Source organism: Castor canadensis, chromosome 12 (assembly GCF_047511655.1).
Source record: "Castor canadensis chromosome 12, mCasCan1.hap1v2, whole genome shotgun sequence".
Taxonomy (NCBI): domain Eukaryota; kingdom Metazoa; phylum Chordata; class Mammalia; order Rodentia; family Castoridae; genus Castor; species Castor canadensis.
Window position 1 is genome coordinate 111,651,211 of NC_133397.1, and position 72,089 is coordinate 111,723,299.

The 72,089-nt window shown below is 41.8% G+C and overlaps 1 non-coding gene across 1 annotated transcript; it reads right to left on the reverse strand.

Annotated features, from left to right (window-relative positions):
• Window positions 1-9,302: 9,302 nt before the first annotated feature.
• Window positions 9,303-9,436, reverse strand: LOC141415318 (small nucleolar RNA SNORA48). The gene has a single exon (XR_012440292.1). It is a non-coding gene; the product is annotated as a small nucleolar RNA SNORA48 (small nucleolar RNA).
• Window positions 9,437-72,089: the final 62,653 nt, after the last annotated feature.

Sequence of the window (72,089 nt, forward strand, 5' to 3'; positions counted from 1 at the left end):
TTACCACATACTGGCTCTCACCAGGACAGCGATCCAGAAAAGAGGCATTCCTGGTTATAAAGCCAGCATTAGAGCCAGGAAAACAGCTTTATGCCTTCCCCCTTATTGATGGTGGGCTTGTCAGGGTCATCTCTACACTATCTTTGAAGGACAGGGAGATTGTGCATTGAGGTGCTTCACAACAGCCCAGGTGCTTTGGGGTTAAGTTTAGACTGACATGAGGCCTTGTGTTCAGAAAGACAATCTGAAAAATAAGATGAAGGGCCAGTCTCATAATAGGTGCTCACTATACACTGACTCGACTTAAAACAAATGCCTGAAATGGTTAAAAACAGACTATTAAAAGCTGGAATAGGCCCACAAACTTGAAAAATCCCATTTCCTCCTCCTCCCTTTTGCTTTGCCTATGGGTGTGCAATGAGGAAGTGCCTCATCGCCTGACAATGAGACAGATGTGGGACAACAGGCTTTTTCTGCTGGCTTCTGAGTCACTCTAAGATTGTTCTAGTGAATCAGCTTCTCCCTCCTCCACCTCCCTCCCTTAATCCACCACAATCCATTCTACTCCAAATCTGATCTGGTGAGAGCAGTACCTGTGGCCCACTTCCTTTAGCAACAGACAACTCCTCTGACTCCCTGGGTTCTCTTCTGCCCATTCCTGAGCTAGTTGGGAAGGATTCAGCAAGAATGAGATCAACCCTGCCTGTAGGATTCAGATTCCTGAGGGTGTTTAGATTGCTTTCCTTTGAATTTGTCACCCCTGGAGGTAATGGCCAGGCAGAGCTTGTGAACTTCAGCTAATCTTTAGGCTGCAGCAGTATAAATCAATTCTGAAGTCTTGTAATTCTTCAATACTTAAAACATGTAAATAAATTCAGAGTCTTTATGCAGAGAGGTAGAAAGTGGGCTCAAAAGAATATCTTAAATCTTTGTAACATCATATAGTATGTTTATATCTCATTTTATCAACCCATTGGTAAATATTTATTAAATGCCTACTGTATGTCAGGCTATAGCTTTATAAAGAAATGGTAAAAGATTGCAGATTAGATTGAGTTTTCTCCAAATAGGTAAACTTTCTAGGTAGGTGTTCTATAAATGTTTATTGCTGGCTTGGGGAGGCAGTGATGGAGTAAAAGAGTTTAGACTGGAAGTTAAAAAAAAAAAAATTCAGCATCTGGTTCCTGCTCTGTCATAAGCTGTATTCCTTTCCTAGGGCTGTGGTTACAAATTACCACAATGTGGGTGGCTTAGAACAACAGAAATTCATTCTCTTTCTGTCTGGAGGTCAGAGGTTGACAGGTTGTCTCCTCATGCCAGCTCTGAACTTCATCCATTCCATGCTTGTCTCCTTGCTTCTAGGGGCTCCCAAAAGTCCTTGGCACTCCTGGCTATCGTGTCACCCCAATCTCTGCCTCCATCATCACCTGGCCTCCTTCCTCCTTGTCTAGTGTTTCTATATGTCCTGTCCTCTTTCATAAGGACACCAGTCATATCGAATTTATTGGGAGTGTCTTTTTTTGGGGGGGGGCGGGGAGGAACTGGGGCTTGAACTCAGGGCCTCATGCTTCCTAGGCTTGCTAGGCAGGCACTCTTATCACTTGAGCTACTCCGCCAGCCCTTCATGTTGGAGTTAGAGCCAACGATAACCCACTATGATCTCATCTTTTGTTTGGTTTTTGAGACAGGATCTCACTATGTAGCCTATGCTGTCTGGAACTCACTTCGTAGCCCTTGAACTTGTGACCCTGCCTCAGCTTCCCAAGTAGCTGGGTTTATAGATGCACATCACCACACTGGACAGATCTCATCCTAATTCATTACATCTGCAAAGACCCTATTTCCAAATAAGCCCACATACTGGGGTTCTAGGAGATAGGAATTTTATTTTATTTTTTTTTTGGTGGTAGTAGAGTTTGAACTCCAGGCTTCAGCTTGCTAGGCAGGCGCTCTACCACTTTAGCCATTCTGCCAGCCCCTTTTTTGTGTTGGATATTTTTGAGATAGGGTCTACTGAACTATTTGCCTGGGCTGGCTTGGAATGGTGATCATCTCCATCTCTGTCTACTGAGTAGCTAGGATTACAGGCATGAGCCACCAGTGCCTGGCCTGGATATGACTTTTAGGGGACATAACTCATCCCAGTACGCAATCCTACTTGACAAAGCATTCTCCCCATTTTGTTCTAACTTCATTGGTAAATGGCATGAAAGTAAAGGACTGATTCCTAAAGAATTAGTAAGATAGGAAAATGGGAGAAGGCAGTAAATATCTTAAAACTTGATTCATAGGATACTTGGAGCTCAGTATCAATTTTCCTGGAGTGATGTGTGTAGTTTGAACTAGTTTGAACTAGTTTGAACTGGGGGTGTAGCTCAGTGATAGAGTGCTTGCCTAACATGTGCAAGGCTGAATTAGATCTTCAAAACCACATGAAAAACAAAACAAGGGAAAGCAAGAGGGGAGCAAACAGTGTCAATGTAGGGAAAAGGAGAGGTATGGGCAGTGTGACCTGAACCTCAGTTTCCTCCTTTGTAAAATGATGTAACAGTCTCTGCCCAGAGCACCAGGTGGTTGCGAGTATCCAAGTGCGCTGCTGTACATGGAAGGAGCTGGTCAACTCTACAAGGGATTATTGTAGATCCCTGCTCTCCAACTAAGCATCTGAGGCTTTAGAATAGAGTCCTTGTAGTTCCCACCCAGGGAATATATTGGGATGCTGGGTGAGCTAGATGAAGAAGCGAAGAAGCTGGAGTGAATGGGGAAAGCGGGGTGGTGGGTCTTTCCTCTCCCTCATCCAATCCAGAAGCCAGAGAGGGCTCCCTAGCCGGGATCCAGGCTGAAGCTGAAGGAATGTGTGCTCTTCCCTGCTCCCTGCATTTTCCCTCATCATTTGTCTCCACGAAAGCCTTTCTTAGTAGTCCTTAAATATACTTTTCCTGCTTGGATCTGGGCGGCGGGGGCACCCGAGGAGTTCTGAGATTTTTTTGGGGTGTGTCTCTAACTGCGTTACCGAGCCTATTGCGCTCTCTAGTGTTAAGAGAGGAATATTGCAGCTGTCAGCTTCTCTCCTAGCTAACTTTGAAGACCGACCTCCTTTTATGGATGTGGGTTGAAAGTACAGCAAGGTAGGGGATTCCAAACAGGCAGTTCAAAAAGCCAACCTCAAGGACAGATTTTTGTTTTTGTTTTTAGCTAAATGTCGGGGCAGCTTGGCTATGATAGAGCTGCAAAACCCTTGTCTGGATTGGGGTGTCTCAGAGGAAGAGGGAAAGGAATTGAACAGTGAGTGCCTATGGCTTACCAAACACGGTGCCAGGTGCTTCGCATATATTACACCTGTAATCCTTGTAATCTATATACACATAATCCGTATAACCATCCTGAGAGGTAATGACTATTACTCATAGCTTTTCAAGAGAGAAAGCAAGTTCAGAGAGGCTGAACATCTCGCTAAGCTCCTGACTCTAATACCTCACAGTTCTCATTCCACCATGGCCTTGTGGAGCAGCTGGGTGGTAGAAGTGGGCCAGCCCAGGCCAGTGTGATGGGGGTTCTTTCCATTATTTGAGCTGCCTGCAATCTTTCCTATGGACCAGGAAACCAGGGTCATGTGCCCCTTTGGGTGTCTGCACCTGAGACAGGATGGCGATAAGAAAAACGAGGCAAAAGTCCATGGGCTCCTGGGGACAATTTGCTAAGGGAAATGAGTAACCAGAGGAGCACCCTGGGGTTTAGCAACAGTATTGCTGTCAGGGACTTCAGAAAGAGCATCCATAGGAATCTGGGTCCTGTCTCCCTGAGTCCTTCTCTGTGAAACTTACATGTTCCCCTGATGGAATATGGGGAGGGGGGGAATTCAAAGCTCACAGGGGTCTGAAAGGAATGGTGGATGGAAAGTTCCTGGATGTAGATGAGATAAGCAATGGAGTTCCCAAATCACCCAGCAAAGTTCCCAAGGACTTGCATTGTTTTTAATTTCTCCCCTCACCCTCAAACTACAGATTAGTCATAGATCTTTCGAATAATGCTCTATGTCACCAGTGGGTGAATCACAAATTTTCCTTTTCACTCAAATTTTTGAAATTGTTAAATTATTATTAAATTAACATCATCAACATATGCTGGGTGATGAATTGGTAAACTAATATTATGTTTGTTATTTTTCAATGTAAATTTCATACAGGCAGAAAGTGGGAAAATATACTAGTTTATAATTCTTTAAAAACTTATTTGTAAGTTACTTTATTTCATTAAAAAAGAACTCTTTTTGTCTCTTCTATCTCCTCCCCTTTCGGTCTCTCCACCTCTTCCTCTTCCCACGCTCCAGATGCCTTCTTTCCATATGGAGCCAGATCCCTTTTTGTCCCTGTTGTTTGTTGAGGCAAGTCTGTGGCCTGAGTACACTTACCAGAAGGGCTGAAGCTGACCCCAGGTTGGTCCTCTTTTTCCTCTCTGTCCCCCTTTCTTTGCCACACATGGCCTGACATTAAACAGAACATAATTTCTTTTTATGCTAGGGCCAGAGACCAAGCTTTGGCTGGACCAGGCTGCCCTACAGTTTCAATTTGATGAAAGCCAATTACACATTTCCTCTGTTCTGTTATTTCAGCTGAAGCACTATACAGTTGGCTGAATAGGTCCTTGTTACTCACAAAAGGGAGAAATATTTGTAGGGAAGGTAATGAGCCAGTTATGGCTGCACCGTCATTTCTAGGCAATTTCCTGGTAAGTGGCCTTTTGGAGTAGGCTGGTGCTGGAAGCTTCTATGCCCTCATTTCCTGCTTCATGGTTCCTGCTGGGCCCTGCAGGGTCTCATCTGCTCTGAACAAAGTGACCTAGGATTTCTGCTTCTTTGGGAGGAATCTGCACATTTCCCATCCCCCCCCTTTTATTCAGCCACCTTGCTCTTGTTCTTCTTGTACTCCTAAAACAACCATTGAATGCCTGTTACTATTACAGTGATAAATAACACAGATTTGGACCATAGGGCATTTACAGCCTTGAGAGCAGGTAGACTTGTGCAACTCACGAACCCACAAATTTCTGCTTTCTGTGTTCCAAATAAAATAACTCAGAATGCTATCTTATACCATGATCAGGACTCTTGCTTCCCAAATAAAATAACTCAAATCACTATCTTACATCATAATCGGGACTCCTCCAGATGAAAGGGACAGAAAGCTCCATCCAAACTGGCCAAAAGCAAAAAGGGTTTTTATTGGCTCCTATGATGGAAAAATCCACAAGGAGTCTGACTTCAGATGAGGCTTGATCCAGTTTTGCCTTGGCCTGGATTTCCCTTGCTGCTGATCTTGGTCAGGAACTTTAGGATGTCTGCCCCTTGTCCTTTGCTGTCCAAAGCACCACTAATGAAAAATGGTTGTGTGCAGGAGATTTTAATTGAGGATTTGGGGGCTCTGGTATGGTATGGAAAGTATTAAAAAGACTTGGTTTTTTGGCGGGGAGTACTGGAGTTTGAACTCAGGACTTTGTGCTTGCTAGGCAGGCAGGTACTCTACTGCTAAGCCATGCCCCCAGCCCTTTATGTTCTGATTATTTTGGAGACATGGTCTTGCTTTTTGCTCAGGCCAGACTGTTCTGTGATCCTATATTTTACACTTCCTTTTGTAGCTGTGATGACAGGTGTGCCCTACCATGCACAGTTTTTTCCTTTGAGATGGGATCTCATGAACTGCTTTTGACTGAGTTGGCCTGGAACCTTCACTATTCCAGATCTCAGCTTCCCAAGTAGCTAGGATTGCAGGCATGAGTCACCTGTGTGTGCCTGGCTCCAAAATATTTTCCTCCTTCTTCTTTTTGATAGTAGCACTGGGGAATCAAATCCAGGGCCTCATGAATGCTAGGTAAGTATTCTACCACTTGAGCCATGTCCCTAACCCAAAAGATTTTGAAATACTAGCGGTTCTCAGACTTGAGGGTATATCAGAATCATCTAACATTCTTTTTGGTGATGGTACTGGGATTTGAACTCAGGCCTTCACACTTGCTAGGCAGGCGCTCTACAACTTGAACCATTTCACCAGCCCCTAAAATGTGGGGGTTTTAAAACTTTTTTTTAATATTATCTTTTTTTTAAAATGGTACTGGGATTTGAACTCAGGCCCCCATGCTTGCTAGATAGGTGCTCTATCACTTGGGCCACACCCCAGTGGCCTGACATGTTCAATCACAGATTTCTTAGTTTCTGATTCAGTGGGTCGGGGGTGGGTCCAAGAAGGTTCATTTCTACTAAGTTCCCATGCTTTAAGAATCACTATTTTAGACAATTTATCACACGCATGCCAAGGTTTGTCTCAAATGTGCCAGAGGAAGGAGACCAAATTAGCTGTATTAAAAATTATCTCATCTTAGGGATATTTTATAGGAAGTGAAATTAGTTTTGATTTTCTTTTTTTTTAAATTAAAATAACTGTGGTTAAACTAAATACAAGGAAGAAAGAAAGAAAGAAAGAAAGAAAGAAAGAAAGAAAGAAAAAACTCTGCCAAAGAGTCTTTAGATGCTTAACTAAGAGTCAGTTGAAAGTCAGCTGGAAACCAGTTGTCTAAAAGAAGGCTTTGCTTACGGTGTTCATCAGATAATTGCTTGGGCCTTTCCATCATGCAAGGAAGTTCTGTTTCAGTCAGTTTTAAAATAATCTTTCTTTCTTTTTTTTTTTAAACAGAAAATTTAAAATTGAGTGTCAGTTCACACTGTTCTGAGAAAGTCACTGATTATTCCTATCTCAAGCAATTCCATGTTGGGCTGGCAGAGTGGCTCGAGTGGTAGAGCACCTGCTTAGCAAGTATGAGTCCCAAGTTCAACCCCCAGTATGCCAAAAAAAAAAAAGAGAATTTGTTTTTCATGCTGACTTCATCAGTCCTCTTCACCTCATTTCAGCTCCTCTCAGGACCCTGCCTCTTATCTTCTCTTCTAGGGGTAATCCCTTTAAAAGTACCACTCATTCAACAAAAATAATTGAGTACCTATGCACCAAGCACCACGGTTATAGTGATGAATGTGGTGGCCACAGTCCCTGTGGGAAAATTTCTGGAACTTGGTCATCTAAAGCAGTTTGATTCTTTAGTGCCAAGACTTTTCTTTTTTTTTCAGTTCTAGTCTGGGGCTCTCATCTTTTCATAACCAGAGGAGCCCAACGAAGTCACTTTCCTCACCAAAAAAAAAATCGGTTTGTACTGTCCTTAGAGGTCAATTGGCTCAATCTAGAGTCAGCTTCTGTGAAAATATTTTTATTTGTTTTCCTGTTGCATAGGTGAACAGCTGATGAGTATTGTGGGTGAAGTACAACGCTACAGGTAGGGACCAGCTGTAGCTTTCAGTGCCACAAGAAGAAAGAATCTTCCAGGATGAACTATTTCACTCCTGTGTAATGTGATAGAGTGGGAGTAACTTTATAGTCAGACCTGCTGGCTGTATGACCTGGGCTTGTCACTTTGAATTTCAAATCCCTTATCTACAAAATAGAGAAAATAATAATAATAATGGGTTTCAGAGGGCTGTGTAAAGAATAAATGACATCCCAGGAGACTTATTGATAACTTCTTTTCCTACCAACACTCTATCACTGAATCCTGTCCATTTCACCTCCAAAATATCTCAAATGCCACAGTCATGGCTTTATCTGTCCATTAGCCTTTCTCTCCTCGTGATGACATACAGGCCTTCTGGCTGATGACACAGAGTTCATTCCAGCCCCCTCTAGTCCATTTTTCACACAACAGTCAGAGTAGATTTTAAGAAAACAGTTTGGCTGGGTGCCAGTGACTCACGCCTACAATCCCAACTACTCAGGAGGCAGAGATCAGGAGGATCTTGGTTTAAGCCAACCCAGGCAAATAGTTCAAGAGACCCTATCTCAAAAAACAACAACAACAACAACAAAAAAAAACCATCACAAAAAAGGGATGGTGGAGTGGCTCAAAGGTATAGGCACTGAGTTCAAACCCCAGTACCACAAAAGAAAGAAAGAAAGAAGGAAAAAAAGAAAAAGTCCAATGATGTCATACTCCCTCCCTCCCAATTAAAACTTTTTTTTTTTTTGGCAGTACTAAGGCTTGAACTCAGGGCCTCACACTTGCTAGGCACTTGATCCACTCTGCCAGCCCTCCAGTTAAAACTTTTCAGTCCTCTTAGGATAGCCTGATTTATAAAGTCTTTGTTATTTGGCTCCTGTTTTTCTTTCCAAGACCTCCTTGACCAAACTTCAGTGAACATCCAAGTGAAATAAGCTGGTCACAGAAGACAGAAACTGCATGTCACTCATATGAGACACCCCAAACAGTCATTCATAGAATTGAAGAGTGGTGGTTGCCAGGGGCTTGGGGGAGGAAACAGGGACTGTTACTAATCAATGGACATAACATTTCAGTCAAGCAGGAAGATGAGCCCTACAGATATATTGTAAAATAGCGTACCTCTAGTCAACAATAATGTATACTAAACAATTTGTTGAGAGGATGGATGTTGTGTTAAACGTTCTCACCCCCAACTTCAAAAATGAATAAAAGGAAAGCAGGAAGCTGGATGTCTGTCTTTCAGGACTTGACTTCCACCTCTATCTTCCTCAACCTTTCCCCAACCCTCCCCTTTTATTTTTCCAGTACTTGGGATTAAACCCAGGGCCTGGAGTTTGCTGGACATAGCACCTTACCAATTGAGCTATACCCTCAGTCTCCCTCTCCTCTCCTTCCTGGGACCACTCTCTGCTCCCTGCCTTCAGCCCCTTCTCATCTGTTTGCAGTCTCACTCAGGCTTATACTGTGAAACTGCTCTCCTGAGGTTTCCAAAGATGACCTTGCTGATAAAACATGTGGCTGTGTCTAGGTTCCCTGTTAGGTCCTGGTCTGTCAGGCCAGTCATGGTTTGTGTAAGATTTCACACAAAACAAAAGCTTTCAGACAAAAGCAAAATTTTATTCACTTTCCAAGAGAGGAAAGGGGTGGATACTAAGAGTGGTATTACCTCAGAATGAGGTTAGTGCTGGGGTTAATAAGCATTTAAGATGTGGAGGGAATATTCTGCTGACATTTTGTGTTTTGGGTGCTGTTCCAGGAGGTGGCTAGGGTGGTCAGTTTCTCAATGTTTTGCCAAGGTGGTTTATTAGCTTGTACAATCTTTTCTATGACATCATGTAGTGAGAACATGTTGTCAACAATATGAAATGGGGTCTGTTTGAGTTCAGAAAAACAGTTTCTGCAAAACAAAGTCAAATAGCCTTCCTGTCAAACAAAATGGAGTCCCTTACAAAATGGAGTAGGTTAGGCTAATTTTTTTTTTGCCCCCATGTGTCCAAGGCATGAACCAGGCATGGGGATAGACCAAAGCCATGCTGGAGTAAACAAGGGGTTGTTTTGCCCCTGGCTGGTGTGAGATGAGCACCACCAACTTGATGCCACTCTACCCAGGTCAGGGACAGGTTGGGCTAATCTGAGTTGGGCCTTACATTACCTGTAGTTTTAGATGCTACTTTCTTCTTCCTCCTTTTGGTGGCTGCAAGAACACCAAGCTCTCTTATTGGCCTCTGCCTCTCCAACTCCTCCTTCTCATTCTTTGTGTCCTTCGGCAAGCTGCTCAACTTCTCTGTGCCTTGGTTTTGTTATTTTAAAAATGCTTTTGATCTCATGGGATTGCTTTGAGGATTAATTAGGTGAATGTTTATATGCTTGGCAAAAAGTAAGCACCATACAAAGAGGATAACTTATTCTACTTAATGACAAACATGAATGCTTTTGAGAATGAAAAGGATGCTATTAATAACATGCCAGGAGAACAGGTGTGAGCCAGGGTGGTCCTGGGCAAAAGGGACATTTTGGACACCCTATACAACAGTTGCTTTTGCTGAGAAACACTGACTCCTTTAGGCAGGATAAAAGCTAGGCATCCCAGTCTCTGGTACACATCTGTAGCCTTTGCTCTGAGCTATTCTCTCCTGCAAGTCACTTTGCAACTACCTTGGAATCAAGGACTGATTGATAATATCTTTATAAGAGATGGAAGGAATTGTCCCAGGAAAAGGAATAGCACAGCCTCAGCAAGACAGACCACCTGCCAGGTGTCAATGACTTACTATAATAAGGTCCAAACTGACCAATCCTGAGACAATGAGCTGCAGGACCATCTGCTGCCACCTCTGACCACTGGAATCACCTATGCCTGGGACTGTTTAATACTTTAGCATACTGTTCTCCCTCTGCCCCCAATTCTTTGTCTCCTTAAACCTAAAGGTCATGTCTGTTCCCAAAAAAAGGCTGAAGATGGGTTGAAATGCTAACTTTCCTCTTCCCACAGCTGCCTGTGCAGCATAATAAACTTCCTTTCTCTGCCCTCCATCTTGACTTGTCTTTAATTTGGTATGTTGGGGTGAGTAGCCTGACCTGACCTATGGAACTCAAGAATTTGAGCCTAGGGCCTAAAAACATCTTGTAACACTAATTATAAGAGCTCACCAGGTAAATTGATGTCTTTGTTGTTTTCTATTTTCCTGCAGAAATTAGCAGCAAAAGCCCATATGTTTAGTTTTAGGAACAACAAAGAAAGGAAGAACTGGGGAGACAGCAAGTGTCCCACGGGACATGGTAGGACAGCATAAAAGAAACAAAAATGAACTTTCAGCCTTGTTCTGGGTATAGGAAGAAAGGGACGCCTTCCTGCAGCCCTCTGAAGCAGGGCAGCGTGTACTTGGCTGAAGTATTGATTGGTGGGCAGATATCTAGAGATCCAGGCCTCCGGGAGGCCTTGTCTGGGGAGGATTCCTGAGGGAGGCAGCCTGTGCCCATACTAACAGACATGCATTTGCTGTCTGCTCCTGGAGTTTTCTGATTTCTCTCAAACTGTTCAGAAACATGTGGTTCCATTTGCTTCCCCAACAGGGAGTGTTTTTTCATTACCTTAAAATAGTTGTTTTTATGAACTGGGCTGAACACCTGGTGGGCAGGAGCTTTATTGTGTGGTCATTCCAATTTGAGTTTCGTTATTTCTTTTGCTTACCTGGAGAGGGGAAAAGTGCACCTTATAACCACAGTTTTCCTTTTTCTGTTTTCCCAAACAGATGTACCATCAGACAACAGTACCTCTGCAGCTGGACGCATCTGCCTGGAATACCAATTGTAAGTTAAGATGGCAGAGGGGAGGGAGAAGGGAGAGAGCCACTATTCTTATTTTGATATGCTGGAGCCTGTCAATCTGAAAAGGTGCCGTTTAGAGAGATGTGTGCCAACCCCATTCTCACCCCGCCTTCTTTTGGGGAGGGAATAGCGGTAGCAGTGGGTGAGGGAAGGAATAAGACGACAAACTAACACTTAATAACACTTCTATGTGCTAAGCAGTGGATTAGTCATGCATTTCACTTTTAAAAATTCTTTCTTTCTCTCTCTTTTCTGCAGTCCTGGGCATCAAACCCAGGGCCTTGTACATGATAGTTGGGTACTCTACCACTCAGCTACAATCCCAACACCTTCAATTTCATTTACTCTTCCCAACAACTTTATAATACAGATAAGGAATAAAAGAATAAAAGCAACATGCTAAAGATGCATCAATGGTAAGCCAGAACTTAAATCTGCTTCTCTCTTGTTCTAACCCCATCCTTCTATATTATGTGTCTGAAGCCTGAGAGAGATGAGAGTTTGTTCTATGTCTCATAGCCAGGCTACAAGGACAATGATAACTTTCCACACTCTCAGAGGGAAGGAGAGGCTGGCACAAGCTCATAAAATATGTTGGTTATGTGCTTAATCATATAGAAGGGCAAAGGGGAATTGAAGAAGTTTCTGGATACTGGTGATTATTCCATATTTCATTCATTCAACAAATAGTATGTAAAGTTCTTACTGTGTAGACACTATACATGATCGTAGATGAAGAATGCAGTAGAAAGGGAAGATTTAAGTCATATATAGTAATTGATCTGAGTTTTGGACATGCTGAATTCAAGATGTAGGTTTCTTCATTAGGCATTTGGATAAACCTGTCTGGAGCTCCAGGGGAAAAGTCTTTCTAAGAAACATAGATTTGACAGCTGGGAATGGTGGTGAATGCCTGTAATCCAAGCAGGCACTGGGAGGTGGAGGCAGGAGGATCATAAGTTCAAGGCCATCCTGAGTGACATAGCAAGACCTTGTCTCAATAAAACAATCCCCCCCTCCATTGCCAGAGATATAGATTTGAGAATGATCCACAAATGAATAGTAATTTTACCATTATCAGGGAGTGAAATAATTAGGGTTATATGAGGAGAAGAGCATTAAGAATGGGACATCAGGAAGACCCTATGTTTCAAAGAAGAGTTCATGAAGATTAAGGGACACTGTTTAGAGATGTAAATGGAGCATCAGGAGTTGTTAGATTGTTAGACTGTTTTCTGATTCCTTTTTAAAAAATCAACTTTATTAAGCCAGTTGCAGTGGCAAGCACCTATAGTTCCAGCTACTTGGGAGGTTGAGGCAGAAGGCTTGCTTGAGCTCAGAAGTTTGAAGCCAGCCTGGGCAACATAGTGAGGAACCCCGCCCCCCTATTCATCTCTGCAGAAAAAAAATACATACAGTGGTTTTTAATCCACAAACAATGTACATCTTTCCATTTATTAGTTTTTTAAAAAATTTATTTTTCTCAGCAATGTTTTCTATGTATTGGCTTTGCACATATTTTGTTAAATTTATTCCTAAGCTTTTTATGGTCTTGGCGTAATTTCATGAGTGTCTTGGCTTTTCGTATGTTTTGTCCTTGGGGTTCGTGGAGTTTCTTGGATCTGTGGGCTTATGATTTTCACAAAATTTGGAGTTTCCCTGACATAACTTCTACTTTTTTTCCTTTGGGACTCAATTAGATATACAATCAGTCATCTGAAGTTGTCTGACAGGTCACTAATGCTCTGGCCAATTTTCAGTCTTTATTCTCTTTTTACAATGACTATTATTTATTTTTCAGTTAGAATCTTTTTATGTCATCCAGGCTGGTTTTGCACTTCTGGACTCAGGTGATTCTCCTGTCTCAGCCGCGGTAGTAGCTGAGACTATAGGTGTGAACCTCTGTGACTGGCCAGCCTTTATTCTCTCTTTTGCTGTGCAAGCCCTCTGCCACTTAAGCCACCACTCACGAATAGCCCCTCCTGTTCTTTCTTTGTTTCACTTTGGGTTTCTGTTGCCAAGTCTTCAACTTCACTCTTCTTTTTTAAAATGTCTAACATGCTGTGATTAATCTCAAACATTTAAAAATTTACCTTTAAAAGTCTGCGTTGGGTCTTTTAAAATAAATATCTTCCAGGTTTTTACTTAACATGCTCAGTTTTTCCCTTTACTTTTTTGAATATATGGAACATAGTTTTAATATCTATATTAATATCTTGATTTTTCTCATTATAGATTATATTATCCTGCTTGTTTGTGTGTTTTGAAATTTTTTTTTTTTTTGCAAGTCTGGGGTTTGTGCTTGTTCCGCAGGCACTCTACCACTTGAGCCACTCCTCCAGCCCATGTCCTGTAATTTTTAGTGTGGTTTGAACTCAGAGCTTCAGGCTTTTTGGGGCAGGTGCTCTACTGCTTGAGCCATGCCTCCACCTCTCTGTCTTGTAGTTTTTTAAATTGAAATCCAAATGCTGTGTATTTTACCTTGTTAGGTGCTGGATATTCTTCCTCCTCCTCCTTCTCTTCCCCCTCCTCCTCTTCCCCCTCCTCCCCTTCCCCCTCCCCCTCTTCTTCTTCTTCTTCTTTTTTTTTTTTTGATGGGACTCTCCACTTGCCAGGCAAGTGCTCTGCCACTTAAGCCACACCCCTACTCCTGTATTCATATAAATATTCTTGAGCTTTGTTCCATGATGTAATTAAGTTTCTTGGAAACTGGACCTTTTGAACTTGCTTTGCTTAGGGAAGGCAGGAACTACATTGGTCTATGGCTAACATTGCCCCTGTATGTTCTAAAGAAACCTGATGACTTGTAAACTGAGATTTTCTACTCTGGCTAGTAGGTGAACTCGGAGGACTTTTCCCTACTCTTTTTAAGCATGATTTTCCTTCAACCTTGGGAAGTTTTGAGACAGATCAGAGGGCTCCAACTCCCCTTAAGGGTATTTGGTTAGTTAAGCACTGTTAAGAATGTTAATATCAGGATAGGTCTTTACTGTACACATTCTTTAATGTTTATTTTTCCTTCAAATAAGCTAAGCCATGAGGGCCAGGATGTTCTGACCCTTTGATTGACAGACCCTTGCCTTACCCCTGGCTGCTTTGATCAGGGAGCAGTCAGTCAAGCTGGACACTATGTAGCTATTTTGAACACTCCGTGATCATTCTGAGTGAACCTGACTTCAGCTTCAAGAAGTACTACAAGGGCTGCTGCGGAAGCCATGACTTCTGTTTCAGAAGGCCTGCTCTAGTCATGCCCACTCCAGGCAACTTGCTCTGGCTTTGGAAGATTCCACTCCAGGCAAGAACTCTAGATGACCCTGCTCACCCTGCAGCTATTCTCACTCAGGATAGTAGGGAAGCACCTCCTCCTCAGTGACTCAGTATAAAGCCTGAGATTGGTACAATGCAAGGCTTGTGATTGGTTCATATGTAAGGCTTGGGATTGGTGGAGCTAGAAGCTGTGCACATGCTTTTAGCTGAGATCGGTGAAATCATTACCCATGCATAAGCAAGCCATGACCCTTTTGCTATATAACCAGTGTTCTCCACATTTTCCAGTTTAGGCTATGAGATTTTTCTCTTGTGTGGTATCTCCTTGGTGTTGTGACATTAGGTCCCAATAAAGTTTTTTTCCCAATGGTCTTTTGCCTGCTTGTGGTCTTCATCATTGGTAGAGTGGGCTGAGCTGTTTGCATGATGAACTGACAGAAACCTGGGGCTTCCAATACTGGCAGTGGCACCTCAGTGTGGAAGGGCTGCTGAAGAGTTGCAGAAAGTCACCAAGGACAGAATCTGTAAGATGTTAAGACTGTGAAGGACAGCGGATGTACAGAGAAGGTGCAGAAACTGAGGCTACAGAAGAGAGGCTGTGCAGAGCTGAAGGAGGGAGCCAAGGGCCACTAGGACTGCCAGTCCTGGTCACTAGAAGAGTTTGAGAGCTGCCCAGAATTAAAGAGCTGAGGGTCCTCACACCCAAAACGTTGGAGCTATAACTCTAGCTGCTGGATGTTGGTATTCTAAGACTAGAGCAATAAGCCTCCAGGTTGAAACTATAAGACTCGCTAGGCTTTTTGTAGATGTCTTCATTCGGTTCAAGAAATCGTTTGCTGGGCCGAAGGTGTGGCTCAAGTGGTGAAGCTCTGAACTCAAATCCAAGTACCACCAATAAACAAACAAACAAATAAATTGTTTGCTATTCCTACTTTGTTGAGAACTTTATCACAAATGGACGTTGAATTTCATTAAATGATATCCCTGTGTCTATTGAGATGATCATGTGACTTTTCTTCTTTATTCTCTTATTGTGGGAAATTATAATGATTGATTATCACTGAATCAATTTTCCAGTCCTGAGACACTCTAGTTGATCATAACACATTATTCTTTCAAAAATGTTTTTTACATATTGATTATTCTAGTTACTAATATTTTGTTAGGGACCTCATACCAAAATTCATGGCAGGTATTTGTACAGTTTTCTTGTCTTATGTGTTTGTCAGGTTCTGATAGAGGGGAATACTGGTAGAAAAGAAAGCTGGTAGGAGTTACCTCCTCCTGTAACTTTCTTAAAAAGTTTGAATGTGATTAGTAGTATTTTCCTTCAATGATAGATAGGCTTCATCAATAAAGCTGTTTGGACTGGAGCTTTTCTTGTGGAAAGTTTTTGCTTTTGTTTTTTTGGGTTGGGGATTGAACCCAGGGCCTCACACAAACTAAAACCATGGTCTACCCACCACTGAACTACTCTCTAGCCTCTTGTGACAGTTTTTTTTTTAATAAAAAATTATTTTCCTTAATAAATAAAGGGATATTCAGATTTTTTTGGGCAGTATTGGGATTTGAACTCTGGGCCTTACAATTGCTAGGCAGGCCCTCTACCACTTGAGCCACTCCACCAGTTCTTTTTTTGTAGGTCTTGTGAACTATTTGCTTGGATTGGTTTTGAATCTTGATCCTCCTGATCTCTGCTTCCTGAGTGGCTAGGATTATAGGCCTGAGCCACTGGTGCCTGGCTTCAGACTTTTTGTTTCTTTTGTGTCATCTGTGGTAATTGTAATTTAGTAATTAATATCTAAGAAATTATAGTGTATCTGTCTTTTATTTCTGATATTTGTAATTTGTGTTTTTCCCTTTTTGATTAATTTAGCTACCCAGAGGTTAGCTGTTGATACATCACCAAATCCTACAGTCTTGAGGACTTCATCTATTTTATGTCTTTGCGGGAGCATTGGTTCTGGTGGCTCTGGCTATGGGCTGTGTATGGGTCTGTTCCACTTGACTCTCATTCTGGGACTTAGCCTCAAGAGAAGCAGCTACTTTGGACATTTACTTTACACAGCTGAAGGCTGGAGTGCAAGAGGCAAATAGAAACCCGCAATGTCTCTTAGAGACTTTTTTTAGAACTGACCACATTGTCACTTCAATTAACATGGTACTGGCTGATGCAAGTCCCATGGCTAAGCCCAAATCCTGCAAGAATAGGAGAGTGTACTCTGTCCACAGTGAACCATGGCAAGGCTGGAAGGGAAAAAGAATTTTCAGCAAGTAATATAATCTGCTACAAGGAATATCAAAGATCCAGGAAGAAAAAAAAAAATAAGGATAAAAATTATCCTTTGAATTTCACTGAAGAGTTGGAGTATAGAAATTTCTGCGGAGAGTGGTACTTGGAGTCATGCTAAAGTAGATAAAAGGATGAAGGCGGAATGGAAGGAGAAAACAATGGGGGATGACATTTTCTAGAAGCTTGACTTAAAAGAAAATGAGAAAGATACTCCCCTAATTACTATGGAGTATGGGGCCTGGAAATGTGTCTGTGTGTTTAGTTAGTGATATTGAAAGAAAGAAGATGGTAAAGATCTAATTATGCCAGTTACCAACTTACTACCTCTGATTTCCAAATGCTTTATTCATTGCCTGCTCTGTAGGAATGGAGCTGTTCCCTGCATTTATTTTTTGCCATCGGGTTCACGGTTACACTTTGTCAGTAGGGGGCACTGAAGAGCTATGGAAAAGAACAAGTGCTTCCAGTGTGCTGCTCTTGGAGACTCTGCAGCTGAGCACCAGCTGCATGCAGTGACCTGCTGCATGTGGTGACCAGCCACCACACATGGTGGCAGCACACAGCCAGCTATTTTCACCTAGCCAGACAGCATGGCTTCCTAATGCACTGTTCTTACAGTCATTTTTGTAGCAAGCTCGGCAGGGTAACATCTCCTAAGGATGTCTTGGCACCCCAGATGGTTTCCTGGGCAATGTGTGGTGCCCTTAGCAAGTTCAGCAGCAGAGAACCCCCATGTGAATGGCTTCCTTGGGTACCCAGAGGTTCTGTTGGCACATCAGAAACTCTCTGGCATCCAGTAGGTCAAGGCTGTACTGTTTCCAAGGTGGGCTGTATATTAACCTAGGATGTAGGACCTCTTCCAGATTTTTTTTCTTCCTCGGGTGATCTGTCTCAGCCTTATGAGCAGGGTGGGCAGTTATAGAACTGACTTGGGCCAGGGTTTTCCAAGACCTGTGAGTAGAAGGAAGAGGGAGCAAGGGAGTTGAGGGGGCTTGTGAGAAATCATTCATTATTGACCTCAGATCTCTCTTGGGTTTTAAAAGACTGAGGCCTGAGCGTTGAGAAGAGAGGGAAGATAAACTGTGAGACAGTGAAGGGGTTGAAGTGCTGGAACTCAGTGATGTTGAAAGGGGAGGAAGAGAGCAGAGTTGTAGTCCAAATGGAATGCTGAGGTTTAATTTTTGAGTAGAAGAGCTATGCTATGAAAGTCTAACTGTGGCCTTGAATGGGCAAGCTGAAAGGAGAGCTGTTTATCTGGAGAGATCAGGACAGTTAGGGAGAGGGTAAGTGTCTCAGGATGGTGGTTACAGTCAACACACAGAGGGAGAGTTCTCAGCTGGAGTGGCCGGGGGTAATGTCAGCAACCAATGATGTGGTAGCACTCAGCAGGAGAGCTATAAGCAAGGGTCCAGGGTGATAGTGTGGAACTGGCGGAGGAAGCTGGGAGACTGCCGACCCCAAGCACTGCCTTCTTGGCAGGAAAATGGAACTCATGTGGGAGGGAGAGCAGCCTCTCTTGGAGAGGGCTGCAGAGAGCCCAGTGTCCTTGGGGGGAGGCCAGGATTTAGTGATGGTGAGGAGGAGGATGTAGGGAAGCTCTTGGGGGATGTTGTGGATGGAGAGGAACTTGTTTTTATGGGACACGAGGTTATCAAGGATACAGGGGAAACTATTCAGGAGGAAAATGAACAGAAAGGTGGACAGCAGAAGAGTGATGAGTGAACCAGCAGAGGGACTTGAAGTACAGGGACTGCATTTCCATCCATGTATGGCCATATCAGCCAGATAGTAGGTGAGTAACTGAATAAAGTCTCTTCCCTGTGGCCACTTTTTGATTTTTCTGGGACTTCATTTCTCCATCCATTTACTGGGAATGCTGCTGATTTTATCTCCCTGGTTCTAAAATTTATAGCAGTCTCCTCTCCAGAGTCCCGATTTTTTCCATCTGGCAGAGTGGGCGTCTTGTTATTCTCTCTCATTTCACCCTAGCAGGGCAGGGAAGCCAGGGCTGAATCTCCTTCAGGTTATAACTTGGGAGAAACTGAAGTTCAGAATGATCAAAGAGTCCACTCAATTTTGTAGAGTGAGACTTACAATAAGATGAAGAAAGTGATGGGGGTGAGTCTCCCCAGCTCCAATTAGAGCCTACTGGCCTGTACTGTGGCCCCTCAAAAGCAGCCCCAGCAAGGTGGCATGGACTCCCAGAGAACAGCAATTACGGTGGGCTCTGACTGGCCAGGCTGTGTGCAAGGCGGTCGCCAGCAGGTGGTGATGTGGAGTTGCAGAAGACTGGAAATCTGGAGCAGAACTGGAATCCTGGGATGTTATGCTACTGCCACGCTCTGATTTCAATGGAATCATTTTTGCAATATGTACAGTGAAGTTTAGGAGGCTGAATTCAGTTTTCTCTCATTCTTCAGCCTTTTCTTCAGAGCCCTAATGCCTCATGGAGGAACAGAAAGCAGGAGCTGGATGCTCCCTGCCTCTTTGTTCCCTGTCCTCAAGTTGAATTCTAAGATCTTGATGATGGGGAATGTTGCCTAATTGAGTGTGAGCAGTTTGTGGGTTCTAAGTCTAGGTTCATCCGAATTCTAGCTCTGCACACACAGGCCACTCACCAAACTTCTGTGTGTAAGTGAGTGGTGCCTGCTCTTCTGCCTGCTGGAGCATTTGTCCTGAAATACTCATGAAAGCTGTGGTAGAGTGAAGACTCTAAAAATATAAGGAGTTTGAATATATCCTAATTAAAAAAATTAAAAAAGAATACCAAATTCTTCAAAAATGACCATGCAGAAATATCTGTCCACCAATTTATTGAAATATGTATTAATGAAATGATATATAAAATCTAAATTATTAACATTCACATAATTTTATGTATATATTTATACTATGGCTAATTTAATAAGGAATTTAGTCAATTCCTTATTTTTCTTTGTTCATTAAAGTTTTACTATAGAAAAGATTTGTTATTAGTGATTAACGGGTAGTTAAGAGCAAAAATATGTCCCTTGATCTGTCCTAGAGAAGGGAAGAGGAACTCTGGGGGAAGGTATGGGGTGAGGATTTCCTATTTGAGAAGGACAGGACTTTGGACTATCTGTTTTTACCTCTGTTGGACCACTTCAGGGGGAGGTAGGTACTCAGAAAATAGAGACCCGTGGGTTGAGGAATGTGGCTCAAGTGGTAGCATGACTGCCTAGCAAGCATAAGGCCCTGAGTTCAAATCCCAGTACCACTAAACGCCAAAAAAATTAATTCAGGAAATAAAGGCCCTAAAATAATAGTAACAGACTATCATCTATTAAGTATCTACTATGTTCTAGGTACACTATAAATGTTACTTAATTTAGTCATCCCATATCCAATAGGATAGGCATAATTTCCTACTTTAACTAGAAATGGAACTCCAAGAACTGAGAGAAATAAGTAATAGCAGAACGTTATATAGAAAATAAGTAGTGATGTCAGGATTTGAATCCAGGCCTGTTTGAGTTTCCATCTTTCCCACTGCGATGTGTGAGCTCATACTTTACTAAACCTCTAAGATCCTTTCTATGGACCTCCCTTAAAGTTGTTACTTAAGAATTTACTGAAGCCAAGTATTGTGGCTCATGCCTGTAATCCTGGCACTTGGGAGACTGAGGCAGGAGCATCGCAAGTTTGAGGCTAGCCTGGGCTCCATAGTGAATCTTAAAAAACCCCCAAGAACTGAGGATGTAGCTCAGTGGTAGAGTGCTTGCCTAGCTCTGGATTCAGTCTGTGTAGACTAAAAATAATAATAACCCCCACAAAGAACTGTTAAAAACTTATATTCTACCCCAGGGGGTCCTCATTCATGATTTAGGTCTTTTTTCTTTCTCCCTTTTTTTTTTTTTTTTTGAAAGGAAAAAATGGTAAGTTTATTTTTTTTTTTATTTTTTTATTTTTTTTTTTTTTTCATTTTTCTTTTATTATTCATGTGTGCATACAAGGCTTGGTTCATTTCTCCCCCCTGCTCCCACCCCCTCCCTTACCACCCACTCCGCTCCCTCCCGCTCCCCCCCTCAATACCCAGCAGAAACTATTTTGCCCTTATCTCTAATTTTGTTGTAGAGAGAGTATAAGCAATAATAGGAAGGAACAAGGGGTTTTGCTGGTTGAGATAAGGATAGCTATACAGGGCATTGACTCACATTGATTTCCTGTGTGTGGGTGTTACCTTCTAGGTTAATTCTTTTTGATCTAACCTTTTCTCTAGTTCCTGGTCCCCTTTTCCTATTGGCCTCAGTTGCTTTAAGGTATCTGCTTTAGTTTCTCTGCGTTAAGGGCAACAAATGCTAGCTAGTTTTTTAGGTGTCTTACCTATCCTCACCCCTCCCTTGTGTGCTCTCGCTTTTATCATGTGCTCATAGTCCAATCCCCTTGTTGTGTTTGCCCTTGATCTAATGTCCACATATGAGGGAGAACATACGATTTTTGGTCTTTTGAGCCAGGCTAACCTCACTCAGAATGATGTTCTCCAATTCCATCCATTTACCAGCGAATGATAACATTTCGTTCTTCTTCATGGCTGCATAAAATTCCATTGTGTATAGATACCACATTTTCTTAATCCATTCGTCAGTGGTGGGACATCTTGGCTGTTTCCATAACTTGGCTATTGTGAATAGTGCCGCAATAAACATGGATGTGCAGGTGCCTCTGGAGTAACAGTCTTTTGGGTATATCCCCAAGAGTGGTATTGCTGGATCAAATGGTAGATCGATGTCCATCTTTTTAAGTAGCCTCCAAATTTTTTTCCAGAGTGGTTGTACTAGTCTACATTCCCACCAACAGTGTAAAAGGGTTCCTTTTTCCCCGCATCCTCGCCAACACCTGTTGTTGGTGGTGTTGCTGATGATGGCTATTCTAACAGGGGTGAGGTGGAATCTTAGTGTGGTTTTAATTTGCATTTCCTTTATTGCTAGAGATGGTGAGCATTTTTTCATGTGTTTTCTGGCCATTTGAATTTCTTCTTTTGAGAAAGTTCTGTTTAGTTCACATGCCCATTTCTTTATTGGTTCATTAGTTTTGGGAGAATTTAGTTTTTTAAGTTCCCTGTATATTCTGGTTATCAGTCCTTTGTCTGATGTATAATTGGCAAATATTTTCTCCCACTCTGTGGGTGTTCTCTTCAGTTTAGAGACCATTTCTTTTGATGAACAGAAGCTTTTTAGTTTTATGAGGTCCCATTTATCTATGCTATCTCTTAGTTGCTGTGCTGCTGGGGTTTCATTGAGAAAGTTCTTACCTATACCTACTAACTCCAGAGTATTTCCTACTCTTTCTTGTATCAACTTAAGAGTTTGGGGTCTGATATTAAGATCCTTGATCCATTTTGAGTTAATCTTGGTATAGGGTGATATACATGGATTTAGTTTCAGTTTTTTGCAGACTGCTAACCAGTTTTCCCAGCAGTTTTTGTTGAAGAGGCTGCTATTTCTCCATCGTATATTTTTAGCTCCTTTGTCAAAGATAAGTTGCTCATAGTTGTGTGGCTTCATATCTGGATCCTCTATTCTGTTCCACTGGTCTTCATGTCTGTTTTTGTGCCAGTACCATGCTGTTTTTATTGTTATTGCTTTGTAATATAGTTTGAAGTCAGGTATTGTGATACCTCCTGCATTGTTCTTTTGACTGAGTATTGCCTTGGCTATTCGTGGCCTCTTGTGTTTCCATATAAATTTCACAGTAGATTTTTCAATCTCTTTAATGAATGTCATTGGAATTTTGATGGGAATTGCATTAAACATGTAGATTACTTTTGGGAGTATCGACATTTTTACTATGTTGATTCTACCAATCCATGAGCATGGGAGATCTCTCCACTTTCTATATTCTTCCTCAATCTCTTTCTTCAGAAGTGTATAGTTTTCCTTGTAGAGGTCTTTCACATCTTTTGTTAGGTTTACACCTAGGTATTTGATTTTTTTTGAGGCTATTGTAAATGGAATTGTTTTCATACATTCTTTTTCCGTTTGCTCATTGTTAGTGTATAGAAATGCTAATGATTTTTCTATGTTGATTTTATATCCTGCTACCTTGCTATAGCTATTGATGATGTCTAGAAGCTTCTGAGTAGAGTTTTTTGGGTCTTTAAGGTATAGGATCATGTCATCTGCAAATAGGGATATTTTGACAGTTTCTTTACCTATTTGTATTCCTTTTATTCCTTCTTCTTGCCTAATTGCTCTGGCTAGGAATTCCAGTACTATGTTGAATAGGAGTGGAGATAGTGGGCATCCTTGTCTGGTTCCTGATTTTAGAGGGAACGGTTTTAATTTTTCTCCGTTAAGTATAATGCTGGCTGTAGGTTTGTCATATATAGCTTTTATAATGTTGAGGAACTTTCCTTCTATTCCTAGTTTTCTTAGAGCTTTTATCATGAAATGATGTTGGATCTTATCAAAGGCTTTTTCTGCGTCTATTGAGATGATCAAGTGGTTTTTGTCTTTGCTTCTGTTAATGTGGTTTATTACGTTTATTGATTTTCGTATGTTGAACCACCCCTGCATCCCTGGGATGAAGCCTACCTGGTCGTGGTGGATAATCTTTTTGATGTGTTGCTGAATTCGGTTTGCCATTATTTTGTTGAGGATTTTTGCATCAATGTTCATTAAGGAGATTGGCCTATAGTTCTCCTTTTTGGAGGTGTCTTTGCCTGGTTTTGGGATAAGTGTAATAGTGGCTTCATAAAATGTGTTTGGCAGTTTTCCTTCCCTTTCTATTTCATGGAACAGTTTAAGGAGGGTTGGTATCAGTTCTTCTTTAAAGGTCTGATAGAATTCAGCAGAGAATCCATCAGGTCCTGGACTTTTCTTTTTGGGGAGACTCTTGATTGCTGCTTCAATTTCATTTTGTGTTATAGGTCTATTCAGGTGATTAATTTCCTCTTGGTTCAGTTTTGGATGATCATATGTATCTAGAAATCTGTCCATTTCTTTTAGATTTTCAAATTTATTTGAATATAGGTTCTCAAAGTAGTCTCTGATGATTTCCTGGATTTCCATGGTGTTTGTTGTTATCTCCCCTTTTGCATTCCTGATTCTACTAATTTGGGTTTTTTCTCTCCTCATTTTAGTCAGGTTTGCCAGGGGTCTATCGATCTTGTTTATTTTTTCAAAGAACCAACTTTTTGTTTCATTAATTCTTTGTATGGTCTTTTTGGTTTCTATTTCGTTGATTTCAGCTCTTATTTTTATTATTTCTCTCCTTCTATTTGTTTTGGGATTTGCTTGTTCTTGTTTTTCTAGGAGTTTGAGATGTATCATTAGGTCATTGATTTGGGATCTTTCAATCTTTTTAATATATGCACTCATGGCTATAAACTTTCCTCTCGACTGCCTTAGCTGTGTCCCATAGGTTCCGGTAGGTTGTGTTTTCATTTTCATTGACTTCTAGGAACTTTTTAATTTCCTCTTTTATTGCATCGATGATCCATTCTTCATTAAGTAATGAGTTATTTAGTTTCCAGCTGTTTGCATGTTTTTTGTCTTTACTTTTGTTGTTGAGTTCTACTTTTACTGCATTGTGGTCAGATAGTATGCACGGTATTATTTCTATTTTCTTATATTTGCTGAGGCTTGCTTTGTGCCCTAGGATATGATCTATTTTGGAGAAGGTTCCATGGGCTGCTGAGAAGAATGTATATTGTGTAGAGGTTGGATGAAATGTTCTATAGACATCTACTAGGTCCACTTGATCTATTGCATATTTTAGATCTTGGATTTCTTTATTGAGTTTTTGTTTGGATGACCTATCTATTGATGATAATGGAGTGTTAAAGTCTCCCACAACCACTGTGTTGGCGTTTATATATGCTTTTAGGTCTTTTAGGGTATGTTTGATGAAATTGGGTGCGTTGACATTGGGTGCGTACAGATTGATGATTATTATTTCCTTTTGGTCTATTTCCCCTTTTATTAGTATGGAATGTCCTTCTTTGTCTCGTTTGATCAATGTAGGTTTGAAGTCTACTTTGTCAGAGATAAGTATTGCTACTCCTGCTTGTTTTCGGGGGCCATTAGCTTGGTAAATCTTCTTCCAGCCTTTCATCCTAAGCATATGCTTATTTCTGTCGGTGAGATGAGTCTCCTGTAAGCAACAAATTGTTGGATCTTCTTTTTTAATCCATTTTGTCAAACGGTGTCTTTTGATGGGTGAATTAAGTCCATTGACATTAAGTGTTAGTACTGATAGGTATGTGGTGATTCCTGCCATTTAGTTATCTTAGTTGTTTGAAGGTTTGATTGTGTGTACCTAACTTGATGTTACTCTCTACTGTCTTGCTTTTTCTTATCCTGTGGTTTGGTGCTGCCTGCCTTTTCATGGTTAAGTTGGGTGTCACTTTCTGTGTGCAGGATCCCTTGCAGAATCTTTTGTAATGGTGGCTTTGTGGTCACATATTGTTTTAGTTTCTGCTTATCAGGGAAGACTTTTATTGCTCCATCTATTTTGAATGATAGCTTTGCTGGGTAGAGTATCCTGGGGTTGAAGTTATTTTCATTCAGTGCCCGGAAGATCTCACCCCATGCTCTTCTTGCTTTTAATGTTTCTGTTGAGAAGTCTGCTGTGATTTTGATGGGTTTACCTTTGTATGTTACTTGTTTTTTCTCTCTTGCAGCCTTCAATATTCTTTCCTTAGTTTCTGAACTTGTTGTTTTAATGATGATATGTCGTGGAGTAGTTCTATTTTGATCTGGTCTGTTTGGTGTCCTGGAGGCCTCTTGCATTTGTATGGGAATATCTTTCTCTAGATTTGGGAAATTTTCCGTTATTATTTTGTTGAATATATTACGCATTCCCTTCGCTTGCACCTCTTCTCCTTCTTCGATGCCCATGATTCTCAAGTTTGGTCTTTTGATGGAGTCGGTGAGTTCTTGCATTTTCTTTTCACAGGTCTTGAGTTGTTTAATTAATAGTTCTTCGGTTTTTCCTTTAATTACCATTTCATCTTCAAGTTCTGAGATTCTGTCTTCTGTTTGTTCTATTCTGCTGGATTGGCTTTCCGTTTTGTTTTGCAGTTCTGTTTCGTTCTTTTTTCTGAGGTTTTCCATATCCTGGCTGTTTTCTTCTTTATTGTTGTCTATTTTTGTCCTGAGTTCATTTATCCATTTATTCATTGTGTTCTCTCTTTCACTTTGGTGTTTATACAGTGCTTCTATGGTTTCCTTTATTTCTTCTTTTGCTTTTTCAAATTCTCTATTTTTATTGTCTTGGAATTTCTTGAGTGTCTCCTGTACATTTTGGTTGACCCTATCCAGTATCATCTCTATAAAATTCTCATTGAGTACTTGTAGTATGTCTTCTTTTAAATTATTCTTGTAGGCTTCATTGGGTCCTTTGGCATAGTTTATCTTCATTTTGTTGGAGTCTGGCTCTGAGTTTCTGTTCTCTTCATTCCCCTCTGGTTCCTGTACTAATTTTTTGCTGTGGGGAAACTGGTTTCCTTGTTTTTTCTGTCTTCCTGTCATTGTCCTTGGTGTTGTTACTGTCCCTGTACTGTGTGTAATTAAGTATTTTCTAGCTTGTAATAATAACAATGGTAATATTGAGAACGGAAGAGTGAGCTGAGATGGAAAGCAAGAAGTTAAAGAAAAGGGGAAAACAAATATACAGACAAGAGGGAGAAAGCAGAACAAGGTATCAGACAAGAGAGTTTCAAAGGTATAAACAGGGAGTGTTAGTGTACTAATCGACAGTAAGCTGAACAGACAATAGAGAGACAGAGAGAGGATTGAAAATCAAAGATAAAAAAAATAAAAAATAAGTATATGAAAGTAATATCTATTTATAAAAATGAATTAAAATAAAATGGAAAATAGGAAATTAAAAAAAAAAAAAAACCAAAAAACTTCCAAGTTTATATGCAATGCAATTTCAGTCTTAATAATTTGGATGTCCGTCTTAATCTCCAGTCCTGGAGTTGGTGCCTCAGATGTTGTTCTGTAGTTGTCTCATCAAAGGGGATGCATAAAGTAGAACAAAACTACACTCACACACACACAGAAGAAAAAATTTAAAAAAAGCCCCACCAAGTGTCCCCAGTTCAAATGCAATAGTTTCAGTAAGTTTTTCGGCTTGCAGGTGTAATTCGGTTGTTCTCTCATCAAAGGTAGGGAGAAAAAGAAAAAAAAGCGTCTGGAGGCAGTTCTGAGAGTGGTACCTGCAACTGTGGCTTGCCTGCCTGCTGCTCTCCGCCTGTAGCTGGAGGCGTTATTTATGCAGATCTCTGGGGTGAGCTTAGCACTCACCTGGTCCCACAGGCTTTGTTTGCTCAGAGTTCTCCTGTGCGGGGGAGGGGGGCCTCTGCTACAGGCTTTTCCCTTTCCAAGCAGTGGGAAAGGCGACACTGCCCCGCGTTGTCAGGCCTGCGTGTTTATTTACAGTTCACGTGGGAAGTGGGTCTTCCCTCCTCTCACAAGCGTCCCCGCTCCTGGTTGCTGGCGCGCCCCGCTCCCGCCAGAGCCTCTCCGGCCTGCCCGGCTCGTTTATTTACAGTCCCGGGAAGGCTTCCCTTCCCCCAATCTTCAGCGCTCAGGGCGCCCCACCCTCTTTCCAGCGTGTCTTAACTGTTCTTATTGCTTAGTACTCAGTTTCTCTTTTTTTCCCGGGTGGAGGTCAGTCTGTCCAGGGGGCTATGCTGCTCTGGCCCAGGCTTGTCTGTGGGGAACCGCGGTACCGCGAAGCTCACCTGGTCCGCGTCTTCCCACGCCGTATGGGCGCCGGCCACTGGCGGCCCCGGGGGCCTCCTCGGTTCTCCGTTTAACGTGAAGTGGAGATTCTCTGCACCGGCTGGAGATGTGGAGGAGTCAAAGTTATGCCTTTTCTCGGTGATTATGCCTGCAAAGTGTGTCTCCAGCGTCTCTCCAAGATTTCACTATAGGAGGCTCGCTTTCTGCTTCCTACCTCTAGCCGCCATCTTGGAATCTCTTCTTTCTCCCTTTTAATTCTATGTCCTCTTCCATTATGTTAGTTGTTCAGTGAAGTCACAGTACTCAGTACTTCTGTTTCTTGAACATCTTATACACTATATCTTTCCTTAAAAACATTGACAAGGTCTGGTGTGGTGGCTGAAGTGGTGGGGTGACTCCTGAGTTCAAACCTCAGTACTGCAAAAAACATTGACAAATGCAAATTAATTTTGTCAATTCAGAGACATCTCCCCCCCACCACCCTGAGTTTCTCAAACGAGAATGATACAATTGGCAGTTCCTTTTTGTTCCAGTCATACACTTTTATCTCCCTTGTTCTGTGGGAGGAAGGGGAGGCAGTAAGGAACCATTGTCACACACAGATAGTTCACTGCTGTGAGACGCCTCCATATGGGGTGGACTCAGTCCTGGGAGGGAAGCAAGCAGAAAGCAGGTAAATTTCTGGGGTTTTATTTGTCTAGATCAAATGAATATTTATTGAGTAATCTGTGCCAGGCATAGGGCTAGCTTCTGGGGATGGAGTAATGCAAAAAACAGATGAAGTCCTTGCTTTCATGGAACTTTAGGCAAGTGGACATATGAGGCCTTTCTCATGAGGTAGCATCTGAGCAGAGATCTGAAGAGTTTCTGGGGAAAAGCATACCAGGCAGAGATAACAGTAAGTGCAAAGATTCCAAGCAGGATTTTCCTGGGATTGGTTGAGGAACAGCACGAAGGCCAGTCATTTCTGGAAAAAGGCTGGAGTGGCAAGTGCCAGGAGAATGAGGTAGATTAGTTGGGAGTGGTACCACTGGCTGCATCATAGCCTTCTGGGCCATTGTGAGAATTCTGGGATTGTTCATTAGAGAGTTTTGTACAGGGGAGTTAAAAACCTAAATTTAGGTTTTAACAGGGTCACTCTGAGTGTTAGGTGGAGGATGGACTCCAGGAGGCAAAGGTGCTACCAGAATCCAGAGGCAGCTGTCTGCATTTCTCTTCAACAGACTTGTCAGATTCTAACCCTCGACTCTGTATCAGGTGGCCACATGCAGAATACAAGTCAAACTGTGACCCTCAATCCAACTCTCTGCTCACTCAGTCATTGCATCCTGATCTTCAACAGCTGCAAATTATTTTGGTGGCAGATGTGATGGTGGTGAGAAGGTGGACCACATTAGTGGTGTCTGGATAGCATCAGCCAAACCCAAATGTCCCCATTATACCAGAAAATAAAGCAACTGTGACTTTAGGAGCAAAGTGGCAGGGCCATAAGTCATTTCCTCATGGTCTCAATCGCTCATTCATCCAACTCTTGTTGAGTACAGACCATGTACCAAGCCATGCATGAGCCACTGGAGAACTAGAAACTTTCAAAATGATCCTTAAGACTTAAACTCTGCCCTGGAGGAAACTCTCAAACTAATTACTAGCATTTATCAATCATTTTTGATGGGTCAGACATTGATTTAAGTGCTTTTTATGTATTGCCATATTTAATCCTTAAAATTAACTCAATTCGTTAGGTGCTATTCTATTTAGCACTTTAAATAACACGAGGAAATCTAGACTCACAGAAGTTAAGTAACATGTTCAAGTTCACCTTGCTATTAAGTGAACTGAGATCGGACCTCAGATCATCTAGTACTAGGGTCCAGATGACTCTGCTTCGTAGACTAGAGGAGAATGACTAAACACATAATCACAATGCAATGCCATCACACTCACTAGAGCTACTGGGAGCTTTTGACACTATTGAGGGGTAAGGCCTAAAGCCTTTTCAAATTTCCAATCGTGTTAATACCACTGTAATATATAACTTCTCCCCATAACATGCTGTAAAGAACAACGAAGATTTTTAAGAGATAACTTCCAGATTCTTAATAAAAGATTAAAGTAATTTATAAAGCTATTTTCTGGCTAAGGACCATCTCGTTCTTGGACCACTCCACTCACTCACTCATTCCCATCACCAGCTGATAGCTCTTTTGTGGGCAGTCCATTTCTCATAAAGGAAAAAAAAAAGTTTTGCTCTTAAATAGAGACCAACCAAGTTGGGTTGGACTATGAAGGCCTGGTGGTGGGTGGGGGTCTTTGCTCACTAGCTCAGCTACTCCTCCTCCATAGGGACTTCATAGCTGGCTGGAATTAAATTTGTGCCTGAGAAAAATGACAAATTGCTACAGGTTGTGGGCCTTTAGGGTCTTTTGGGAATAGTTGAAACCACAAATCTTATGTCCTAGAATGACAAGGGGATCCATTCATTACTGGTTTCCCAGGAGCTAGGAGGGCATAGACAGAGCCACAGACCAAGTCTGCCTGTAGAAGACAGCCAGTCTTTTAGGGAGGTTAAGTTTGATCTGACTTGAAAGATGTGTTGACATTCACCAGGCAGTAAGGTGAGGGAAGGGTGTCCCAGTAGAGGAAAAGTTGGGTAAAGGGTCAGCCTCTGAGCTTTCTTGAATTATTTCATCCTAACCCCCTAAAAGTCTTGGGGGTGGAGCATTATCAGAGATGTCCCCCTCAGTCTTTCCTCACTTTTTGTATCATAGTAACAAGTTATATATTCACTCATGACTCCCCTCTGTATCTTTCTGTCTGTCTTCTCTGTCTCTCCAGCTTCATTGGGGGCATAACTGACATATCAGAAAATTTTAAACACACCCACAGAACCATTGCCAAGATCAAGATGAATGTAGCCTTCATCCTTCGAGTTTCCTTGGTTCTCTTTGCATTCCCTCTGTCTCGGCCTCTTTTGTGCCTCCCACTAGCTTCAAGTCTCATGCTGTAGATCAATTTGCGTTTTCTAAAATTTTGTATAAATGGAATTATACAATATGCACTTATTTGCTCTATATTCTGGACACAGGCCTTTTTCAGATACATTTTTGTAAAGAGTTTCTACCAGTATGTGGCTTATTTTGTTTCTTTTAAAATTTAATTTAATTAATTTATTTTTTTTGGTTCTGGGGTTTGAACTCAGAGCCTACACCTTGAGCCACTCCACCCAGCAATATTTTTGTGAAGGGTTTCTTTGAGATAGGGTCTCTCAAACTGTTTTCCCAGGCTGACTTTGAACCATGATCCTCCTGATCTCTGCCTTCTGAGTAGCTAGGATTACAGGTGTGAGCCACTGGCACCTGACTCTTCTCATTTTCTTAGCAGTGTCTTAAAGAGAAAAAAATTTAATTTTGTTGAAGCCAAATTTATTAATTTTTCCTTTTGTGGACTGTGTAGTTGATGACCTATGTCATAAATCTTTGCCTACTTCAAGCTCACAAACTTTTTCTTTGATGTTTTTCTTTTCAGAAGTTTTTTTTTTTTTTTTGTGGTACTGGGGCATGAACTCAGGGCCTTCACCTTGATCCACTCCACCAGCCCTGTTTTTGTGAAAGGTTTTTTGAGATAGGGTCTCAGGAACTATTTGTTCAGGCTGGCTTCAAACCACGATCCTCCTGGTCTTTGCATTCTTAGTAGCTAGGATTATAGGCCTGAGCCTATAATCTACCAGCTTTTTTCAGAAGTTTTACAGGTTTTACATTAAGATCTATGATCCATTTTGAGTTTATTTTTATATGTGGTATGAAGTAAGGATTGAAATTTATTTTTGTTTTTGTATATGGTTATCCAAATATTTCAGCACCATTTGTTGGGAAGTCTATCTTCTCTCCACTGAGTTGTCTTTGTGCTTTTGTTAAAAATTAGTTGTTTAGCCTGGTGTAGTGGCACAAACCTATAATCCCAGCACTCAGGAGGCTGAGGCAGGAGGATCATGATTTCCAGGCCATCTAAACTATATAGCAAGACCTTGTCTTAAAAAAACAAAACCAAAAGAAAACAAAACAAAAACCAACTGTCCATGTATTTAGTTTCTTTGATTTTTTTTTTTCTCTTCTCTTTCTCTTCTTCTTTTTAACATGACCACTTTATAAACCTAAGGAACCATATCAATTACTCATTACCTCCATGGTCTCAGGTCCCTTCTTGGGATTTTTTTTTTTTTGTGTGTGTGTGCTTGGGGTTGAACCCACAGTCTCGTACATGCTAAGCTGGCAGTCTACTACTGAGCTACATCCCCAACTCCAGCATGATATTTTCTAAAGTTCTGCAAACAGCTTTTCTTCTTGGAAAGAATACTTTTTATTTTTTATTTTTTTAATTTTTATTTTTTTATAATTCATATGAGCATATAATGCTTGGGTCATTTCTCCCCCCTGCCCCCACCCCCTCCCTTGCCACCCACTCTGCCCCCTCCCTCTCCCCCCCACCCCCTCAATACCCGGCAGAAACTATTTTGCCCTTCTTGGGATTTATGGTTGAGTCAATTTACCATGTGGACTGGACATTGACTTAGGATCAGCATGGAATTATTCCAGAAGGCCAGGGAATTTTGTCTTCTGGATTATCTTCTACACCCAATTTCAAGCTGCCTTTTTATGACATGAATGACAGACTAGAATTTCTGCTTTCAGGTTGACTGATCTGTTCTCCTTAATGCCATATCTGGCTTTTCACTGGGTCCCATCTAGTTTTCTTCTTCTCTCCTAAACTGAAGCCTTAATGGTTTTCTGCAATCTAGTCCCTGTCCTGAGGTATGAACCAGTCTGAAATATGAGCCTCTTAGACAAAGGATAGGCTTTTCATCAAATACCATGGACCTGGAAGGAGGAAATCAGTCAAAGGTCACATCATAAGCCACCTTAACTGAAGTGGTTTGGTCTCCTTAGAGAAACATAAAATAGTCAACTTATTGGCTTAAAATTTTTTATTGATATATAATTCACATATCATAAAATTTACCCTTTAAAAGTGCACATTTCAGTGACTTTTAGTATATTCAGAAAGTTGTGAAACCATCACCATTATCTAATTTCAGAACATTTTCATCATTCTAAAAAGAAACCCCAAACCCATTAGGCAGTCACTCTTCATTTCTCCTTCCTTCCAGCCCCTGGCAACTACTAACCCACTTTCTGTATCCATGGATTTGCCATTCTGGGTATTTAACACAAGTGGAATCATATAATATGTGGCCCTTTGTGTCTGACTTCTTTATTTAGGAAAACGTTTCAAAATTCAGCCATGTTGTTGCATGTACAAGTGTTTCATTCTTTTTTATGGCTCAGTGACATTCAATTGGTACCAATATGTTACATTTGGTCTATCTATTCATGAGTTAATGCAGCATTTGGGTTCTTTCTACTTTTTGATGGCTCTGAAGATGCTACTATGAAGATTTGTGTGAGCTTTTATTTGGATATTTTTTCAGTTCTCTTGGATATAGTGGAATTGATGGCTTATATGGTAACTCTGTTTTTGACTTTCTGATGAATGGCCAAACTGTTTTCCAAAGTGGCTATGCTACTTTACCATTTTATCAGCAATAATTTCTCCTCATCCTCTATAACACCTGTTATTGCCTTTTTATTGTTGAGTTGGAAGAGCTATTTATGTATTATACATATAATATATAAATATATAATTTACAAATATTCGTTCCATTTTGTGGGCTGTCTTTTCGCTTTCTCCCTAGAGACCTTTAAAGCACAAGATTTTAATTTTAATGAAGTTCAAGTTATGTATTTTTTTCTTTTGTTGCTAATGGCTACAAAATCTGCTTTTTCAACAGTGAACAGAGGAATCAAAAAGTTTTTCCATTATGTGCAACAACAAAGGGTGGAACGGTTATGTGGGAAAGGGAGAAAGTGAGGGAGATTCTCTACCTTGGGTTTAGTGTATGGTCTTTCAGCAGGAGCACCTCATTATCAAGGATAACTTTCTGGCCCTGGGCCAGGTGAAACCACAGCCACCTACAGGGAGCGCTTTCTCTGGACTGCAGCAATGTTACCTAAGGAGGAGTGAGAAGAAGGGAGAAAGGAAGAACTTCCGGGTCAGACTGTTGGATGTCCCAGTTGGGGCCTCTAAACTAGACACTGAGGCAGAGCTAGGAGTGTACAGGGGAGTAACAGCTGTGGAATGAAAGAGAGGCAGCAGTTTGGCCAGCAGAAGCTCTCAGTCTGACTAGGCCTCTGCCAGTCCAGTGGAGCAGGGGTGGCAAAAACTGCTTGTTGGAGGTGTTCCCTGTTGGTCAGAAAGGGTTAGGTTCTTGTATAAACTGTCTTGCTCAGCCACTGGCTGGGGCCACCCCTAAGAAAAGCGTGACTACATCTCAAATGCTGCACGCTAACTGCTGAGAGCAACTAAAACCAACTCTTGGGAGGAGGCCTTTGTGCCCAACCCCTCTGCCTCAGTTTCCCCATTTGTAAGATGGAAAGAAATGTTTCCTTACAAGGTTGTGGGAGGATTAAATAAGACAAGGATGAACATAGTGCTATAGAGAAAAGGTGTTCAATAAATGTTACTTTTTCCTTTTCATGCAGATGGAAATAAGCCAAGAGATCATTGTTTTCTGCAAACCAGTTCCCACCTCGCTCTTTTTAAACCTCATTGCCTCTCCAATCTCATGGCAGTTTCCTGATCCTCTGGATACACTGCCTTTGTGTTCCAAGACCTGTAGGGTCCCCTGCCTGGAGACTCCTTGGTTGTTGGCCCGCCCAGACGGGACCCACTGGCTCCTGTCCAGATGAGGTTAGTTCAGGGCTTTCCGGAATACACCAGAAAAAGGGAAAGCAAATGGTATCATCTCTTTCAGCTGCCTTTGAGTGTGTTCCATGGAGGATTCCTGTAAGGAGAAACCATGGTGAAACTTAGAAACCCCTTTCTAAGTGCCTCATTAAAAGCCTGAGGACAGATTCCCTGCTTCATTTATGGAAGGCAGGACAGCGCCTGAATGGGAAGGAAGAGGATGAGCTCTATGCAAGTCATTATCCTTTACTGTGATGCTCTGACCATGGGGACACTGGTCTCCAAGGCCCTGTTACTTCCTGTGTACATGTAATGGGACCCAATTTACTGGGGAGGTCTCAACTCAGGATAAAAACACAAAGCAGTTTTATTTTTTGCAGTAAACGCCCCTGCTATACCCACACCCTGGCAGATCTCTGTTTGCTGCTGGGGAGCAACTTCTTTAATGATGTCTTGGTTTTGTTCCATAACTTCCCAGACACTTCAACTCACTCAATCTTCTTCTGGTAATTAAGACTCAATTTTTTAAAAAAAAATTTCAAAAACTTTCATTGCAAACTTGACTCAAAGCTCTTCTCTCCCTTTCCTTTCAACACAAGCTAGTATTGGGCCCTGTGTGTTTGGAGCAGTGGAGGGGATATAGGACCTGGTTTGAAGGCACCTCATCTCCCTCCTCTTTGAGGTCTCAGTATTTCTGTTTAGACAGAAGAAAGAAATGATGACTAGGTGCCTCTTCCCTTGGCTTATGAGGACAGGGAAATATCTTTTATCCCCTTCTGGTCTAGTCTGCTTCTGATAGATGCTAGAGAATTCATCCAGCCCTCCTCTCTCACTGGGCTGGCCCTTTCCCTCTCCTCTCCCACCCTTAGCCACACCTCTCTTTTGGCCTCACCAGTACAAGTTCCCAATGATCCTATCTTTGCCTTGGTTATCCATCTCTTACTTCAGGAGCCAGCTGAGTAAACCTAGGCCTCTGTCCTTCTGCTGACTTCTGTGAAATCAGGGCCATGGGGTTTATTGGATTCTCCTCCATAGCCCTTGGAGGGCCACACAGACCGGGATGGGAGAGCTCCCCTTCTTCTTCCTAGTCATGCTGCAGGAGGCTCTTCACTGGTAGATGGCCACTGTAGTGGCCTTCCTGCTTCAGAATCTCCAGGCTTGAGGTAGTACCAGTCTCTACATTCACATGCAGCCCCTCACCCTTGGGGTAGGCGCATCAAGTGCTCTGCTCTTCTTCCTGGAACAGAAAAAGAGCTGGATTGCATCCTAGGCCTCCTGATGGTAAGGATCTGACAATGCTTGGGCCCTCTATGCACTGTGGTGAGTCTGAATTTCCTCTCCCTTCACTTTGGGTTAGAAAGTCACCCCATCTTCTTCTCCTAAGCCTCTCCCCATGTACATTGCTTTTCCCCAAACCTGCTGAATCACTGTCTCCCATCCTGATCCTGTCCTGACTAGAGCTGGTCTGGGTGCTAGTGCATTTGGAGGGTGCTGCTGGTGCTTCCACCAGCCTTGTGTGGTGGTGATAGGCTCCATCTGCTGGCAGCTTGTTGGTAACTCTGGTGTCGCTGGGCTTCTGGCTGCAATTCCAACACCGTGGGAAAACACGTGAGGGTCCATTCAGTGGTATACAGAAATATCCTGTTTCTTTTACACTTGTTGAGGTTACTCTTTCTCCTGGGAAGATTCCTTGGTTACATTCCATCAGAGTGGAATTCTTCTTTACTGTGTACCTTGGGTTCTCAGTTGACAAGGAGATTCTATGCACTTGATGTCTGTATGCATCATGAGTAGTTTTTGTGCATTATAAGGATAACTAGTGGTTATTGAGCTCTTACTATGTGTTACCTCCTGTCCTGAGCACATCCCATACTTCATCCCAGTTCTCACAACCAATGAACTAGGCACCATTACCATCTCCATTTTATAGATGAGAAAACAAAACTGAGATAGAAATGGTAAATAGCATGTTCTAAGGTTTATAGTTAGAAAGAAAGTGGTACAAAGAGGCACTCTGACCCCTGAGCTCAGTGTACTATTCTTCTGTCCAGACTACTTGGTTTTAGGCTGCAGTACCTCTGCCACTTGCCTCTCCCCTGCCTTCACCTCTAGAGCCCTAAATGAATATTTGTAGATCAGAGTGAAATATTTCACATAAGATTTTTTGTTTGGACTAACAGAATCTGCTCAGCTGGGGCTTATAGGAGAGCTGAAGTAGGCCTGGTGAGATGTGGTCATCTTGAGGTTGAAGTGGTCAGCACTGTGGACAGAAGGCTGAAGCTCTCCCACCTGATCCCTTCTCTAATGTGTTAGATTGGTTTCTCCTGGGCAGACCTAGAATCCTGACCGCACACTCTCTTCTTGTCCTCTAAAACAACAAATCCCTGTTGTTTGTATGGTAGTTTTTCACTTCTTTTGCTTCCTAGATAGATTGCAACCATTCTGGGCAAAAAGGTGTGATTATCATTCCCATTTTATGGGTGGGGAAACTGAGGAATGGAGGTTCGCAATTTACCTGAGGTCACACAGCTTGTATGTGCTGGAACTGGAACCCAGAGCCACATCTTCTGCCTCCGCTCTATCATGCTACAGGTGTACCCATAATGCCCTTGACTGAGACCCTCAGGTTGCTGCCCTTTTGCTGTGGGCTCTGATCACCAGTGGGTATCTCCTTTCTTCACTTTTAGCCTTGCTCCTGTTTCTTCTTCAAGCCTCCTCCCACTGGCTTCAGTCACATCCTCTCAATCTCTTCCAAGGCTGGAAACCCTTCAGGTAGGGAGACCAGGCAACAAAGCCTTCTAAATGTGACTCCCCAAACCCCTGGAGGTGCTGTTCACTGCCTTTATCGGCTCTAGTCATGGTAGATGCTATTTATTGTCAGATAAAGGCATTTCCAAATAAAACAGAAAACGAACAAATAAATGTAGCGACAGAGCTGTAAAAATCCTGCCGACTTGCTCACTTGAAAAAAAAGCCTGTGCAACTAATTAACCCGGGCAGGCCTCCGTGGTGTTTGGAAACAAGCCTGGAATTAATATTGCCCTTCTCAGCTGCTGGAGCTGGCTTCTAAATCTTTATTGGGCAGTTGGAGGAGAGAGACGTGGAGAGTTAGAGAGACAGCAAAAGGCCAAGATAGGGAAGATAAACGCAGTTATCCATCTGTCTCCATACCCATGCTTACTGTCTTAGCTAGAGTTTGGAGTCTAGACAGACAGGCAGTCAGACAGACTGTATCTTAAGAGTGAGAGGGCAGAAGAGGAAGCAGAGCCTTTGTCTAGCTCAGAGGACATTTGTTTCTGTATCACTAAAGTCAGAGAATCAGAGGCTCCTGGACAGGAAGGGTCTTGCAGGAGGTCATCTAATTCAGTGGTTTTAAAATTATTTTTAGCACCAAACTCTTTTTCCTGAAATGAAATCATATGCAGAAGCGCCATGTATAAAGTAGAGCAGAGCCGTTCCAGTTGGAGCTGTTGCTCCTGGAGGCCCCTCCTCCTCCCTCTGCAGGGTGGATTCTGCTCCTTTGGTCCTCAGAGCTGGGGAGGGCACAGCTAGGGGAATAAAGATGCCTGGCCTCTCTGTGGCAAGGCTTGGGGAGTGTCCCTGCTTCTTTACTGGATTCAGGCTGAGCCTAGAGTCACCAAAGCGGGGTGTAGAGAAGAAGATACACCAACTGGCTTCCCCAAGGGGACACTTACTCTTTTGTTGCTGAACCTTAACCCAGATGTTCTATTTCCCTGGGCACCTTTGTTGGCATGAGCTAGGGAACTGGCTTGCTGACTCTAAGGCAAGGGTGTCTCAGTGGGTAAACTTCATTGACTTTTTGGTTGTTGTTTAAAGACAAGTTCTTGCTATGTAGCCCAGGCCTCAAACTCATGATTCCTTTTCCTCAGCCTCCCTAGTGCTGGGATTACAGTTGTGTGCCACCATGTCCAGACTATGCCTCAAGAGGGCTTCACATCAAGTTCAGGATGGAGACCAAGAGTATGGGAACAATATCTCCCGTAAGATTATGGACCCTGACTGGAAGAAGACTTCTCTAGAGACCATCCAAGGATGCCCTGTAGGGATGACTGGCAATGCAGGCACATTGTACTTTGTGTAGAAGGAAAGACAGTGGCCTGAGGCTGGAAACCTCCCACTGGGTGGCACTGTGGGGATTGCCTGGTCTTCTCTGGGGAGGTGGTCTGTTCTGGGCATGAAGAGCAGAGCCCCCGGGCTGGGTGGAAGGGCTTCACTGGAAACACTGGTGGATGGAGAGGTGGAGGGAGTGATACCAGCCCCTGGGTTGGGAGTCTTCCCATCTTCAGTTAACCCTGAGTGTCCTTGGCTCAGACCTAGACAACAAGGGGGCAGAGCAAGGAGGAGAAAACACAAATCAAGAAGTAACGCTTTTTCGAAGGAGAAATTATAAATTGCAATTTAATCACATAATCACTTTGACACTCTCAAGCAAGCTAATTTCTTCCCTTGCCTCATTTCATCCACTCGGTGAGATGAATCTTAATGAATAATGTCCTATGAATATTTAATTTTTGATCAATTTGAATTTTCTCTGGCATACCTGCTAGAGACATAAATCAGTTCCTCTTCTACCCAACTGAGAGAATTTAGGCTGCAGCCTGTGTGTATCCCTGCCTAGGGCCACAGAAGTGACCAGCCTGAAGGTTTTGGGGCTCTGATTTGCTATTATCTTGCATCATGACTCAGACCTCCCTAGATGCTGTCTGTAAGCCATATATATATTTTTTTAATACTGCTCTATAAGCAGATGCCTGAAGTCAAGGGTTGTCTGGGCAGATGAGATACATCTGAAAATTCCTTTCCACAGCCCCACTTTTGCTCCATCCTTTTCCACCAATGACTTAAAGATGCCTTCTGACACTGACGTCCTTCCTGGCCCCTGGGACAAGAGTTACCTTTCAAAGGCAAGTATCTAGAGAGGTACTATAAGGAAAAGTTCCATTCTCAGCTTCTTTCAGGAGACGATACCTGGTTTAGTGCATTACAATTTGCAAACTGACTTCTCATGTATCTTTTTTTTCATGCTTTAAAGTAACCCTGTGTTTGATTACTCTTTACTTAAGAAGTGGGACTGGAAAGAACCCTTTCTTATCCCTAGGTTAAAAGGGTAAGTACTGGGAAGAACTAAGTTCAAAACCAAGAAAATGAGTTCAAATCAAGCTATATATAAAGAGGGAAATTTGAGCATTTGGGACTGGGGTCTGGAGCAAAAGAGGGAGGTATTCTTTTTATTTCTTTGGTGGGACTGGAGTTTGAACTCAGGACTTTGTGCTTGCAAAGCAAGCACTCTACTGCTTGAGCCACACCTTCAGTCCATTTTGTTCTGGTTATTTTGGAGATGGGGGGTCTCACAAATTATTTGCTTGGGTTGGCCTTGAACTGTGATTCTCCTGATTTTAGCCTTCCAAGTAGCTAGGATTACAGACATGAGCCACTGGCTCCCAGAAAGGGAAGAGCCCTTAATAGACAAGTTGGCTGTAGTCTCAATAAAGAGTTGATGAGCATGATGGTATTTTTTGAGAAAATACTTTAACTGTTTGAAGAGGATAGGTCAATGTTGGAAGTATATTCATGTCCTGCACATTTTGCTTTCTGAAGTCCTGGGGACTCTCTACCCATGAAAGCAAAAGGTTTTAGTGCTTCAGAAGGGGCAGGAAGCAGTTTTTTTGGTACTGAGGTTTGAACTCCAGGACTCCATGAGTTGGTAATCACTTCATTTTAAATCTCAAAGCCAGTAATTGGAGATTGGGAGGATTGTAGTTTCAGGCCAGCCCAGGCAAAAAAACACCTGTTATCCCAGTTATGCAGGGAAGCACACATTGGAGGGTCATTGTCAAGGCTGGTCTAGGCAGAAAGAGTCACCCTGTCTCAAAAACAGTCAATGAAGGATGGGGCTGTGTTCAAGTGGTAGATGCTTGCCTAGCGAGTGTAAGGCCTTGAGTTCAAACCCCAGGACTGCCAAAAGAGAAAATCTTAGTCAACCTCTTAGTTTTGAGTCCTGCAGGACAAAAGTCTTGAAAGCAGGTTTTATATAGAAAGAAATTGCTAAACTCATGACTGCTCCAATAATGAGAATAGAATGTTCCTGTAATGAATAAGGTAGTAATAATTCAGACTGGGTCTGATGGAAGTGATGTGGGAAGCCTTCTCACCTGAAGGGTGAGGAGGAAGAAGGGAGAGATAGAAGGACAATACAGTCAGAGCACAGTGTTCTCATTTTCCACTCCCTGTGCTAAATCACAGGACTCTGTAGAAACAATCAGATAAATATGAAGAAGCTAAGACCATGAGGGGTTAATGTCTCCAGCCTTATATTCTCCTCAAGCTGGTACAGGAGTTAAAGAGAGGGAGGTAGGAAATTAGATGAGACTAAGGCAGTTTTCCTCTTGTTCACAGCCTAGGGGATGTTCTACAGTGAGACATAGAAGTCTTACGTGCTTCGGTTGAGGTACTGAGACAGCATGTAGTCCAGTAGAGGTATGAAGTTGGAAAGAAGAGTTCACAGAGCAGAGGACCTTGCAACTGGAGCAAAAGGACCAGAATGCTGGTCTTTAGTTGTGGGTATTAGTGTGTCATCCATTGTAGAAAAGTCTAGAAATCAGACTAGATGAATACTCTAGGCAGAGATCAGCTTGCACCAGAGTTTAGGTCTCCTCTCCTATTACCTCAAGGTCAATTGAGCACTATCATATACCTGCTAACATTAAGGAAGAGTCAGGGTCATGGGAGAGTGTCCAGGGAGAGAATTTGGAAGTCTAAACATTTATTCTGAAGAGACTGAGCCATCCAAAGAAATGTTTATGTCAACACTATTAATTTCTAAGATTAACTTCTTATTGAAATCCAAGTTTCTGAAGCTGGAATTTGAGATGAAGATGATACGTTAAAGTTTTACTGAATGGTACAGTGCCAGGACAGCAAGAATAAGGGGAAGAAGGAAAGTGAGGGAGGGGAGTGGGGAAGTAAGCTGCAACCTTACAAGAAAACCCACTGAATTGGTGAGATTTCTTCTAGAGGCCACGAGAAACCACCATACCTCAAAATAGTCTGTGTGTGTGTGCATGTGTGTGTGTGTGTGTGTGTGTGTGTGTCTGTGTATGTGTTGAGTGTATCTCCTGCTTTTCCTTCTCTGTCTTTTAGTAGTTAACAGTTGCCTCATGGTATGTTAACTTGACATACTTACCTGGTCCCTCTGGGAAAGCTCTGAGGACATTAGTGACCTCAAGACTCTCCCTTGGCCCTTTGTGGTAGCTCACACGCGTTCTCTTCTCTTTTCAAGAGGTGGAGCCTGATTCCCCTCCACTTGAGTGTGGGCTGGCCTTTGTGATTTGCTTCTAATGAATAGAATAAAGACACAGTGTGTGAGGGAGAAAGTAAAAGTGTATGATTTCAGAGATTAGGTCATAGAAAGCTAATCTGTTCTTCCTACTCTTAAATTATTTGCTTTGGGAAAAGCCAGTTTCCATGTTGTGAGGATACTCAATCAGCCCGTGGAGAGACCTCCCTGATGAGGAGCAAAGCCTCTAAGCAACAGTCACGAGTGAACCATCTTGGAGGGATCTTCGAGGCCCATCAAGCCTCGGATTACTACAATTCCTGTTACCATCCTGACAGCCATCTCATGACAGACACCTGGCCAGACTGTCCTGCTCAGCCACTCCCAGGTTCTCAGCTGCCACATTGTGCAAAAAAACTGGAAGCATTAAAGACAAAGAGAGAATCCTAAAAGTAATCTGAGAGACAAGATAGATTATGACTCAACAATGAGAAATCTACTAACAGCTCATTTTCTAACAGAAACCAGAAAACTAAGGAATGGTAGCTTTGAAATATTAATTGAAAGTATTATGATAAACTTCTACTCTCACTACAGTTGTGTGTCAAGTGCGAGGGCAAAATAAAGACAAGGTACATTAGGTACTTGGCTGCTGATTTTTTTTATAGCTATTCTTTCAAAAAAAAATTTTGGCAGTACTGGGATTTGAATTTAGGACCTCATGCCTGCTAAGCCATGCTCTACAACTTGGGCCACTCCACCATCCCTGTTTTGTGTTGGGGATTTTCAAGGTCGAGTCTTGTGAATTATTTCCCCAGGGCTGGCTTCAAACCATGACCCTCCTGATCTCTGCCTCCTGAGTAGCTAGGATTGCAGGTATGAACCAATTATGCCCAGCTAGCTAGTCTTTAAAGGTTAAGGATCTATTGTGTATACTTTTTGTGTGTATGGTCTAATAAAGAAAGACAAATTATCAATGATAATTTGTTCATCTCTTCGTGAGCAAATTTAATTCTGAGAAAGACTTTGAGGAAAAGCACAAGTGTACAATTCAAAACTTTTTGCCACCCCACCTCCAAAGAATGCACCAGCTTACAATTCTACCAATGGTTTATGAAAGGGTCCATTTCTCATAATTTTTCATGTACTTTAAAAAATGTACTCCCGTCATACATGCTAGCATGCTGAGCTAGGCTTCTATGAAGAGGTTGGAATGGGATGAACAATTTATGAAGTAGGTGATATAATTGTTTTTTTGAGACAGGGTCTTGTAGCCCAGGCTGACCTGGAACTTGTGATTCCCTGCCTTTGTCTCCCAAGTGTTGGGATTGCAGGTGGTAGATGGTATAATGAATCCCATTTTGCAGGTAAAAAAACTGAGAATAACTGAGATTCAGTGATTTGTCCAGATTCACATTATGACCAGTCTCAGCTGTATCATTTTACTATGTCCCACTCTGGGCAAACTCCATCAAATCTTTATATTAGAACAGTCTGTTGCTAGATACAAAAATCTTTTTTTTTTTTTGATGGTACTGGGATTTGAACTCAGGGCCTCACATTTGCTAGGTAGGAGCTCTATCACTTGAGCCACTCCACTCAGCCCTTTTTTGTGTGTTTTTTTTTTTTTTTGATAGCACTGGGATTTGAACTCAGTGTCTCAGGCTTCCTAGGCAGGTGCTCTTACCTCTTGAATTATTCCACCAGCTAGATACAAAAATATTTCTCAGTGCCGTTAAGCCAGAAAGAGCATGTGTACTGTGGGTGCTGGTGGAGGTGTTAGAGTAGGGTGGGAGAAAGGATCACCATATATGTCCTCAAATCTGAGGACTACTCACTTTCTTGGCCTTTATTAATTGAGCCCCTGATTATAAGTTTGGAGACAGAGAGTAGAAGGTCTATTTAATCAGTCCTGTGTCTGGCACTTGGAAATACTAACTAAATATTTGCTGGCTTTTGAATAAACTCTGGTTGATATTTTTGTCACCAAATATGGAGAGAGAACAGTCTGGGCCAGGGCAGGAGAAGGGACGCATTGACCTTCCAAGGTCCCTTCCTGCTAGCAGTACAAGGATTTCTCAGCAGGCAGGGTTGTGGTGAGCAGGCCCCACTCTTGGCTCCCTCTGAGAGGTACTCTGGCTTTCTTTTCTCCAACTGATTAACAGAGAGATTGGCAGCAGCAGTGGCAATGGAAGTTTAATGTTCTGGAAACCCAGTCTTTTTTTCCTTTTTCTCTGAGATTTTCCCTGATGAGCCAGGAAAAGGTCTTGAAGCTTAACAGGCAGTCAGGGATGGGGCCCAGGAGTGTTGCCATCAGAGATGGGAATTTATCACTGTGACATCAAACCCAGGCAGGACTGCATTTGTGGGGGAAAAGTGGCAGGTTGAGGGGCTGGAGAACTGCTGTCTGTCTTGAGAACAATGTCCCTGTCAGGGCACCAGGCCTCTGCCATGACCCTGAGATCTGATTGGCTTATAGCCTCTAGTTGTAGGGAATGGAATTACTCAGTCCTGTAGATCTAAGCTGGTGCCTAATACTTGGTGGGTCACAAGTCCTTGTGTTTTGCAAACACAGGGCTTGTTGAAGTGGGGACAGTTGATAAGGCTGTGTTAACGTCTTATCTCAGTTCTCTGTTAGCTGTGTGATACCATGGGAATTTTCCTATTCCTCTGAGCCTCAGCCTTCCTTCTCTGGATATGGGGCCATAATGACTACTCATACTGTAGAACTAAACTACATGGCATATTCATCTGGCCAGCATTTTTTTTTTTTTTTTGCAATACTGGGGTTTGAACACAGGGCCTCCACCTTGAACCACTCCACCAGCCGCCTTTTTTGTGATGGGTGTTTCAAGATAGGTTCTTGAGGAACTATTTGCCTGGACTGGCTTCGAACCGTGATCCTCCTGAGTAGCTAGGATTACAGGGGAGCCACAGGTGCCTGGCTCTGGCCAGCATTTTTCTTGCTACCTAGAGAGGCAGGTGGAAGGATGGTATAGTGAAGATCATACCTCTGGAACTAGATTTCTTGAGTTCAAACCTGACTTTGAGAACTTTTGAGCTATGGGAATAAGGGCAAGTAAATTAGCTTTTATGTCTTGGTTTCCTTACCTCAAGATGGGGATAATAATGACACATATCCACTAAGGGCACTGTGATGATCAAGTGAGGGAACATTCATGGCATGCCATGCCTGGCACAATATGAGTGTTATATACTAAAGTACAATTGCTAAAATAAGTGGACAGTCAAGTTCTCCTCTGCCCTCTTTTGCCTTCCTCCTGTTTTTCCTGTTCTTTGGTGATCTGTGATATGATTTGGGACTTGGTTTTCTGATTTGTAATTAGTGCTTCTTGGCAGGGACAGGGGGAGTCACCTTTCTTGTCTGGGGTTCCAACTCCTAAATCAGTCTTACCATATCCTTCCCTTTGGGATTGGGCTCTGTCCCAGGAGGTATGCCTATGCGGACCCAGGCTTAGGGATGTTTCCAGAATCCAACTGACATCTTTATGACTCAAAGACCTCTGCTGTTTCCCAAAGACCCCTGCTATCTCCACCCAGTCCTCCCTCAGGGATCCAGTACTGTACCTAGAGCTCCATGCTTTCTTGGTTTCCTCATGTTCTCATAGCCAGGGCTGCCAAGGTCCCAGCAGGTCCCAAGGCTAAACCCATCAGAAGGACAACAGGGTCTCTAAGGGTGAGACTTCATCTCAGGTAAGCCAAGACAAAGACCCAGAGCCTCCCAGCATTTAGTCCGACATTCCATGCAGAGACTTTCCATTGCCAAATCTAATTTTCCTCTCCAGTATAAGAATACTTTCTGGAGACCTTAAGTTTTTGCAAGGCAGCACATCTCATGGTTAACTAGCTCTACTCAACAATAACAGCAATGACAACAGCAGTAACAACAGCAAGTACCATTTATTGATGCTTACCGAATATCAGGTTGCTATATGTATATTATTTCTAATTTTTGTAGCAACTCTGTAAAAATTTTTTTCCCAATTTTATTATTAACATATATTAATTGTACAAAATAATGAGTTTCATCATGACATCTTCACGCACGTGTACAATGTACTTGGCACCTCTGCCTCATCACCTTGTCTTGTCCCTCTCCTTCCTTTCACTGGTTCCCCCTGCCCAAATAGTACCACTTCTACTTTCATGTCTTCCTGAAAAAGAAAGTCTCAATTCTGCATATGAGAGAAAATGTGATATTTGTCTTTCTAGAGCCTGGCTTGTTTTGCTTAACATGATGACCTCCAGTTCCATCCATATTCCTGCAAATGATGTAATGTCATTCTTCTTTATGACTGAATAATACCCCACTGTGTATATGTACTACATTTGTTTTTAATCCATTCATCTGTTGATGGGCACCTAGGCTGATTCCATAGCTTGGCTATTGTAAGTAGGGCCACAATTAACATGGGTATGCAGGTATCTCCACAGTATGCTGATTTTGATTTCTTCAGGTATACACCCAGAAGTGGTATAGCAGGATCATATGGTAGTTCTAGTTTTAGTTTTTTTGAGTAACTTTCATACTGATTTCCATAGTGGCTGCACTAATTTACATTTCTACCACCATTTATTGATTGGATTACATGTTCTTTTTGTGTTTAATTTTTTGAGTTCTTTATATATCTTGGATACTAATCCCTTGTCAGATGAATAGCTGGCAAAGATTTTCTTCCATTTTATAGGCTGTTTCTACACTCTGGTAATTCTTTTGCTATGCAGAAGCTTTTTAATTTGATGCAACCCCAGTTGTTGATTCTTGCTATTATTTCCTGAGCAACTGGAATCTTGTTGCCTTTGCCTATATCTAGAAATGTTTTCCTCTACTATTTTAAGTTTTAGGTCCTACCTTAAGATCTTTGATTCATTTGGAATAGAGTTTTGTTCAGGGTGAGAGATGGGTACCTGGTTTCAGTCCAACACATATTTTTGGTGCTTTTGTTGAAAATCAGATGGCTGTAGCTAAATGGGTTAATTTCTGGGTCCTCTCTTGTATTCAGTTAGTCTATGTATGTATATTTATGCAGTAATCACACTGTTGTTATTATGTTTCTGTAGCATAATTTGAAATGAAGTATTACAATAACTTCTGCATTGCTATTTTTACTCAGGATTTTGTGGCTATTTGTAGTTTTTTGTATTTTCATATGAATTTTAGGATTGCTTTTTCTATTTCTGTGAGAAATTTCACTGGAATTTTGATGGGGGATTGCATTGAATCTGTAGATTTCTTTTGGTAATATAGACATTTTCACAATATCAATTCTGCCGACCCATGACCATGGGAGGTCTTTTCATCTTCTAGTCCTTTTTTCAACTTCTTTCTTCAGTGTTTAAAAATTTTCATTGTGGAGGGCTTTCATATCGTTGATTAGGTTTATTCCTAGGTTTTTTTTGAGGCTCTTGTGAAGGAGATTTTCCCCTGATTTACTTCTCAGCCTGATTTCTTTCTGTGCCAATAATGATTGTCATACAGAAAAGCAGTTTTTGTACGTTGAGTTTGTGTTCTACTACTTTGCTAAAAGTGTTAATCAGATCTAAGAATTTTCTGGCAGAGTATTTAGGGTCTTTTAGGTATAGGATCATATTATCTGAAAATTGATATATTTTGACTTCATTTCTTGTTTTCCCTTTTATTTTTTTCTCTGGCCTTATTACTCTGGCTAAGAATTCATACATTATATTTATTAAGAATGGAAAGAGTAGACATTCTTGTTTTGGTACTGATTTTAGAGGAAATGCTTTTAGTTTTTCCCCATTAAGCATAATGTTGGCTATAGGTTTGTTGTTTATGGACTTTTGTATGTTGGAACATGATCCTTCAAGTCCTGATTTGTTCAGGGGTTTTTATCACGAAGGCCTGTTGAATTTTGTCAAAGGCTTTTTCTGCATTTATTGAAATGATCATGTGAGTTTTGATTCGTTTTATGTGCTGATTTGCATATGTTGAACCATCCTTGCATCTCTGGAATCAAACAAATTTGACCATGATGTTTGATATTTTTAATGTGCTGTTGAATTTGGTTTGCAAGTATTTTATTGATAATTTTTGCATTTATATTTATCAAGAAAATTAATCTATTTTTCTTTTTGTATGTGAGTGTCCTTATCTGGTTTTGGTATCAGGGCAATACTGGCTTCATGGAATGAGTTTGGTAGCATTGCTTCCTTTTCTATTTTAAGGAATAGTTTGAGGAGCATCAGGGTAAGTTCTTTAAAGATCTGTTAGAGCTCAGCTTCCAGATTCCACCTGGGCCCCACAATGCTCCTTTTTGTATTTCTTTTCCTTAACTTTTAATAAACTCCATTTGCATGCATGTATCTTGCCATGGATAATTCCATGCAGGACAAAGAATTTGGAAGCCTTCTGATCACAGACTCCACCTTGCTCCAAACGTGGTAGAGACTACCAGGAGAAATGTAGCCACCACTTATGCCTACTTCCTACCTATCAGACGGACCAGGGATGAACGCCTGTGCCCCCGGAGTCCCTGGCCCCACCAGCAGCAGTAGCAGCAGCACCCGCGCACCAGCAACAAAGTAGGCACAGGAGCCCACTGCCACTATTGGAAGCCATGTGGCCTCGAAGGCTGGAGGAGGGAGCAGCACAGACAAAAAGCGAGCCAGGGCTGGGCACACTCCAAGACCCACTGCCCACATGGCCTGGCTTGGCAGCCACTGTGAACACCCAGGGTAGCTAAAGATGCCAGCTCTGGCAACCATGACCCTGGGCCTCAGGCTGGAACACTCTTTCCTGCAGCTGCCATGCATCCGCAGCCTTCTTCCACTTTCTCCTCTGTCCTGCTCCTTTGCCTGTCTACCCACCATGCCTCTGTTTGCCCTGGGCACCTGGTCCCAACTCTCATCCGCACTCTCCTTGTCCCCATGATCTGCAGCGGTGGCAGAAGGGATCACCCCAAGGTCACATTCCCCTGTCCAAGGGACACATGTCCCAGGCCCATCAGGGCCTGCAGCTTTCACTGATGGAATTAATGGGATTGTCAGATTCTAAAGATGGTTTCTAAGTCTCCTTTCTTTAGGGAAGCCAACAAGGACTTCAGAATGGCTCAAGTGGCAGAACACCTGCCTAGCAAGTGTGAGGCTATGAGTTCAAATCCCACATTAGTTTGCTCTGGTTATTTGGTCTCTTCATTAGGAACTTATATGGGCACTAATACCTGTCTCTTAGGGGGAGATGTGTTTTATTCCTATAACAGATTGCAATTTTGAACCTGTATATTACATGTAACATATCTTTGTGTTTCATTTGAGAGACCCTTTGGAGAGACCATATGCTCATAGAAAATACTACCATCATGATGAAGCCACCACACATCTAGCACCATCTTGCCACTCCCTAGGGACAGGAAATTCACAGGTGATACCATCTTCCCATTCTCTAGGAAAATTATAACTAACTTGTTGAAATTCTCTAAATAAACATAGTTTTAATACATTAATCAGTAAGAATTGGAAAAAGAGTAGGTACTTATGTTAAAGATCTGTTATAAATTATTTAAGAATCTAGCTGGCTAACCTACTAAAACTAATGACAAGAAATGGTTTGTTTACGAGTGCACTCTGATTAATGTAATTGTTTTATTTGTTATTGTGTGCTTTCTGTGTTTTTGTCTCCTACCAATGTACTTATGGCCACTGAATTGTTATTTTTTAAATTTCATACATGCATGCTTAAGTTGACATTTTTTGGCATGCCTAGTTCAAAACATCTGTGGGTAAAACTTCATTTAAAAAGTTATCTAAAGTTCTAATTCCAACAAGGCCTAACTATCCTCTGCCTTAGGACTAAAACAAAATTTATGGACAATAATCAGTTTCATTCTATCATGGGTATAATTTACATTTAACCCTTTTATAATTATGTTGATTAATCCATGTGTTCTTATAGATTACTATTATAAAAAAGATAGTTTAATTTAAAATTTTTCATAAGTCTTTTAAAGTATAAGGTTGCTAAGCATTTTATGAAAAACTTATCTAAATTTGTGTTTTTACAAAGGTTGTTTCAAGATTCAAATTAAGGTATAATAATGTGATAGGGTTGGTTATAGTTTAAAGTTTGTCTGCTGTATGCTGATACAAAATTTTACTAAAACCAAACAAAAGCCCAGTCTCCAGATGGGATGATAAAACCTTAAGTTTTTATTGGGGTCTACTAAAAGGTGACTAATCCTAAAATACTGGGTTATACATGTCATTAACTCTTAATGATGAGCCTATTATTCTTGGGCTCTAGGGGCTACATTCATGATAACAACCCTGTTGTGTGTCTCAGGTCATCCTGTTAACATCTGCAGTCTAGGATGTGATTTCTTATCAAGATCCAAGCCAAGACTCTCAGTTATTGGGTTTCCTAACTTTATGCTTACTCCCTTATGTTTCTGTATCTAATCATTTGAGACATTAATTTTGTTGGTTTATCATTTTATAAAATATACTTGTTCCCCCATTTTTCTCAAGTTTACAAGCTAACTATAATCCCATTGCCTGATGTGAAAACTGACCACAGGCAATGAGTCTATATCAGCCAAACTTACCATGGGTGCAATTTGGATTTAGTAAATTCTATACTGATTACAAAGTTAAAAAAAAAAAAAGATTTGGTAGAATTCAACAGTGAGTCTGTCCAGTCTTAGATTTTTCTTTGTTGGGCTATTCTTTATTACTGCTTAAATTTTATTACTCATTATAGATTTGCTTAGGTTTTTTTATATTGTCCTGCTCAATTTTGGTAGGTCACATGTGCCAAGAAGTGTGTCATTTTCTTCTAGTGGAATATAAGTTTTCAAAATATTTGCTGATAATCTTCTAGATTTCATTAGTATCTGTTGTAATATCTCATTTTTATCTCTAATTTTATTATTTAGGTTTTCTCTTTCTTTTGATTAGCTTGGCTTAGGTTTTGTCAATCTTGTTTGTCCTTTCAAAGAATCAACTGTTTCATTGATTCTTTGTATTGTTCTTTTTGTCTATATTTTGTTAGTTTCTGTCCTGGTATTTATTATTTCTTTCTGTCTTCTGGTTTTAGGTTTAGCTTGTTCTTGTTTTTCTGAGACCTTGAGGGACATACTTAAATTATTTCTATCGTATCTATCTGGTTTTTAAAAGGTAGGCATTCATGAACTAACAACTTCCTTTGCTATGTTCCAGAATGTTGTGTTTTCATTTTCATTTGATTCTAGGAATTTTTAAATTTCCTCCCTGACTTCTTCAATGACTCACTGGCCATTCAAAAGTATATTGTTCTGGGGGAAGGGGGGAGAAATGACCCAAACATTGTATGCACATATGAATAAAAGAAAAAAAAAGCATATTGTTCATTCTCCATGTGTTTGTATAATTTCTAGTTTCTCTTGCTACTGGTTTCCAATTTTATTCCATTAATATCTGATAAGATAAAGAAATTACTTCATTTTTTGGTATTTTTTAAGACTTGCTTTATGACCTAAAATGTGATCTGTTTTGGGTAAAGTTCCATGCTTCCATTTGCTTTGTATGTCATTTCCCATCCTTTTACTTTCAGTCTGTGTGTCCTTCCAGTGAGGTGTGTTTCTGTCAGAAAACAAAGTTGGATGCTGTTTTTTTTAATTCCATCGTCCAGTATGCATCTTTTATTCAGAATTAAAACCATTTACATTTAAGGTTATTATTGAGAAGTATTTGTGATTCCTATAATTTTGGTTTTTTATTTTCCTGGTTGATTCAAATACTGTTTGTTCTTCTTATTCTCCCTCACTCATCTTGGCAGTTTTCTGGTTTACTGAGTTGAACATGTTTGCTTCTTTCTTAATTCTTATTTGTCCATCTATTCTTCTAGTAAGATGTATTATTTCCTGAGCCATCATGTTCGTGACTGTCTTTCTTCTTCAGCTATGTGTAGGAGTCCTTGAAGTATCTTCTGCAGTGCTGGCTTAGTGGTCATGAATTATTTTAGTTTGTTCTTATCTTGGAAGATCTTTATTTATTCATTGATTTTAATGAACAACTTTGCTGGATTTAGTAATCTTGGTTGGCAATAACTTATTCTCAGGGCTTGGAATATATCATTCCATGCTTTCCTGGCTTTTAAGGTTTCTGCTGAGAAGTCTGATGTAATTCTAATGAGTTTGTCTCTGTAAGCAAGTTGGCAGCTCTTGCAGCCTTCAATATTCTTTCTTTGTTCTATAACCTTGACATTTTAACTGTAACGTGACACAAGTTCTTTTCTGGTCATGTCTATACATGATTCTAAATGCCTCCTGTACTTGACATCCATATCTTTCTCTAGGTTTTGGAACTTTTTTACTCTGATTTCATTGCATAGGGTTTCTTTCTCTCCTTTTAATCTTTTTTTTAAAAGACAGGGTCTTTCTATGTATTTCTGGCCTTAAAATGGCAATCTTCCTGCCTCTGCTTCCTGACTACTGGGATCATAGGTGTGTATCACCACACTTATTACTGAGCAGGTTTTTTATGCTGTTAGTTGTTAGCTCCTTCTTCTATCCCATGGACTCTTAGGTTTGGTTTCTTGATAATATCCCAGAGTTCATGAATGATATAGTCATTATTGTTCATTAATGTTTCTCTTTATTGCTGTCTCTATGTAATATTCCTCTGATCTATCTTCAGTCTCTGAGATAGTCCTTTTTTTGTGGTGCTGGGACTTTTGAATTCAGTGCTTTATGCTTGCACTCCACTGGCCCTTTGTGTGTGTGTGTGTGTGTGTGTGTGTGTGTGTGTGTATTGGATATTTTTGAGATAGGGTCATGTGAACTGCTTGCCAAGGCTGGCTTTGAACCATGATCCTACTGATCTCTGTTTCCTGAGTAGCTAGGTTTACAGGTGTGAGGCACCTCCTGGCTTCTGATATTCTTTTGTTTGATATAGTTTACTGATGATGATTTCCACAGTGTTTTTGTTTGATTTATTGAGCTTTTCATTTCCAGTATTTGTGTGTTTTGCTTTGTTTTCAGAATCTCAAATTCCTTGCTGAATTTTCATCCATGTTGCTGACTTTCTCATCCAGGTCTCAAATTGACTTCCTTACCTCATTCATCTGTTTGTTTGAATCCTCTTTCAGTCATTGACTATTTTTAAAACTAAACTTTTGAATTCTTTTCTGACATTTCAATATCTTTGGTTTGGTTATTGGGGAATTATGAGCTTTTAGAGGTGTTATACTGCCTTGCTTTTCTTATTTCTTGTGTTTCTACATGTGATTTGGACATCTGTTGGGATGGATACCTCTTTCAGCTTTAAATTTTTAAATTTTTTTTTATTTTATGGGAGTCTTAGTTGGCAGCCTTCTCTTGGGGTTATAGTCCTGACTACTATTCAGAAGTGAAAAAGCAGACAGGCTAACAAAAACAATTAAAAAACAAATCAGTTCTTTATTAAATTAAATTAAATTAATTTATTTATTCATTTTTTTTGGTGGTACCGGAGTTTGAATTTAGGGCTTTGCATTTGTGAGTCAGGTGCTCTACCGCTTGAGGCATATCTCCAACCTTTTATTTATTATTATTATTTTTTTGTGGTAATGAGTTTGAACTCAGAGCTTCACACTTGCTAGGCAGGTGCTGTACCATGTAAGCTATGCCTCCAGCCCCCAGATACTTAAATGAATTAAAAAAAAAAACCCAACTGAATATGACAAAAACATACCCCATAAGGTTAGAAAGAAAAAACTAGGATACTTACAGGATAAAGTAGGTATTTAAAAATGACTAAAGCTAAAGGTATTAATTATTAAGTTATAAAAAGGAGGAATTGGGAAAGAAAAAAGAGAGAAACAACAAAGTATGAAAAAGAGGAAAAGTTTATTGGATAAAGGAGTAACAAGTAATAGTGAGGGAGAACACAATAAAATAAGTATAGAGAAAGACAAAACAAGCAACCTTCCACAAACCTAAACCCAAATCAAACCAAACCAAACCAAACAACAGCCACCAGTCAATTTGTCTTCCCTTCAGAGGAAAAGAGGGTGGATTTTCTGTTTTAATCTCCTGGGCTTGTCTTTTGCAGTTTACTTCATGTGTGGGGCAGCCATTTTTTCCCTCTGCAATCTAGACAAGTTAGACCAGGAGGGCTGTTTGCAGGCTGAACCCCATCCTACCTTTTCTGCTGGGTTTAATTTCTGTCAGCACTTTTCCATATGCAGGCCTGTTAATGTGGTGAGGGCAGGAACCACTGTCAAACTGTTCCTGCCAGCTGAGCCTGAGCACCTCCTGCCCTCCACCCCATCTTTTTGTTGGATGCCTTCTTGCCCAAGAGGCTCTTTGCCAGTGTGGGTTTGGCATAGGAAATTTGTGAGCAGCAGCAGCTTTCCATCAATCTCTTTGGCCCTCTGAAAGTGGACAAAGCAGTTAGGCCAAAGCAGTCTGCACTGTTGGACAAAGGACAGGACTCTAATTGATCCTGTGTGCACTGGCCTCAGTTCTCTGCCTTAGCACCCCTGCTTTATTCACACATAGCGGCTCTCTCACCTCTTATCAGAGTTTGGGCTGCAGCTCTGCTGATGCGTTTGGCTCAGTTTCCTTCTTTGGTGTGGCTTGCACTTCCCACCCAAATAGATCTGTGTCCATAAATCTGAGTCTAAGTCATAACCAGTTTCCTGGATCTGCATTGACTTTCAGGGTAGTTACTTGCTTAGCCAGTGGAGGTGGGGAGGCCTTCAGGGTTTGGAGGTATACAAATACAGCATCTTCTGTTTGACTAAGACCTCTGCTGAGATGATTTTCCCCCCCACCCCCGTGACACCAGTGGGCATACTCGGAAGTGCAGAAGGTTCCTTCTGTGGCATCTGCTTGCTGCGTGGTACACACATCTCCATCTTAAACTTTATTTTTGCCAGATTGTGCCCCTATGGAACTCCCTGAGCCTATTCTTTTCTCTTTTGTTTGCAGCAGTGCTGGGAGAATCCCCCCTTTCCTACCATTGCTTGGTGCTCTATGTTAGGGTATGTTGTTTCTTTTATAAATCTAAAGTTTTTAGATTTTGCCTTGTCTGTCTGCTATTTACCATTGCCCTCACTTGCCTTTTCACACTACCCACCTCTACCTGTAGTCATACATCTGATGCTTTGTTTCAGATTCATGGAGATAGAGGAAAGTGCTAGATGTCTTTAATCTGCCACTTCCACTTCTCCCAGACATTCCATTTTTTTGTGATAAAATACACATAATATAAACTTTACTACTATAATTTTTTTTGGTGCTGGAAATTGAGCTCAGGTCTTCATGCATGTTAAGCACACACTTTACCACTGAGCTATAGGCTTCAATGATACTAAGTGTATTTATATACCCAACTCTAGAACTCTTTTCATACTGCAAAACTTAAACTCTGTACCCATTCAATAATAACCCCCAGTGGGAATTATTATTACTAGTTCAAGCCTGTAATCCTAGTTACTTAAGGATAGAGATTGGAAGGACCAAAGTTTGAGGCCAGCCCAAGCAAAAGTTCATGAGACTCCATCTCAACCAATAGCTGGATGCTGTGACATGCACCTGTCATCCCTAGCTACATGGGAAAGCACAAATAGGAGAATGGTGGTTCAGGCAGGACCAGGCATAAAGCAAGACACTGTTTGAAAAATAACCAACACAAAAAGGGCTGTTGGCATGGCTCAAGTGGTAGAGCACCTGCCTAGCAAACACAATGCCTTGAGTTCAGCCCCTAGTACTGCAATAATAATAATAATTCCCCATTTCTCCCTCCCCAGACCCTGGAAACCACTATTTTACTTTATGCTCCTATGAATCTAACTATTAAAAGTACTTTGTCTAAGTGGAATCATACAGAATTTTTCTTTTTTTGTAACTGGTCTTTTTCACTTAGCCTAGTGTTCTCAAGGTTCATCTATGTGGTACCCTGTGACAATTGGTAGCTTTTTAAGGTTGAATTATTTTCCATTGTATGTATTTATCACATTTTGATTATTATCCATCAATGGATGAACAAATACTGAGTTACATCTACTCTGAAGCTGTGGTATGCAGTGATTTCAAGACCCTTCTTTCAATGGTAAGGTAAGTTTGTCATCTTCATTTTACAGAGATGGAAAATGAGACCTAGAGAGGACAGGCAATTTGCTTAAGGCTGAATCCAATAGGCTGCATTTTGATTTTGTTTGGATCAAAAGCCAGTGCTCTGCTGTCTGTTCCAAACTATTGTCAATAGACTGGAATCTGCCTTCCTGTCTCTTCTATCTGCTGGAGGTGGCAAAGCACAATGTCTTTCTTCTTCCACATGTTTTCTCTTAATGTATTTGAAGGAAGCTGTCATGCCACTTTTAAGTTTGGTTCTCCTTAAGCTCAATATCCTCAACTGTTTGTTAAATTCTATGACATTGTTTCCAGGCAGCTCAACATCTTGTTCCCTATTTTCACGATATGCTTGTTGGTTAATGACTCTCTGATGTGCTGTGTTCTGTATCACAGACTAGTGCTCAGGACCTTATGAATCTCTCTTGGCAGTGTACTGTCATGGTTTAAGAGCAAAATCTTGCTGGGTATGGTGGTGTATGTCTGTAATCTCAGTCCTCAGGAGGCTGAGGCAGGAGGATTGTGAATTTGAGGCCAGTCTGGGTTACACAGTGAGACTGTGTCTCAAAATAAACAAACAGAATACAGGCTTGGCAGTTAGGCCAATCTGGGTTCAAATCCTGGCTCTGCCCAATTTTCTAGCTGTGTGCATTTTCTAAATATGGCTTCCACAATGTATCCCATCTCACATGTTCTTGCAATGCAATGATGCTTCACTCCTCCATGGTGGAGTCCCTGTCCTGTCTCCTTAAACCTGGGCAGATGTTTGTGAAGTGATATGTGTGACTTTCGAGGGTTGATTGTAAGAATGCCATGTACTTCCACTGCGCTTCCTTTGGATGGTGTCTCAGTGCATTCTGAATTTCTGTAGCAGAATAATGTATAGCAGAATAGTGTATAATGATAAGAGGTTTCTTGGGCCCACTAATCTGGAGGCTGGAAAGTCCAAACAGTGTGGTACAGTACAATGTACTGGAAGGGTACCAGAAGAGGGCAGAAACAGCTAACTATATGGAGTAGCCTTGCTTTATAATAACCCACTCTCAGAAGAATGTACCTGGACTTGTGAGAACTACACTAATGCCTTCTGAAGGTCATGGTCCTGTAACCTAATCACTTTCCTCTAGGTCCCATCTCTTAACGATCCACTACTTTTCAATACTGTTACATTGGGGAATTAAACCTCAACATGAGATCTCACAGGAACAACAGCATTCAAACAGGGTGGGTGTGTGTTCTTGGAGCACATCACCAAACTATGTTTTGACTAACAAGGTTTTGCCTTCTCATGCCCATTCTTAATGCCAGTGTTCACATGCACCATTGCAGGCCAAGAAGTAAAGGATTCTGGAGTTGATGGCTGGGAAGGCAATGGCAGCACAGACATCGTTTGCCTTTGTTGAACAGTATTGGGGATTGACCACTGGGTTGCCCTGCACAGCAAACCCTGGAGGTAAGAAGAGTTTGTGTGAATAGCTCAAGAATTCGAGGTCACAGCAAAGTGATGAGCTGGGGAGCCAGGAGGAATGTGTGATTAAATTCTTGTGAATGGTATTTTCTTATGGCTTGGCTCTATAAATCACAGGGCATGGTCTCAGAGTCTGAGAAGACTAGCCTGCTGAAGCAAGTGTCTGAAAACTACTCTTAAATCTTACAAAGTGAAACTAATCATTCCTTCCAAAAGAAACCCACCACCACAAATATCTATACTTGACCTCCACAAATAATGTATACATACATACATATATATATATGTGTGTGTGTGTGTGTGTGTGTGTGTGTATATATATATATATATATATATATATGTTTGCTGTAGAAAAATAATGATATGAGAAGCAAAAAGAGTAAAATAAAGTAAAATAAAAATTACCTATAGCCAAGAGATCATCTCTGTTAATATGTTAGTATACATATATAGCCTTTCAGACAGTATATGAAAATAGAATCATACTGTTTGGTGACCTGCTTTTATCTCCTAATGACATACCTTGGCCATTTTTCTCTGTTATGAAATATGCATCTGCAGTTCTGAGCTTTTCAAATTGGGAACATGTAGCAGTGCACCAGGGGCTCTATGAAGTGGCAGGAAAACCGTGGCTTATCACACTACAGCATCAATTTTGCTCAGTGGTAAGTCACTTAAAATACTATTTTTATATTAAAACAAACCCAGATATAGTATGGAGGAGAGTTCAAAATCTGCATGAATTTCTAGGAACAGATATGAGATTTCAAACACCTATCAAGTTTGAGTCATTCTTTGGCACCTTTTTTTTTGGTGGTGGTGGTATGGGGGTTTGAACTCAGAACTCTGTGCTTGCTACACAGGTGCTCTACCACTTGATCCATGTTCTCAGCCCTTTTTGTTTTATTTATTTGTTTTTGAAGAGTCTCACTTTTCTGTTAGGGCTGGCCTGGACCGCCACCTCCTATTTACAGTTTCTGAGAAGCTGGGATGATGGGCCAGTGCCATCAGCCCAGCTTTTATTAATTAAGATGATGTCTTGTGAACTCTTTTGCCTGGCTTCAAACTATGATCCTCTAATCTCCACATCCAGAGTAGCTGGGATTACAGGCATGAATAACTGTGCGCAGCCTATAGCATCAGTTTTTAAAAAAATTGTTTTTATTATTGCTGTACTGGGGGTACATTGTGACATTTACAAAAGTCCTTACAATATGTCATAGTTGAGTTCACCTTCTCTGTAGCATCATTTTTGATGGTAGGTAGTCATTAACTTGTGGGGAATGAGTTGAATGGAGGAGTGGGGAAAAGATGAGTGACAATTTAGGGGCAATAAGGACACCCAGACTCATTCCTTGAGGCACAGAGTCCTTTGGCCAATAGTAAGATGATCTGCAGAGCAGTGTGAGTGTCCTGAAGTCAGGGCTTGGCTTTCTGAGCCTGGGCCTGGGGGGGAGTTTAATTCTAAGCCGTCCTAACCTCCCCTCTGCCTGTTGACATGGGACAGCCGAAGGTAATGTGGCCGTGTCTGACGACATGCTCAGAACTAATCCATAACTCCAGATACCCTGCTCTGAATGAAATTATTTTGTCCCAGCTCTGCTATTAGCAAGCTCTGTGACCACAGGCAATTTTATCAACTTCTCTCTGCCCAGTTCTGTCATCTATAAACTGGCAATAAAAGTAGCATCTTGTTGGGTTGTTGAGGGGATTAAATTTGTAAAGTACAATACTTAGAGCACCATTTGGGACATAGAAAGTGTTTGATATATGTTAATTATTATTATTATGTAATCTGTGATTGCATAAGCTTCTCATGGTAATTGTGCCCCCCTCTTGCTTCAAACTGAGCTAATGGCTAATTGAAACTCCTGGGTCTTTTTCATTGGAATAGTTATTAAGCGTGCATTTATTCTCTGTGCTATTACTAGTTTTTATTGCATGGCTCACTAATGTTCATTGTCTTAATTTTTTTTTCTTTTTGGTGGGTACTGGGGTTTGAACTCAGGCTTTCCACTTGCAAAGTTGGAGCTCTACTGCTTGAGCCACACCTCCAGTCCATTTTTCTCTAGTTATTTTGGAGATTGAGTCTCTTAAACTATTTGCCTGGGCTGGCCTCCCAATCTCAGCCTCCCAGGTAGCTAGGATTATAGGCATGAGCCACTGGCACCCGGCTTCTTAATTCTGATTTATCAGTCTAGGGAATGGTAGTTATCAACAATTAAGTCTTATTTCTAGAGTCAATTGGGTTTCAGGTACTAATGACATTCATAATTTTACTGTCCCCATTTTATAGATGACAAAGCTGAGGGAAAGTGTTGCTACCTATTGAGACCTTTGTGTCAGACATTGGGCCAGGGGCTTTGCATGGGGAATTTTAGTTAACTCGCACAACAACCTGAAATGACTGGACTCATTATTTCCATTTTACATAGATAGGGATGGCAGCTCAGAGAGGTTAAGTCTCAGGTGACTTTATGATTCCCATACGTCACACTATATCCCAGTTTTGGGTCACTATACACTGAATATCACAGTTCTATTCAAGCTGCCAAAGTAGGTGTTTCACAGGACAGAGCCAAGGACAGAGATAAATGACTGGAAAACCCCTTCTAGGTAGATCTATGGCTCTCACATCAATCCCTGAATCAATGCCCTGTGTATAGGACTAATCAGTGACTGAAACTGGAATCAGATACTGTTGTTAGAAACTGAGGCATAGAGCATCTTTGATCACCAAGAAACATCCTTCCTTTATATTTTTAGAAGGCTCTTTCCTTGTGCTCTTGGCTGGAGTCTGGACGCTTATAGGGTCACATGTCCTGAATCAATCCCAGAAAATATTCCCTTTCAAGCAGTGTGAGAAGGTTTATGAGGCATCCTGGGAATGGTCAGCATCTGCCTATGTTTACTCTGCTGTTGATTAAAGCCGACAGCTGGAGCACCAGGAGCCCAGACAGTAGGCATGGGACTACTGACAGGAGAGGAAAGAATCGATAGCACCAGCTGGACCAGGAGAAACCCAGGCCCTTCCTTCCCACTATCAGGACCCAAGACTTGACAGGACAGCAGTCATGTCAAGAGAAGACGAGAAAGGGGATTGCTTTAATGCAAACTTCTCCCCCATGATCTCTGCCCTGATTTGGAAGGAAAGAAACGGTGGAGTGGGTGGTGGCATGGAGGCAGGTTTCAGTGGGCTCCAAGTCTGTGCCCAAGGGCCTGGGGACAGCAGCATCAATCATACTTTTCCTTAGTAAGTGAGGAAATAGTGGACACCCTAATGAACCTTTTGATCTCCACTGATTCAGGCAGACCTTGATCAGAATGAGAGAAGGGAAATTTGACAGAGGGTACCTCAATCCCTGTCCATGGAATGATGTTCCCATTTGTGTTGGTGGTCCTCAAACTCCCCAGTTCCCACTTCTGTGCTACATGATGGCATTCGTAGTGCAGTGGCACATTTGGACCTGGAATAAGTTTGATCTGCTCCTTCCTCCAGTGACGCTTGTGGAGGGGGTGTGGTTGGGTAGTAATTCTTTGTGTTTTGCAGCTGCCCTCCATATGTTACTCTCAATCTTGCAGGGAATGAAGTCCAAAGTGCTCATCAGGACCCCTGTGGCCTTGGGTGCTTGGTCCCTCTGCTCTCTGTCCTGTCACTACTACCACAGAGCCTCCACGCTGTGCTTTGAACACGCCACACATGCTCGCCCTCCCCTCCCCAGACCCTGCCCCAGCCTTCACACTTTCTATTCCCTCTCTCTTATGGTTGCCAGATTCAGCAAATGAGAATACAGGCCACCCAGTTAAAACTGAACTTCAGATAAACAATGAATAATTCCTTAGCATAAGCAGGCCCCATGCAATACTTATTCACTTGAATCTCAAAAAAATTTTTCTTTGGTAGTACTGGGGTTTGTTAGGCAGATGCTTTACCACTTGAACCATGCCCCCAGCCTTTTGTCATTTTTTTTTTTAAATAGGTTATGCTTAGGTTGGTCTAGACTACAATCTGCATAGCTGGATGACAGGCGCATGCCACCACTCCTAGCTTTTATTGGTTGAGATGAAGTCTTGTGAACCTTTCACCTGGGCTGGCCTTGAACCTTTCTCCCAATCTCTGCCTCCTGAGTGGCTGGGGTTACAGGTGTGAGCAAGCCACCATTCCAAGGCTCTGCATTTCAGATTTAACTAGTCGTCCTGTACTTTGTCATGGGCCCCCAAGTGTCCTGGGGGAAGGCCGTTCCTCTCTCACACAGCTCTTCTCTTACTTCCCCCCGGTTTCTGCTCACCTTACCTTTCTGTCCCATCTGCAATGGCAGCCCCATCAACCAACTCCCTTATCCTACTTTATCTCCTTCATATCTCCTGCCATGACCTGATGTGATGTCATTCATGTGCTTATTTCTTTATTGATTTGAGGTCTCTTGGGGAATAAATACACACCTTGAGAGCAGGGACTTTTGTCTCCCTGTGATGTCTTTGGTCTCCAGACTCGTTGTTGGTACTCATTAAATATTTATTGAGTGAGTGGATGACCCTTTTACTATGTGACATAGACTCATTAAACTCTCCCATCTCATCTCAGTTTCTTCCATGGGCTTTCTGGTTGATGTTCAGGCATGCCAAAGTCTTTCTTGCCTCTAGCACTTGGAACTCATTGTCTGCTACAAGCTCCTTCTGCTGTGTCTATGTCTGGTCCTTGTCTCCTCTCACACCTCAGACCCGGCTTCCCAACCTTTCTACCCAAACCTACCCTAGATATTTTATTCACATGACTCTTATTTCCTTTAAAAATGTTATTGCTCTTGGAAATTATTTGTTTACTAATCAATTGACTTTCTTCTTCTTTGTGTCCTCCACACAAGAATGTAAGTTTCCTGTGTCAATGACCATGAACGACTGATACATCAGTACCCTCCAGCACCTAGCCCCGTGCTTAGCATATAATATAAAATCAATAAATTAATGTTAGTTGAATGAACTAGGGAGTGATTTGGGAGTGGGTGAAAAACCCTAGATTTTGCAAGAACATTGGTAACTGCAGCAAGGGAGGTGACCTACAGCATAGGACTGAGCACAGGACCAGCCTGGAGAGGGGTGGACTGTTCCTGACCCTGGACTGTACCTTGCCCCATGGTGATCTTCATTAGCAGAGCTGACTGAGGATGAGAAGTCTAGAGAGGGTTTCTTAGCTTCCTACTTTCCTCCCTGGGGAAGCCAGTTTCTTCCTGTTGGACCATGTTCAGCCCAGGCCAGGGACTGTGCCTCCTCCATGCTTCCTTTCCCTCTGCGGCCCACGGAACTAATGAGAACCATGGTGACCGTGGAGGCTGCTGGGGAGCCCTGGAAGATTGTGGAGACCCTGAGCACCCTCCCTGGGCTGCCATGAAAAAGAAACCACCTTCTGCATCATCAGTTGTTGAACTTTGTTACCAACATTTAGCTTGTATCTTTTTTTTTTCTTTTCAGTCCTGGGGTTTGAACTTAGGGCCTCACACTTGGTAGGCAGGCACTCTATCACTTGAACCACACTTCCAGCTAGCTTACACTATTAATACATGGCTGTGTTGACTGACTATGTGAATAACACATAGAAAGTGCTCCACAAATATTTTGTTGAGTTCCCTGATGAGGAAGATCTGTTTATCCCTGCAAATGGGATGGAATTGGATTGAACAACTAAGGTTAACCAGCTGCTTTCCCTTATTGGTCCAAATAATGGGCATGTTCTTTTTAACCCATTAAGGTCATCGGACTCATGGTGTATGGGGCCTTCTCTGCACTTGTCAGGGGCCAAACTTATAAAGTGTGCCCTTCAAGGCACAAAGAAGAGTTTATGAGAGACCTCTACAGCTACAGTGTTCTATGCTATCTCTATCGCCCTAAGACAACCTGGAGGGAGATGACACAGCATGATTGTCATCTCCTTGTCTGATCCTTGTGATGAGTTTCCAGGGACACTTTTAATGGAAATTCATCTTAATGACTTGGTGCCAGATCTTCCTGCCTCAACTGTTTTATAAGGTATGTTTTTGTGACTTATTTGCACTCTTAGACTGGTTTCCTTGCTCCTCGGTGTTGAACAACTGACCCTTGGAATTTCTATAGCCTGGGGATTAGCTGCACACTCTTAATTCAGTTTCTATTAAGAGGTTTTCAGGAGGTGTACGAATTTTCTTCATGCAGAGTCTTCATCTACCCTTAGAATGGACCTTGACCTTAATTTTATTGCTACTATGACATTTGGGCATGAACTAAATTCCTCTCTGGGGTGCAACCAAAAGAGATGGGATTTTTTTGACAAAAGAATTTTTACTTTGAAATTAAGAAAACAAAACAAAATTAAGAGCAGAGTCCTGCACAAGTTTAGAGAACATTGATTTCTTGGTGAGACAGCTTGTAGCCTCTCAGTTCATAGATGGATCACTTAACAAGTGTTTACTGGGCTCCCATGAGGCTCTGCATCAGGCACAGACACCTCAGAGATGAAGACAGTGATGACCTTAGCTTTACAGAGCCCCTAGTGTATACAAAAACCAAACAGAAAAAAGTTGTATGGTATAGTGTGATAAATACCACTATGGAAGCACATAGTGGTGAAATTTTTTTCAACACAGTTAAAATGTCCCAAATTCCTTTCTCTACTTGGTACTGTCTGGGGAGCCCTGCCCAAACTCTCCCAGTTTTGGGCACCACATCCTTATTGTTTTCTCCTTTGCCAACCATAGTGGGGAGAAAAGGTTTCAGAAGGAATTAATTTTGTTCTTTAGTACCCATGACAGCCTAGGCACTGGATTTTGAGGACAGTCTTACATCTATGTATTATTCTTAAGAAATATCCAGGTGTGGTGCACACCTGTAATCCTAGCTACTCAGGAAGTGGAGGTAGGAAAATCACAGTTTGAGGCCATCTGGTGCAATGGTAGCTCAAGACCCTGTTTTTAAAAACAAATTAAAAGCAAAAGGACTGGCTCAAGTGGTAGAGTGCTTGCCTAGCAATTGCAAGGTCCTGAGTTCAAGTCCTAGTACTGCAAAATAAAAAACAGGAAAGAAATAAGTGTGACTCAATAAATGTAGTTTCATGTAGTTAATTTGCATAGCTTTATAGAGCTTTATGTAAACAAATATGTCAGAAAAAAATCCCTTCAACAGACTAGATCTCCCCTCTTTACTTTTTTTTGAAATGGAGTCTCGCTATGTTGCCCATGGTGGCCTTGAACACCTTGACTCAAGCAATCCTCATATCTCATCCTCCCAAGTAGCTAGGATTGCAGGCATGTAAAGCCACTGTACTTGGTTTAATATCCTCCCACCTTTTTTTTTAAATTTTAGAAAATATGGCTGCTTCTGTAAGTGAACAATAGAAAGGAAATAGCCCCTACCCTGGACTATATGTTTACTTCTGGAACATTCTGTGCCCCAGGCTGTAAAACTAGCAGTCCTCAGCTGTGCAGTCCATAGGTTCTCTGGGAGAAGCTCCAGATTCTCGTGATCACCAGTGTCCCCTCCTCATGGTTGTTCTCTGGCAGGGGAAGGAAAGAACCCTGATCTACTCTAGAAGGGACACTTTCCTGCAGGTCACTTCCAGACAGGTCAGAGAACCTACTGCAAAACAGCATCACAGGTCTTCACTCTCTTGATCTAATTTGGGGCTGAAGGAAAGAACAGAGCAGGATGGGGAGAAAGATGAAGGGCCACAGGGAACTGGGCTGGGTTAAGATGGGATTGACACTGAAGAGAGTTCTTGTCACTCCCACTTTATTTCTGTAGAAGATAGGTGGGCTTGTGAAATTCACAGAGCCCAGAGAAGACCAACCATCTTCTGTGCTAGGTTCCATTTCTGTCCGTACTGTTTCCTTTTTTTTGAGATAGAGTTTCTCTCTGTAGCCCAGGCTGGTCTTGAACTTGAGATCCTCCTGCCTCCACCTCCTAAGTTCTGGAAGTATAGGCATGTCCCACCACTCCAGGCTTTCTGTCTCTGGTTCTTGTTCTTCTGTGCTCTGGTAGTTTTCTGAAAGGGTGACTGGGATAAAGTAAAGGATCTGTTGATCATTTGGAGGAGGGGAAGGTGGGAGTTCTCCAGAATCAGGGGATATCCTCTATCCCTTAGGTTGGGGTGCTGCACTGGGGTCCTCTAAAAGCAGACTCTCAGAATTAGCTCTCAACTCCATGTATAAACAGGGAAGGGAAAAAGAATTGGAAAGTTATGCACTTTCGAAGGGATCCTAATGGGGACACTGACAAAACCCTGCAGGGCCCCTCCCAGCAGTATACCCTTCCTCACATACTGACAAAAGTCCTACTGGAAAATTCCTGAGCTTTAGGACCTGGCATGAGTTCTAGTCCTGCTGCTGCCAGCCATGTGGCTTACCTTCCCTGACATTTGCTTCCCTCATCTGCAGAATGAGGAGTGAAATGAAATCGTGTGTAAAGAGCCTCCAATAGCATGGTGTTGCACAAGTGACAGCTAATTCTACCACAGGTGACTGATAGTCTTCTGGCCTTCAGCCTTGCAACATTATACCTCGGGGCCCTGTCTAGTCCCCGACATTCTTTGGGTGTCCCATCTTCCCAGGGATGCAGAAGAACCAGAGTTAAGCAGGGGCCTTCTGCAGTCTCTGGATTCCCACTGTCTCTTACTTAGAACTTACCGAACATCTTTCCTGTTTGTGTCTGGGCAAATGTTCTTCTCTGGCCCATGGTGCCTCCCCTGCCTCGTTTGCCAGGCTACTCCTGACTCATGCCCAGGACAAACATTATCTACTCTCTGTAACTTTTTCTGACTCTCCAAGAAAATCAATTTCCTGCTCATTCATGTTCCTGTAGCTCCTTGCAGTGGCCTCTCTTATTGTCTAATCAAGTCAAGTCACAGCAGTTTCTTAGGTTTCTGTCTTTCTCATTAGACTATGAACTCTTCAAAGTCAAGGGCCATGCTTTCTTCCTCAGGGCCATATATGTAGATTTGCTTAATTATCTTTATTTTCATAAACTAAGGAAAGGCTTGATCCCACTCCTGTGGTACAGAAGAAGGAAGGCCTGGTTGGTAGGTGGTTGGGGAGAGGTGTGTAGTAATAGTTCTCTCTGACTTTTCAAATGCTTGGAGGTAAAGAGAAGAGGATATGAGTAGGGCCGTGCCATTCTTAAGTGTCAGTCCCATGCTCAATAACATGTACCCACCAGAGGAAGAAATTCTGCTTGAAATAAAGAATAGACCAGAGCTAGAAGAGTTGGTTTGCTGATCGTGGTATCCTGGGCATATCAACTATTCTCAGCCTTAGTTTCCTGCTCTGGGGAAAAATAGTTGTTCATGGTTTTACAGCAATGAGTACAATTCTACTTATTTACCATATCAGGTCTCCTTTCCTTTTCAGTAACAGCTTCCCCTGGAGTTAGGTGGGCCTGTGACTAAGTTCTGGCCAATGAATGTATGTGGAATTTATGTTTCCATTTCCAGGTTTGGCTCATAGAAATTACCCCTAGGGTCCTCCATACTATCTCTCTCCCTGTTTGAGCACTGGAATGGAAGGACTTTGGGGCTGTAGGGAATGGCAATGCTACATTATGAAAGGAACCTGGGTTCCCAATGTCTATGAGGGACAGTATCTTCCTCATACTGTCTACCTGCATTGAACTGTGGCGAAAACATGAAATACTTTCATTCTGTTAAGCCTCTGAAATTTCGGGGTCATTCTTTATAGCATTTAGCCTACTTTGACAGAGTTTAAATGGATAAAAGTCCTTTAGAAATTTCAAAGGGCTATACTAATGTTGCTGGCTTTTATTGGAGAAAACCTTTTGAGTGCACAGCTGGGGATTTTTTTCAGGCTTTATATAGTCCCTGAATATTCTTAAGGATGGAGAGAGGACCAGGGGAAGCCCTTGGACAATATGCCGTGGTCTGACTGTGCAGAGGTATGCAAGACTGGGTGTCAGGGTAAGATTCCCCTTCCAGAAAGAGGAATCCAAATTCACTATGCCATCACTCGTGGAGGGACAACTCTATTTCAGAATAGACACTGAGTGGCAGTATACAGCACGGGGTGGGGGGGAGCTGGGGGGACTGGGGGCTGGAAATCTGATGGGCTTGGGGCCACCTGTCACAGTACCCGCTGCTTGAGGGCTGAACACTTAAGGTCTTAAAAAAAGGGAGGTGAAACTGAATAAATTGTCTGCAGGCCCTGGGAGACCTTGGTCATGTGAGAGACTTGGAACTCTGTTCCCTTCACACATCGCTGCTTCCAGTGTTTGATCCCACTTGACTCTTAACCATAGTCTCTCGACCTGGCCCAGCAGAGGCCTGACAGGAGCCACGGAACATCCTGTAGATTTTGACTGGTCCTAAGATCTGGGGAGGGAGTGGAGTATCATACAGATGGATCTAGATACCAGCTTCCTGGGCTGTTTCTCCAAGCAAGATACAACTAATCAGGGACCATACTCCTGACTCACAGGAAGAAGAAGAAAGGGGGCTGGGCTTACCTTATTGACCACCACTCATGGCCCAGATACTCCATTTACATTAGTTCTTTTAGTCCTTTGAGATAGGTATTATTATTTTTACTCTTATAGATAAAGAAACTGAGGCAGTTTCTTTGTCAGTCAAGTTACTCTACGAGGAGGGTATGGTAACTTCCAGTATCTCACAGCTAATAAATATTAGAGTAGAATTCAAACCCAGTCTCTCTGACTCAAAAGCCTGTGTCCTTGACACTGTACCTTGCGGCCTGGCCATCAGGGTGAAGGTACAGTCCCTCCCCCAGGCCAGGGCTGAGGAAAGGGATTCCTTGGTTCAGTCTGGAGATTGCCCATGGTGTTGGCTTCTTTCACTAACAGGTCTGTCTATGAAGAAGCATTTGTTCCTTCTGAATTTGGGAGAAACTTCTTTCTGAGAAGGTCAGTAGAGGCTGCCAGGAAAAGGAGATGTGAAGGAGACAGTTGTAGGTGTTGGGGAGAAAGTGTGAAAATAAAAGGAAAATTACAATGAAAGCAACATTGAAAGAGTCTTTCAAGTAGAGTCAGGAGCCCATTAGGAGAGAAGGCTGAAGCAGGATTTCAGCTGCTGCCTGGAGTGTGAAGTTTTTTTTTTCTTGGTCTTTTGGCTATAGGCATGTGTCACTACTGTGCCTAGGGGCTAAAGATGCATATCAAGAGGTTATTGGGCTCTTGTTTTATGGAAATTTCCATCCTGTTTATCCATTTTTTCTTGTGTTAGTCTTGTAGCCCCCGTTCCTTTTCAATATTCAATAGCCCATAGCAGCTCCCACTCTGCGGTCCTCAGAACTCTGAGTCACAGCTATCTGAACCCACGTCTCCCAAATTGCAATTCCTAAGGTCCCAAGAAGAGTCCTTTTTTATTCTGCAGTTTCTGAGTTTGGATGCTCAACAAAGGAAAGGGATAGTAGTGAAGGGGAGAGGAAGAAAAGAAGTGGGAGAGGAGGCTGAGAAGTTTAAACATGGAAAGAAAAGAAAGGAAAAGGACGAAGGCCGTGCCTCCCTGGAGGTTTTCATCTGTAGGTGGGTGTTTTCACCATGGGAAGGCAGGTGGCGTACTTCCCTTTGGAAGTCCAGGTGTCTTCTAGCACCTGAGAATCTATGAGGGGGTAATGCTTTTCTGGTACCTACCCCATTCCCAGTTTAGCTTAGCATTGAAACTCAGAACGGTTTCAGCTGTTCACAACGGAGCGGTTGATCATTCAAAACCTAGCCCCACCCTGAGTCTCTTTCTGAGGGCACACAAACCATACTTTCAACAGGCACCTGCTTTGGGATGTGGGCAAGATGTGTCTGGGAGAGAGGGCATCCCCCTGGCTTGAACGTGTCTAGCCTGGGAGGCCACCGTGAATGCCACCTCATGGGTTTCTGGCAGCTCTGCCAGGGCCATCCAGTCAGCATATTGAGAGATGCCTAGCGTGACTATGTTGTTTATCTTTTGCCAGCTGTCATTCCATTAATGTTTGTGTCTAACCTCAAAGGCCTTCAGCAACAGCCAGCACCACTTCTCCGGCCCTGACTGGGAAGAGAAAGTACACTAAAAGGCAAATTGCTTCTTTAGTCAGTCGCAGGTCTCTGGCTCAGAGAGGCCCTGAGCTGGGTCAGAGAACAGCTAGAATCCCCCCGGAGCTTCTCCACACTCCAGCTCCCTGCCAGCCTTCTGTAGGGCTGAGCTCCAGGGGAGACAATAAGGTTCTGGCTGTTGGCTTGTGAGAAAGATGCACTTTGTGTATTTTTCTGAGACTTGCAGTGAAGAAGAGGAATGAGTAGCATTGGGCCTCAGAAGAACACCCTGGTGACCTTGAAGATGTACCCACATGTTGATATTAGAGAAGGAAAAGTCTTTAGGCAGTCTCACTAAACCCGACATGAGAATTCCCTTGATCTGGAAAATCCAGATTCTGCATGGTGTTTTAAAGCTAATAGATTTATTAGGACCACTTGTCTGTTTTACTTTCAAGATCGTATTTTAATTAATTAACTAATTAGGTGCTACAGGGCTTTGAACTCAAGGCCTCATTCATACTTGCTAGGCAGGTGCTCTACCACTTGAATCATGCCTTCGGTCCTTTTTTTCTCTTGTTAGTTTGGAGATAGGGTCTCACTTTTTACCCAGGCTGGACTGGACCATGGTCCTCCTGATCTCAGCCTCCCAAGTATCGAGGATTGCTAGTGTGAACCACCAGCACCAGGCTAAAATCATCTTTTTTTTATTTTATTTTATTATTCATATGTGCATACGAGGCTTAGGTCATTTCTCCCCCCTGCCCCCACCCCCTCCCTTACCACCCACTCCACCCCCTTCCTCTCCCCCCACCCCGGCCCCTCAATACCCAGCAGAAACTATTTTGCCCTTATCTCTAATTTTGTTGTAGAGAGAGTATAAGCAATAATAGGAAGGAACAAGGGTTTTTGCTGGTTGAGATAAGGATACCTATACAGGGAGTTGACTCACATTAATTTCCTGTGTGTGTGTGTTACCTTCTAGGTTAATTCTTTTTGATCTAACCTTTTCTCTAGTACCTGTTCCCCTTTTCCTATTGGCCTCAGTTGCTTTAAGGTATCTGCTTTAGTTTCTCTGCGTTAAGGGCAACAAATGCTAGCTAATTTTTTAGGTGTCTTACCTATCCTCACTCCTCCCTTGTGTGCTCTCGCTTTTATCATGTGCTCAAAGTCCAATCTCCTTGTTGTGTTTGCCCTTGATCTAATATCCACATATGAGGGAGAACATATGATTTTTGGTCTTTTGGGCCAGGCTAACCTCACTCAGAATGATGTTCTCCAATTCCATCCATTTACCAGCAAATGATAACATTTCGTTCTTCTTCATGGCTGCATAAAATTCCTTTGTGTATAGATACCACATTTTCTTAATCCATTCGTCGGTGGTGGGGCATCTTGGCTGTTTCCATAACTTGGCTATTGTGAATAGTGCCACAATAAACATGGGTGTGCAGGTGCCTCTGGAGTAACCTGTGTCACAGTCTATTGGGTATATCCCCAAGAGTGGTATTGCTGGATCAAATGGTAGATCAATATCTAGCTTTTTAAGTAGCCTCCAAATTTTTTTCCAGAGTGGTTGTACTAGTCTACATTCCCACCAACAGTGTATGAGGGTTCCTTTTTCTCCGCATCCTCACCAACACCTGTTGTTGGTGGTGTTTTTGATGATGGCTATTCTAACAGGGGTGAGGTGGAATCTTAGTGTGGTTTTAATTTGCATTTCCTTTATTGCTAGAGATGGTGGGCATTTTTCATGTGTTTTTTGGCCATTTGAATTTCTTCTTTTGAGAAAGTTCTGTTTAGTTCACATGCCCATTTCTTTATTGGTTCATTAGTTTTGGGAGAATTTAGTTTTTTAAGTTCCCTATATATTCTGGTTATCAGTCCTTTGTCTGATGTATAGCTGGCAAATATTTTCTCCCACTCTGTGGGTGTTCTCTTCAGTTTATAGACCATTTCTTTTGATGAACAGAAGCTTTTTAGCTTTATGAGGTCCCATTTATCTATGCTATCTCTTAGTTGCTGTGCTGCTGGGGTTTCGTTGAGGAAGTTCTTACCTATACCTACTAACTCCAGAGTATTTCCTACTCTTTCCTGTATCAACTTTAGAGTTTGTGGTCTGATATTAAGATCCTTGATCCATTTTGAGTTAATCTTGGTATATGGTGATATACACGGATCTAGTTTCAGTTTTTTGCAGACTGCTAACCAGTTTTCCCAGCAGTTTTTGTTGAAGAGGCTGCTATTTCTCCATCGTATATTTTTAGCTCCTTTGTCAAAGACAAGTTGGTTATAGTTGTGTGGCTTCATATCTGGGTCCTCTATTCTGTTCCACTGGACTTCATGTCTGTTTTTGTGCCAGTACCATGCTGTTTTTATTGTTATTGCTTTGTAATATAGTTTGAAGTCAGGTATTGTGATACCTCCAGCATTGTTCTTTTGACTGAGTATTGCCTTGGCTATTTGTGGCCTCTTGTGTTTCCATATAAATTTAACAGTAGATTTTTCAATCTCTTTAATGAATGTCATTGGAATTTTGATGGGAATTGCATGAAACATGTAGATTACTTTTGGGAGTATTGACATTTTTACTATGTTGATTCTACCAATCCATGAGCATGGGAGATCTCTCCACTTTCTATAGTCTTCCTCAATCTCTTTCTTCAGAAGTTTATAGTTTTCCTTGTAGAGGTCATTCACATCTTTTGTTAGGTTTACACCTAGGTATTTGATTTTTTTTGAGGCTATTGTAAATGGAATTGTTTTCATACATTCTTTCTCTTTTTTTTTTTTTTAAAGGGAAGGAATGCCGTTTTTAGTCACAATCCTAATTTTAAGAGGCTCTGTTGAGTCTTTTCCACTGGCTGAATTATAACAAGACCAATGAGGTCATAGACAGTAGATTAATTATAGCAAGACTAGTAAGAAAATTCAGCCTCCTTTGATAAACAAGTAGCTTAGCTACTTTAAGTGAACAATTTTTTACAGTGAACATTTTCATGCATGTTGTCTCCTTCAGAAAACTTCAATGGTCTCT